General features: G+C 45.3%; 2 protein-coding genes across 2 annotated transcripts; both read left to right on the top strand.

Annotated features, from left to right (window-relative positions):
- The first annotated feature begins 401 nt into the window (after window positions 1-401).
- Window positions 402-10,679, top strand: Prrt4 (proline rich transmembrane protein 4). Its single transcript, XM_057777011.1, has 5 exons — window positions 402-731; window positions 1,943-2,665; window positions 2,772-2,876; window positions 3,204-3,329; window positions 8,348-10,679. Exons 2-5 carry the CDS (start codon window positions 2,014-2,016, stop codon window positions 10,177-10,179), a joined length of 2,715 nt encoding a protein of 904 aa, XP_057632994.1. The 5' UTR covers window positions 402-731; window positions 1,943-2,013; the 3' UTR covers window positions 10,180-10,679.
- A 4,511-nt stretch (window positions 10,680-15,190) lies between these two features.
- On the top strand, window positions 15,191-53,088 carry Rbm28 (RNA binding motif protein 28). The gene is made up of 19 exons (XM_057790992.1): window positions 15,191-15,385; window positions 20,586-20,741; window positions 20,997-21,091; window positions 21,815-21,890; window positions 22,430-22,522; window positions 23,784-23,855; window positions 25,096-25,276; window positions 25,415-25,554; window positions 27,290-27,362; window positions 33,631-33,740; window positions 38,143-38,216; window positions 39,027-39,162; window positions 40,081-40,145; window positions 41,809-41,967; window positions 44,505-44,654; window positions 44,970-45,044; window positions 48,161-48,414; window positions 49,936-50,038; window positions 52,529-53,088. The coding sequence occupies exons 1-19, from the start codon at window positions 15,268-15,270 to the stop codon at window positions 52,661-52,663; spliced, it is 2,265 nt and encodes a 754-aa protein (XP_057646975.1). The 5' UTR covers window positions 15,191-15,267; the 3' UTR covers window positions 52,664-53,088.
- The last annotated feature ends 17,503 nt before the right edge of the window (window positions 53,089-70,591 follow it).

Consider the following 70,591-nt stretch of genomic DNA (forward strand, 5'->3'; position numbering starts at 1 on the left):
TGCGTGTGCATGTGGTGTGTCTGTGTGTGTGTGTGCTCGCGCGCGCGCGCATGCTCGCCCAGAACCCTCACCGGAGGGTGTTTCCCGGGAATGGCGAGCATGTGGGTGTGTGCGCTGGGCGGCCCTCGGAGCGTCTGGTTGCCAGCGCCAGGCTGAGAACCAGGCGCCGGTTCTCCCGCCGCTGATTGGCAGCGCTGGGTGAATGAGTGCGCGTGGGGCCGGGGCAGCAAGGCGGCGGTGGCTCAGCGCTGCTGTGCGCGCCCGCCTGCCGACCGGGGTAGGGGCGGACCTCGGGCGGCGGGCGGCGGACCGCAGGCGAGCTGGGAGGAGGGAGAAGAGGGCGGGCGCGGGAGGCGGCGGGGAGGGCCGTGAGAGCCCGGCTGTCGCGGGGCCCCGGCGCGGGTGTTGGGCCGGGAAGCCGGGCTCACAGCCAGGAGGCGGCGCCGCGGGGAGGGAGCGGAGTGCGGAGCACGAGCGGAGCCCGGCAGCCCACCGCCTGCTGAGCTGAGAACCGCTGTGGTCCTAGACCAGCCGGGGACAGTCCCTGAGCTTCGGGTCGGCTGCGATCGCCCGGCAGTCAGAGGCTCTGGGCTTGAATCCCCGCACTGGACGCAGCGGAGATAGGGCGAGACTTGCAGAGCTTTGCCCAGCTGGGGCCCGCTGAGACAGAACGCCCCTTCTCCCGGGAGTTGGCCCCGAGGACCCAGGACCCGCCGGAGCGAGAGGAGCAGGTCCGTTAGTCCGGACTGGGGGGGCGGGGTGTGTGTGTGTGGTGTGTGCGCAAGCGCGTGTGCATGTGTGCCTGCAAGGGGTGGGTGTGTAAGGGGCGTGGGGAATGATGGAGATGATGGTGTGTGGTGTGTCAGTACAGTGTGTTAGGATTGTTTGTGCTTCTGACAGCAGAGGAAGAGGGAGGGAGAGGAGAGAGAGAGAGAGAGAGAGAGAGAGAGAGAGAGAGAGAGAGAGAGAGAGAACCCATGTTGGAGGGAAAGGGGCTCAGCAGGGTGGAGCGTGTGTGTGTGTGTGTGTGTGTGTGTGTGTGTGCGCGCGCGCGCGCGCAAGAGTGTGTGAAGGGTGTGTGGGTGAGTGTGTCACGGGTGCTAGGTGCGGCTGTGTGTGTGATGTAAGGGTATTGGGTGCACATGTGTCCCAGGTTCACCCTCCCTTCCTCCACCAGATGTGTTCTGGGGAGGGGGCAGTAGCCTTCCGCAGCTGCCCCTTGCCCAGCTTGCCTGCCTGACATCCTCTCCCAGGGAGCCAGAAGGGGTTAACTGGTTCCTCCCTCAAATACTCCTAGGGTCAGGCGGAGGGTAACAGCAGGCCAAGCCCCCAGAAAGAGGGAAAAGGCTCCGGAGATCAAGGCCACCTAGTCACCCTGCTTCCCTGGCATAGCCTGGGTAGCCTTCCAGCTCAGATCACTCTGGCTTGTGTTCTACCCTTCCTGAGGGCCTTGTGCACCAGTGCTTTCTCTCGCTGGGACTGGAGATGGGGGACTCAACAGGGAGGGTTTGCTTTTTTTTTGCCGCCGTATTACTGGAACAGTGGTTGGCACACAGTGGGTCTCTGTAGATGTTTGAGGGAGGAAGGAAGCAGGGTGCTGGGCGCGCGGGGGGGGGGGAGATGGGGGGAGGAAGAGAGGATCTGCATCTGGGAGGCCAAGTTGATTCTCTAGGCTCCGGTTAAGGATGAGGCTACTGCCTATAGTCAGACTTCAGTGGGAAGGCTGGGTGCATGTAGAGGCGGAGGGTGCAGAGAAGAGATTTATTTGTACTGGAGCCTGTAGGTAGTGGAAAGGGCTGGCAAAAGAGTTGCTCCTCTCCAGCAGAACCTTTTGCCTCTTGTTCCTTCTTCTCTGTGATTAGAACCTCTGCCTAGGGTGTCTGATCTGGGAAAGGAAGAGGGTGATAGAGGCTCCTGCTTACAGGACTTCTCCTCCCTCTAGGACCCTTGAGCTCACAAAGTGTTCAAGAAGTGAGCCTCCTGCCCACCAGGTCTGCTGCGCCAGGTGGAGCCATGGCAGGCCACTGCTGCCTGGAGCTGGGATTGTTCTGCTGGGTCCTGCTTGCTGTTCCTGTGGGTCCCCAGCCTGCTTCCTCTGCGCACGGTGGCCCTCTCACCACTCTGACCCCACCACCTCAGAGTGAGGCCTCCATGCTGTCTCTCAACCTGGGACTGAACTTCAAATTCCATCTTCGGGGACCTGCTGCTGTCTGGGGAAGCCCGGTCACAGAGACCCACCCTCTTTCTCCTGGGCTAGGCCAGGAGTCTGAGGGAGAGGTGGAAGGAGACTTGAGGACTGATCCCCTTTGGGAACTGCTGGTGGGCTCTCCTGGGAACTACCTCCCCGAGTGGGGTTCTGCTGATGGCAGCTCCACACCCTGGGCCTCCTCCCTGCCTCCTGAGTCCACATCCCCCCTGTCAGGGCCCACCAAGCGGCCCACTGCTCCCTCTCAGCCTAGGCTGGGCACTGTGACCTGGGCCACTGCTCTGACAGCTACAGCACCTCCAACCAGTCCTCCCAGGCCTCATCAGAGTGAGCTCGAACTGAAGTTTGGTGTGGCACTGAGAGCAGGTGCAGCCCCCACTCTCGGTCATCGGTCACTGCCCCTACTGCCCAGCCTGCGGGCCAGCCTGGCTGAGATTGCTGGGCGCCTGGGACCCTTTGGTAAGTAGCCACCCCATGTGAGGCGAATCCTTATTGGGCTTCAGTTGATAATATCCGCTGTCCAATAGTAGTCAGGAAACAGCTTCAGTCCGGACTCTTTTTGCAGGGTTCTTTGGTACTACTCTGTCTCCACTCCGGAATTTCTCAGGCCACAATTTCCCAGGCTCAACAGCACACCCAAGCTCTGCTTCTCAAGTGTCAGATTCTCCAGGTGAGAATTTTGCTAGTGTTATGAATTGTAATGTAAATATATGTGTTTTCCAATGAACTTAGGTGACCCCTGGGAAGGGGTCGAGACCCATAGGCTGAGAACCACTACTCTAGGTCAAGGGCTAATGCTCCCTGGAGAAGCAATCTTTGCTATATTGACTCTGATTAGGTGTCTGTAGTTTAATTCATGTTGTGCATGTGGCTACAGTCCCTGGGGCAGTGATTTTCTTGGGACAAGCTCTGAAGGAGAATAGAACTTTCTCCAGAGCCCCCAAAGCCACTGCCAGCTGTTAGGATAACACTTGAGCCATGTATGTTCCTGTTACAGGACTCTTTGGTACCACTCGGTCCCTACCCCCTCCTCTTCTGGAAAGAGAGTTCTCAAACTCAAGCCTGCCAGATTCAGAGGCTTCCCCAAGCTCTGCCTCCATCAAGACAACACCAGCGCAACATGGTAAGCACACAGGCCATTTGAAATAGACATGCTACATGTCACACACTCAGTGTTCCGGGACCTTTCTATGTCATTGTCCTCATAGCCATACCACAGTTCACTTCACCATCACTATGAGAAATTATACCTTAATGATCTAACAAGGATTGGTTGGGAAGGTGCCACACGGTGTTAGGTGAGGTTCTCTGAGACGATTACTCCCATAGGCAGAGCAGGACAGGAAGAGAAGCCAGGGCTGCTAATGCAAGAGTTACTTCATGATTTCCACAGCATTTCCACTCATCCCAGCCTCCACGCTGGGTGCCTGATCTTCCTTCCTACCACCATCCCACCCAGCCTTGGGGTTTTCTCCTCTGCTGTTTGATCTGCCATGACGTGCTGTCAGACCTGGGCAGAGCTGAACCCTTCACAGAGAAGACGTTAAAGAGGAGACCGTGAGCAGACAGATGCCACCTGCAGTCAGGGAGCCTTTCAGAACATGTGCCTAGACAGGGGGATGTGGAGGAGGCATTTGCCCTCTTTGAGCCCAAGTCTTCTCACTTGTCTGATAATGGTACATGTTTTGTTTTCCCCCTGATGTCTCGAGACTGTGTAAATCCTAGCTGGATACCAAGTAGAAACTTATTAAACAGTAGCTTCTTAACTTGCACTGCACCCCAAATACACACTCAGACTCAGCCTTTCAGATACCCCGGCCTTGACCCCACCTGATGGTGGAATTAACAGAGTTCCCAGGGCAGAGAGGCTCTGATAAATGAGGCCATGGGCACCACGAGGAGGGACTCCTAGCCCACCTCTGCTCTACTGAAGACTTCCGGTGTCTGTGAAGCATCTAAGCCACCCTGTACTGTGCTCCGTCATGGATGCCCTGGCTTCCTGACCATGCACTCTATTTTATGGCTTTCTTCAGCCATCGTCACAGTGGTCCCTCTGAGGTGTAGAAGGAATGGCCACTGCCCTGTGGAGCTAGTGTGCAGTGGTGGCAGGATCTGCTGTGGGTGGGGGGCAGTTCTGTGCCTCGGGGGGTAGATGCTGGCTGGCATTCTGTCAGCCCGGGTGACAGTGCTGGCCAGGCGGGTTTAATGAGTCTGGACAGTATCAGAGGCAGTCCGGCCTCACAACCCCCATCTCCCTACCTCCGCCTCCTGGTGGCTGCAGGAACCCAGGCTCTTCTTGCTGCTTCTCTTACATAAACCCAGAAGCCTGGGTCAATCCTTGCTCAGAGAGAGAGAGGGGAGAGAGAGAGAGAGAGAGAGAGAGAGAGAGAGAGAGAGAGAGAGAGAGAGAGAGAGAGGAGAGAGAGAGAGAGCTTATCTTCATTTTTTGTGTGTTTTAAGATAGGACCTCATGTATCCCAGGCTGGCCTCAAACTGGCTTTGTAGCTGAGGCTTGCTTTGAACCCCTGATCCTCCTGCCTCTACCTCATAAGTACTGGTATTTGAGGTGTGTCCTACCATACCAAGCACTCAAGGATCTTTCTAACTGAAGTGACATTTACTTTGTGCCACATAGACAGAGGGCTGCTTTGCACTGGGCCCCCTTTTCTTGGACCATAGCTTATATTCAACCCACCTACACATTGACAATTATGGGTTCTACTGTATCCAAGGATTTCAGGCCCATTGATAAGTCCTCCCTGCTCTCTCTCCCTCTGCTCCCTGACCATACAAGCAGCCTGGACTAACCCCTGGGACATCTACTTATGAGATATTTCCAGAGTCACTGCTAAGAGTATCAGTCTCCACAATGCCGGGGTTGAGGGTAGGGAGAAAGACACAGCCAAACCCTCAAATGGGCTGCAGCTTCCAGCCTCCAGAGTTGATTCCTCGGCCCTTTGATCTTGGTGCCTGGTGGATAATCAGACCTGGCTTTTCCAGGACCTAGCTTATCCTCTCCCATCCCCCACCTCGGCCAGCCCCATCTCACCGATTACTCATGTTGACATCCCATCTTTGCTTTTCTCTCACCCCTGAGGTCAAGGGGCCACAAGGACAGGGTGGAACCTCCCCTGAAGGGGTGGCCTGCTCAGGATCTATCTCCTGGGAATGCAGGGAATATAGGATCACTGAGTTTTAGGGAAAGCTCAAGGCTTTTTGTTTCATAGAGAGATACACTCGGAGAGAAAAGAGATGAGGTCAAGTGGACTCTTCACAGGCAGAAGCTAGGCGATCTCCTACCTGCCTCCATCCACACTTGGTCTAGTGGGCTCTCTGGGCAAACTCTGGTCCGCAGGAACGCTGTTCCAAACCCAGAAGTCTGTCTTTGTTACTTAAGATGTTCCTTGTACTTTGCTCATTTTCTGTGCTGCATTTTATAAACGTTAACATTTGTCCTATTGACCATCGTGTTTGAGGACACGGGTGAGACATGGGGTTTGTGTGGCCCATAAGTGAGAAGTGGATGTGGTCTGTGGGAGCACGTGTCTGTGTGGTAAGCAGGGGAGAGGCTGAGGGTGCCAGGCTGGAGCCGACTATGGGCTCCTGGGCAGGGAAGGGCCAAATGAAACCAAAGTAATCCAGTAATTTAGTAGCAGCTGGCTGGATCAGGGCATGGGAAGGGGCCAGAAAATGAGGAGAGGGGTGTATTAGTTTGATGTACCGACACAAGACTGAGGCCTCCTCTGACCAGCTAGCTACCTGTTCCCAACTGAGTGGATGTTGGGGAGAGTTTAGGTCCTCAACCCAGTGTCCTTCAAGCAACTCAAACTGAGATAGTAGACTGACATTAACTCCCTGGACTTCTGTCTTTCTAAGCACATTTAGGATGTGCTAGGGCTTTCCACATAGATCAAAACCTTAAGTTGTTAAACCAAGAACTAATCCGCGGGGTTGGAGACACAACTCAGCACTTATAAATACATACTGCTTTTGTAAAGGACCCAGGTTGGTTCCCAGCACCCACACTGGATAGCTCACAATGATCCATAACTCCAGGGCATGTAACACCCTCTTCTGACTTCTGTGGGCATGTATATTCAGCTGTAAAAATCCCCAACACACGTAATTACAAATAAAATAGATCTTGAGAAAAGAACTAATTTGAGGTCAGAACTGATCGCACGCAAACATAAACTGATGATTGGTCAGAGGTGAACACTAACTAGTTCATGACACTGGCCAGAATTTTGTATTGATAAAGTTTTCCCTTACACATCTCATTTGCCTTCACGGCTGTTCTGTGTAAAAGGCAGTCGTCCCCAGTTCCCATCTGAGGCGTGGAATGGAATGGGGACCAGAGTGCCTGCTGCCGCTTGTAGCTGGCAGGGAGGGTTTAATTTGCTGGTTGCTACCTCCATGCCTTTCCTAGCTGTCAATTCTTCTTTCCTTCTCTCTCTTGAGGTGCCTGGGACTTCACTCATTTTTCTTTGGTTTAGTTTTGCAATTCCCAGCATGAGGGATAAGAGTCTGGGGTGGGTGTTCCTGGTTTCCCTCTATCATCCAGCCTGGGCACGGCTGGGGGTAGAGTGTAACTACCAGAAGCCCCTACCCTTCAGCACACACCTGTTCCCTCCCACCCCCCCCATCCCCACCTCGCTGCCCCTGTCCTTCACTGCTACCTTTTCTTCCTCTGCTCTTGCCTGCAGCTGCCTGTTGAAACTTTGAGGTGCAGGAAGAGATCAACTTTTATCACCTCCCTTTCTGATTGGCCATGGAATGATCTCTGAGTCTGACTTTTTTTTTTTAAGCTCCTTTTGCTGCAGGAGAGCAGAACCAAGAATCTCAATCCTTTCCACTCTTCACCGACTTCTCTTACCCAAGGGAGGTGGGAGATGAAGGGGCTAGAGCCTGAGTTAGCAGACCCCAGCATGCTCAAGGGGCTCACTTATTTAGATAGCATGTGACCCCACTATGATCTCCCTAATTGTTCCTTTTGGGGAGCTCAAGGCCACCCTCTGAGACCCAGAGGAGTTCATCCAATATCATCTTGTATAAAATAGGAGTAGGGTAAAGAGACATTCATTGCAAGAGCCTTACACTAGAGGGTATGAATGTGGTTCCGTGGTAGAGCATGGGGATCATAGGAGAGAGTATTTAACATGAGCCTGGCTTAGTAGTTTATGCTATAGCCCCAGCACCCAGTAAGATGCGGCACAATGATTGTTGTGAGTTAAGAGGGCAATCTGGTCTACAAAGTGAGACCCTATCTCATAAAAATAACAAAACAAACAACAAAAAAGTCTTGTGGATAAGTCAGGGTGGGAGGGAGGTTACTGCTCTTCACTGGCTAAGCACTGGGGTGTAGTCTGTGGGAAGAACACTTAGTAAGAAATTATGTTCTCCTTAGAATACTAGGGCAGGGGAATCTTCTTCCCGTTCTTTATGTGCATACATGCATGTTCAGTGAACAGGGACAAAAGAGTATTGAATAGGGACAGGTGAAGGACTGTTCTAGTCTTAGACGTGGTTAGGAGTCAGGTGTGTGTGTGTGTGTGTTGGGGGAAGAGCAGCCTATTGGTACTGTGGAAGAGTCTATTGTGGGAAGGGATGCAGGGTGATGCTCAGATCTGGGTTCTGGAACTATGACTGTTTGGGACCTTGGGAAAGTCCTTTTGCAGAACTTCAGTTTCTTCCTTTGGTAAATAGAGGATTCTATTAGTGAATGAAAACGACTCAGTGTTTCCCACATGCCACCAATCACTTAAGCGTGGAGATTCATATGTGTGCGAAGGAAACGAAAACTCCTTTTCTTGTGTGGGGATTGTTCTGGAGGGGCAGCCACACAGTTCAAACTTCGGTAACTTCTTAAGGTTTTCTTAAGAAAACCCCGCCCCCAGCCCAGTAAAATCAAGAAGCAATGGGAGGGTGAGCAGTTGATAGATGGGAGGAGAGTGATCGCAGAAAGCTTCAGCCTGGAGGGTGGGGTTCAGGGAGGGGAAGGGGAGAGATGAAAAACAGGCTCCTTAAAGATGTACTCAGATTTCTAGCTGAGGGCTGGCAGCGTGTGTGTTGGGGCGGGAGTGGGGTAGGGAGGGGGAGGCAGGCTGCTAACGGCTTCAGCCAAATGTCTTCTGTCCACAGACCCCACTGTCTCCACTTCTGGTCCATATGAACTCTTTCCTGCTAGTTCCGGGAACCCTTCAGAACAGCCTGAATGTGAGCCAGATTCTTGTAGTGAGCCAGACTTGCCCGATGACTTGGGGCAGCCTCCTGCCTCTGCTCTTCCTCTTTTCTTCTTGACCCTGGAGGCCGACTGGGCAGAGGCCAAGGCTCGCTGGGGCCTAGCCTGGGAAGCCCATGTATATGGGGCAGGAGCGCTCTTCGGCCTGGTGGCCCTGCTAGCTCTGTTGGCTCTGGCCCTTTTGCCCTGGCGTTGCCCTCCCGGCACCCCCTGCCTGGCATTGCTGGATCTGCTGCTGCTTTCGGCCGGAACCACTCGGGCCTTCCCTCTCTTCTACGACGCTTACGGGCACCGCGACCGGCTGCCGACCCTCGCCTGGCTGCTGCTGCAGGACCTTCCACAGCCCTGCCTAGCCGCAGGCCTGGGGCTGGCTTGCCTGCTGCTGGCCCGGCCGCGCACGTCGCGGTGCCCGACCGGTTTGGCTGCGCTGCTGCTACTGGGGCTGGGGCTGGCGGCCGCTGCCACCCTGGGAAGCGCCGTGCACCGGCCACTGCGGCCGCTGCGGCTCGCCTCCCGCGGGCTGCACGCTTTCCTCGCTGCCTTCCTGTCGGCGCTTCTGTTGGCCCTCTCTTGCTGGGGCGGCCGGCGGCGGCGACCCGGAGCACCCCTGGGAGGGTCTGGCTTCAAAGGCGCTACGCCTGTCCCGCAAGTGCGCAGCCCCTTCGCCCCGCGGGAGTCCTGGAGGCGCGCGGCGCGCACAGCCCCGGTGGCCGGTACCTTTGGGCTGCTGAGTGGAGCCTTGCAGGGCTACGAGGTGCTTCACGCCCTGGGCTATGGCACCCAAGCCGGTTTGCAGGGGCCCTGGCCCTGGTGGGCCTTCCAGCTAGGGCTGCATCTGGGCGAGGTGGGTGTCGCGCTCCCCTTGGCACTGCTGGGCCTCTACCCCACGCTCTGCAACCCGCGTGTGCCAAGGCGCTGCTGGGCCAAACTCTTCCGATTGTCGCCAGGACACGCTGCTCCGCTGCTGCCAGGAGGTTGGGTCCCTGGGGCCCGGGACAAGGAGCCCCTGGGTAGCGCGATCGCGCGTGGGGACGCAGAGTTGCTGCAGCTGTGTGCCCTAGCGGGCCCGGGTCCCGGCCCCGACCTCCTACTCCAGGGTGGCGGGTGCCGGGGCTTCGAAGGTGCCGGGGCCAACGCAACGCAGTCACTAGCCTCCTCCCCTAGCAGCGATTGCACGGTGGACTTCCGCCCTCCCTCACCGATCAACCTGCGGCGCAGTATCGAGGAAGCCCTCTGCAGTGAGGCGCTGTTGGCTCCTGGCCTCTTTCAGGGCATTGCCTTTGGGGAAGCCCTACCTGGACTCGGCCTCTACCGCACCGTCTCACTGGGGAACAAGACAGGAGCCGGACCTGGTGAGAGGTCGGAGAAGGTCCCTGGATCCCCAGCGCCTCCTGAGCTCCCTTCTCCTGGGGCCTGGCCCGCAGGCAGCAGCGCCTCATCTGGCTCTCTGTGTGGACTCTCACGGGACAGCTCCTCCATGCTTCTGTGTTCCAGCCCCGACAGGCCTCCGCGCTGTCCGCTAGTCTGCGTTCTCAGTCCCCCGCGGCCGTCGGGAAGCAGCCCCAGCCTCCCAGCCTCAGGATCTTACCAGGCCCTGTCCCCACCCTCCCGTGACTCCCCTGAACTTTCTTCTGAGTTGCAGGCTGAAGAGGCATTGCTGCATGAGCAATTCCTGGATGCCTGCAGACAGATTGATGAGCTGAGCGTGGGTAGCGACACCATAGACCTGTGAAAAGGCGGCTATCTCACAGCCAACCCGTTTGCCCCCGCTTTTTCTTTCTTTCATTTTTGGCTTCTAATCTGCCCAAGACCTGCACACTGTAATCATTCCCCAATTCTGCCTGGTTCAGATACCTCTTTTTGATTCCTCCTCATCCAGGGGCCCCTGGGTGGGTGAGTCAGCAACCAGTTTCTGTGGATTGGGAATCAGTGCCAACTTCTCTGGAGCCGTGGGTGCTGATGCCCCCAGCTGCCATTTTAGGCTGGCAGGGTCTCACTTTCCTTGGCCTTCACCAGCAATAAAGCTCCAAGGTGCTCCACTCCTGACCAACCCCACTCCTACCCCGGTGCTGAGTGAGACAGCTATCCTCAGAAGACCGAGGGCCTTGTCTGGGCTCCGTACCCACTTGTGCCATCTCCTTCATGGAACCATCCCCTGTAGCTCATCCAAGAGAACTTACAGCAGCTGGGTGGGAAATGGGCATTTTCAGAGTCGATGTATCAATAAAATATTTTCAGAGGAGATTGTTTCCACCTTCTTGGAGGCGCTTAAAAGGGGCTACAACTTCAGCAGCTCCACCAGAAGCGGAAGTGGAGTGGGTCTGCCTCAGATTCCCGGGGACCTTCCCACAAAAGTGAGGATTCTTGTGGTGAGCGAGTCGTGAGAGCAACCCCTGGAAGCTGCCCACTGACTGCCTGGCTAGTGTCTTTTCCTAGAGGATACCGTCCTGAGAGGTGGGGGCAGGGTACTTGAGCCCTTGGTGAAATGCCTTTGCTCCTCAGAGCCTGGAGTCTGGTCTTGGGAGACTGCTAGTGAACCATAAAGACCTTCATGGAAAAATGGCCACACCTGTTAAAGGGCCCAAGTGCCTCAGATTAAGCCATCCAACAACCTGCCTGACAAGTTCCCCTGAGAAGAGGAAACTGCCTTTTCTCATCAACAGGGCCTCTTAAGCTGGGCTCAGGAGAACCCCGGGCCCCTTTCCCACAGAGCTCTCATCTCTGAGCCTCTGAAGAAAGTCTGTCTCCACTGCCCATCTCTTGCCACTGTCCCCAGGATAGTTCTCAAAGCAGAGCTCAGGACGTGGAGGCCCGTGAGCACATCCAGCTACCAGAAGGAAGCATCCCTCCCTGGAGCGTTTAGCCTTCAGTTACACTCCCTTTGCATTTGTCATTTGGCTAAAATGTAATGACTCATAGTGGCACAAAGGGTCTTGGATCAGGTTTGAAAGTGAAAAGCTGGCAGTGTTTGGCAGACCTCCTGCATATCACATAGAGACCTACAGGGGCATACACATTAGGCTCAAAGTGGGAAAAAACAGGAATCTTAGTGATTGCACACATGCGTGCACACACACATATCGCCCCAAACTTGGATCATCAACTAGTGGGGATTGGAGAGAAAAGACAAGGAGCCAAGAGAGAAGCAGGAAGGGAGGTGAGGAGGCCCTGAGGCTTTTATTCCCTGCAAACAAAGATCTGTTGTGTTGGAGGAGAGCATCAGGGTCCCAGACCTCTGTGGAGGTCCTCAGAGGGAGGAAGGAAGGCAGGGACGTCTGAGGGAGAGCAAGAGTCCTGGTGGAGACGAGAAATGGAGGCAGCCGTGCAGATGAGGCTGAGGCATGGACCTGGAGTGCTCCTGACCATGCCTCCTCCATCCCCCGGCTCAGCAGGGCTCAGAAATTCTTGCTGCATCTTCACTCTGGGCTATGGCCCAGAGAACTGCCAGCTTCCTAATTACAGGCATTTCTCGCTGGTGTCATAGTGGCTGCAGTGGGCTCAGAGCTTTGGCACTGCATTGTGTCGTGCAAGGAATGCTTGCTGCTCGGGGAAACTGGTCTCCTTCTCACCCCATTTCCCCTTCCAGCTGCTTGCTTCTCTGCTGCATCTGCCCAGCTCCCCATCATCTCTTCCTCATGCCCGTCCTCTCCAGCTGCTCTCTCTTGCTCATTCTCCTCACCGAACCTGACTGGCTTCATGTACTCCCCTCCCTTGAGCACAGCCGTCCAAATCTGGAGCTTCCCCATTCAGTCTGTCTCTGTTTCTCTCTCTCAGACACTTGTTTTTGGTCTGAAAGCTCTGAATGCAGCTGATGAGAAAGGAGGCCAAAGGAATATTTCTCATTACTTACCACACTTTGTTGATTTTCCTTCATAAGAATTACTTCTAGGGTTGGAGAGATGTTCTGCAATTAAGAGAAATTTCTTTTATTCCAGAGGGCCTGGGTTCCAATCTCAGTGCCCACGTTGGGCTGCTCACAATCGTAAGTAACCAGCTCTAAGTGATCTGACGCTCTCTTCGGACCTTCATGAGCAGCTCTCTATGCGCACACACCCATACACTCACATGAATAAGATTTCCTTTAGCCCTTTCACTTACAAAGAAGCCAAGGCTTTGGTAAGCCCCACCCTTTTATCTCAGGCCTCATGCCTTACCCAAAGCAGGCTTCTCAGGAGGAATATAGGTCGATCCTAATACAGACATCCTGAAGCTCCAACTCTTGGTACTGGGAGGTACTGAGAGACAAACTTTCATTCATTCATGAGTTCATCCACTCCATATCCAAAGATATTTGTCAAGCTGGGCGGTGGTGGCGCACACCTTTAATCCCAGCACTTGAGAGGCAGAGGCAGGCGAATCTCTGTGAGTTTGAGGCCAGATCTAGGACAGGCTCCAAAGCTACAGAGAAACCCTGTCTCGAGAAACAAAACAAACCAAACAAACAAAAACACCAAAAACAACCCCCCAAAACCCAACAACAACAACAAAATGCATTTGTCAAATGCTCACAGTGTGTCAGGTAATGAATGAGAACAAAAGAGCAGACTAGGGCAGAAGCCATGTGTATGTGACACTTGAGGTCTCGTGGAGGAAAGGCCAGTGCTAGTTACAGGAAGTCATTAATAACACAAGCAATTATTACAGTTGTGAGAAGTGGGAAGAACAAGCGCTAATATTTTAGAAGGTTTCGCTTATGGGGAGATGGAGGAGTGGAGCCAGAGGGATGGGGCCTGAGAAAGGCTGGCTAAGAACAGCCCAGGCTTCTCTTCCCTCCTTTGCAGGCTTCAACACATTGATGGATGAGGGATAGGCCGGCAGTTTATTTCCTTTGGAAGCTTCCACCTCTCAGGATCCCGTGACTCCTGCTCTTTAATAAAGAACGCTGCATGTGTCCTGAGCAGATGGATGGGCAAAAATTCCTGACTGAAGAACCATGTGCCCTCCCTGATATGAATGGATAGAAGGGGATGCAACAGGAAACAGACGGGGGTTCACATCTGAGCAAAGGGGAAGACAGAGTCAATTTTACTGTGTATTCGCCCAGGGACACAGACCTACAGTATGGGTGTTTGCTGCCCCCTGATGGACATAGGGCGTTTAGTCTTTGCTCTTTAAGGAAAAATTGTATTTAGGGTATTTAGAACATTTGGGGGAAGAGGTTCAAGTGGATATGAAACTCCCCTATAGCTACAGCAGCAATGACTGGTTCCCAAAATTTACAATTTAGTATTTGAGGATAGAATTTCGATTCTTACGGCGGTGGTGGGATGGGGGGAAAGAACATGGAATCTCAAACCAATTTTATTTAAAAGATTCTACTTACTTCTTTTGCCCATTTTACTGTTTATATTGGATAAGATTGGCTTAGTAGTAACCTTGACAATCTGTTTTTGTATTTCAATCTTTTCTCTTGATTTATCTATTTAAATTTAACTGTGGTATGGGTTCTTTTTCCAAGAGCACATATTATTTATTGAAGCTAGCTAAGGCTTCATAAATTTCATGCTTAGTGTCCCCCCCCATCACTACCAATAAATCATCTATTCATCTATCCAAAATATACTGAAAGTGGGTGTCTCTGGGGGAATTTTCACTGCACCTTCTATCCTTTGTGGTGTTTTCTACCTACCATGTGGCTGTAATTTAAAAGTAGAGCTTTTTAAAGTGCCTCAGGTGTTTTTTTGCAGCTAGGTATATTGCCAGTGCGGCCGTTTTCCATGTAGGACAGACAGTGAGCACAAATCCTGTGGTTAGCCCAGACTCTGTCTGAGAAACAGACATGAAGGAAGATGTTCTTTCTCTGGGCAGCAGTGTGGTTCTATTTATTTATTTATTTATTTATTTATTTATTTATTTTGGTTTTTCGAGATAGGGTTTCTCCATAGCTTTGGAGCCTGTACTGGAACTCCCTTTGTAGACCAGGCTGGCCTCGAACTCACAGAGATCCGCCTGCCTCTGCCTCCCGAGTGCTGGGATTAAAGGCGTGCGCCACCACCGCCCGGCTTGCAGCAGTGTGTTCTAGGTCTGTGCATATAGCTGGGTGTTATGTTTGCTTTGGGTGTGCTCTGATGTGATCTTGCAGACATTTTTTTTGTAAGAATTAAAAACAAAAATCTGTCTCTCGTTCCAAACTATTTTATATGAAGGCAGAGGCCCTGCCTCTTTTCAGGCAACCGGTTTTTATCCCTAAAGCCTGGCATATAGTAAGAGCTCAATAAAAATAATTATTGAAAATATAATTTCGTAACTTTGTTCTGTTCGAATTTTAGTAGACACAATTTATCTCTGAGGCCAGGAGACTTTTTGTCTCATGTTTCCTGAGGACATAACAATTGTTCAAATAATGCATGTGACATCCTTGTGTCTATGACGTTTTGGCTGAGGTTTTTGTGTGAAACTTGGGAAACTGTGGAGACCCTTCAGACAAATCTATTGAACACCCACTCTAAGTCAGATGTAGGCAAGGCTTCGAGGGAAAATGACTCCTCCTGCCTGTTTTGGTGAATCTGGTTTCGATCTCCTAAAAGAAAGACTTTTAAGAGAGGGTAAATTGTTGACGTCACATTTCACTTAGTGTCAGGGAGTGTGCTAGGATCGCACGCAGAGGGTCGCTCAAGAAGCTCCGCCCCCAAGAGCTCCTTCTTTTTCATTCCGGAACTTTTTTCTTCCCCACTATGCTTTCTCCCCGGACTCTTTTGAGAAACGAGTGCTTCCGGTGTCTCCCGGCAACTTGGCTAGGTCTTCCTGCCGGAGCTCATCTCTGCACTCGCTAGCGTCGGTGAGGTTCCCTCGTGGCCTCACACGCTTGTTTCCCGGTCTTATGGCCGGTCTGACTTTGTTTGTGGGCCGTCTCCCGCCGTCGGCTCGCAGTGAGCAGCTGGAAGAGCTGTTTAGTCAGGTGGGTCCGGTGAAGCAGTGTTTCGTGGTGACTGAGAAAGGTAAGGAGTGGGATGGCGGAGAGGGCTGGGTGCTCCTGGGAGCTAGAACACGCCGAGTTTCAGGGAGCTATGTAGTTACGGTTTGCTTGTTTTGAAGCAAGGATCTCATTCTGTAGCCCAGACTGGCCTCGAATTCGCTACCGTTATCTCTCCTGCCTCAGCCTTCTGAATCCTCTGAGTAAATGACATGAACCAACCCGGCTCTAAGCATACAGTTCTTGCCCCTTACCGAAGGTTCGGGGCCGGGAACTAATTCTTCTCTAAACTGACTCTGCTGTAGGTTGGCCAGTAAGGTCGATTTATGAAAGGCAAAACACCCACTTAACGTTTCTGTTGCGTTTCCCCGAGTATTCAAATGTTCAAATGCTAACCTGTTAGTCTGGCGTAATGACTATACTCCCCGCATTTGGGAGGCTGTGGCAGGAGGATTGCTGGGAATTCCAGGACAGCGTGGTCTATGTAGAAAGTTCAGGCCAGCGCGAGCTTGGATTACCTAGTATGCTGTTCATTCATCTGTTTATTTGGCAAATACTTATTGAATGCTAACTATTCCAGAACATTGTTGGCTGTCCTTGGGGTACAGCAAATGTGTGACGGTAAATCATTAAATCAGAAATCCTGTTCTTATATATTTATGGTTGGGACGACAAATTAAAAAACCAAATTGTATGTTGATAATAGTGATAAATGCTAAGGAGAAAAATAAAGTTAAGGGGGTTAGGGAGTCTGTGTGTGAGTGTGTGTGTGTGCGCGCGCGCGTGCTTGTGTGTGTGTATGTCTGTGTGTGTGTGTATGTGTGTGCGCCTGTGTAGGGTGGCTAGGAAAGACCTGTCTGAGAAGAGATTGAACTTAGAATTTCTAAGGGATAGAACAGTCTGGATTCAGGAAACAGCAACCTTGATACAGAAGCAGGTATGTCCTTGTAGGAGAAGAGAGCAGAGGCCAGGGTGCCAAGGGAAGTGAATAAAGGGAGAGAATTAGAAAACCAGGACCAGAGAACCTTGCGACCTTTACAGATTTTTGTTCTCCTCTGGGGAAGTCATTGGTTTTAAGCAGAGAGCAATGGCTGATCTTTTAGACTTAGGTTTTGAAAAGCTTCTGGCTGCTGTGTGGTGAACCGATGTTTAGCGGATAGAAGAGAGAGGACCAGGTGGTAGGCTCTAAGAGTAATTTGGGGAGAAATTGTGGTGTTGGACCAAGATAATAGCGAGGGAAGTGGGGAGAGTAGTTTTGTATATGGACTTTGTTAAGGTAAAGTAGGATCTGCTGAAGCATTAGGTACGGAGTATGAGCAAAGAGGAGTAAGGGGTCGGGTCTGATTCCAAGGACTTTGGCTTGAGTCACTGGAGGGGTTCACCAGCTTGCTATATGCTTCCCATTCTGTTTGCCATGCATTGATTAACCAGTATGGAGAGTTGGCATTGACTAGTGAAAGGATTTTAATGATTTTCATGTAGAAACATTTCTTTCTCAATAAGACTTGCCTGGGACACCTGGATAGATACCTTGTTACCCGGGACATACGTTTACCTCCATTTGAACTCAGCAGGCATCTGTGTAGGTAGCTATCTTTGCCTTTCAACACAGCAACTGGTGAGAACTGGCATCTGGTGGACTCTCCTTTCCCCTCCATGGTTTCTGAGTATGTGACTAGGGAACCTGATATATGCTAATAACCACCCCATGTTTAGCTTCTATTTCAGTAACAGAAGTTACAGTTAGGGTTGTAAACGTGGCTCTGACTGCTGTGTAAGCTGCAGCATCTTCCTAATTCTTTGTCACTTTATGTATAGATACAGCAGGAGTGAACGAGAGTGCTGTACATTAACTTTTTTTTTTTTTTTTAAAGAATGAGCCAGATTTCTTTGTTCATTTCTTGCATTTAAGTACTCTTCAATGACACCTTGGCCTGAGATTCTTTGCCGTAGTCCTTTAGCCACTGTAGCCAGCCACTCTACAAGTCTACCCATTTCCCTAGTTTCTCCTTGTCATTCACCTTGCTTAGGTTGAGTTGGTGCCCAGTGCAAAGGGCCTCCACTACTTTAACAAACATAGGCTCATCACAGTTGGCTGCAAGCACAGAAAAATGTTAGCTTGGGCCGTAGAGCAAGACCCGACCTGTCTTTTAAAAAATGGAAAGCAAATAAACTGAAATAAAATTAAAATTCTTACAAATACTCCTACTTTACCATATATGGATGTACTTTTATATTTTTAAATTCTAGTCAGATGCTACTGGGTAGTAATCTGCAGTTTAAGAAACATTCATCTGGGGCTGGAGAGATGGCTCAGTGGTTAAGAGCACTGGCTGTTCTTCCTGAGGATCTGGGTTCAATTCCCAGCACTACATGGCATTCATAACAGTCTGTAACTCCAATTCCAGGAAATCTGACCCCTTCACACCAATGCACTTAAAAAAATAAAGTTAAAAGAAACATTCATTAGGGTTGGAGAGACGGCTCAGCAGTTAAGAGCACTGGCTGCTCTTCAAGAGGATCTGAGTTAAATTCCCTGCACCCACATGGTAGCTCACACTGTCTGTAACTCCAGTTCTAGAGGATCTGACATCTCCACACAGACATACATGCAGTCAAAACACCAATGCACATGAAGTAAAATTAAGGAAAGAAAAAAAAAATTTATGTTGAGGCTTGGCAGGGTGGCCTAGCAGGTTAAAAGCATTTGCCACCAAGCCTCACAACCTGACTTTTATCACCAGGACCAGAAAGAACCAACCCCTGGCAAGTTGTTCCTTTCCTTTCCTTTCACATGTGCATAAGTAAATGAATAATACCTAATTTATTTATTTTTAAGAAGCACTAATGTTGAGTCACGAATAGTGGTGTGTGGATAATTCCAGCATTTGGTATGTGGAGGCAGGAGGATTAGGAAGCTGAGGCCTACTTGGGTTATATAAGACTCTTGTCTCAAGAAAAATAAAACAAGAACAAGAAAGAAACATAAATATCTTTTTTCCTGCAGCCATTGCTGAGTTTCAGGGAGATGAGTTCAGGTGCATTCCAGGTTCTGCAGCACAGCGGAGGAAGGCATTGCTGCTAGAGGTGGACTGGACATTCGTGCTGCTTTACATGCTGCGCCAACCTTAGACAAGTGCCAAGTCCTTCTCTGTGGAATATTAGTTTTGTGTACCCTTACCTTAAACCTCGTGCTCTTGGTCTAAATCCTTAACAATCTCTCTTGTCCCGTTTAAGAAAAATTACGGACTTTTCTATCCAGACAAGTGAAGTGTGCTAGAAATGAGTGTTGTACTTCAGTGGTGGAGGAAGAGAGGGCATGGAAGTGAGGTGGGGTTTCCCTAATGGTGTCAACATGCCACCTCTCATGATTGTCAAGATTCTGTGTGTCACAGTTCTTTATGGAGGTATAATTATTGTTTATGTCTTTACTGGGGCATTAAACTCCCCCGCCCCCCTTTTGTTTTTTGAGACAGGGTTTCTCTGTGTAACTGGCTGTTCTGGAACTAACTCACTGTATAGACCAGACTGGCATCAAACTCAAGAGATCTGCCTGCCTCTGCCTCCCGAGTGCTGGGATTAAAGGCGTGCGCCACCACTGCCTGACTGAACTACACATTTGAGCAGCTTTGTTTCGGTTGTACTGATTGAGAGGAGGGTCTTTTTTTGTTGTTGTTGTTGTAGTTGTTCTAATTTCCTGAAGGGTGAGTTTGGACGTTTCAGGAGGAAAAAAATCAGTCTCCATGTTGCTTTCCTGGTGCCACCTGTCAGCTGGCAGCCACCTTATATAGATTACTGTCCTGTGTTGTAAGTGCTCTAAAGGAGGTGTGAGAGTGTTTAAAGGGGAACAGAACGCAGGAGTTGTTTCTTCTGCAGGTCATGGGTAGACATCGCTATTGGTATTGTTTTCCTTTTTTGTGCAAGAAACTAATTGCAGTTTTACTACTACCCCATCCCCAGGAAAGGGCCATGATGAGTATTTATCTGTATTTTTGGTCCTGATATTCTTCAATGTGGGGTCTCATGAAAGACCATGAGGCTGGCAAAGAGGGATTAACATAGTTCTTTTAAATATGATTTCTTAATTTTATGTGCCTGGGTATTTTGCATGTATGTAATCCTGTGCACCATGTGTGTTCCTGGTGTCCTGGTGCCCTTGGAGGCCAGAAGTTGTCACATCCCTCGGGACTGAAGTTACAGATGGTTGTGGGCTACCATTTGGGTAGTGGGAATTGAACCTTAGTCCTGTGGAAGAACAGTTAGTGCTCTTAATCACTGAGCCGTCTCTCCAGCCCCTTAACTTAGTTCCTTTTTGTTTGTTTGTTTTTGTTTTTCCAGGCTGGGTTTCTCTGTGTAGCTTTGGAGCCTTTCCTAGAACTCACTCTGTAGACCAGGTTGACCTTGAACTCACAGAGATCTACCTGCCTCTGCCTCCTGAGTGCTGGGAATAAAGGCGTGCGCCACCACCATCCTGCTTTAACTTACTTCTTACTACTGTTTTGACATTTATTTATTTCTCTCTATCTCAGATTATTCTTTGGAAAGGAGTGGTAATATCCATGTTACCGATCTCGGAGTGTTCTGAAGAGAAAATAAATCCACGGATTTCTACCTTCTTTGGAAATATTTAATTCAATACTGAAATGTTAAAGTCTTGATTTCATTTTTTTTAAAAGACTTTATTTATTATGTATACAGTATTCTCAGTATTCTTTCTGCATATATGCCTGCAGGCCAGAAGAGGGCACCAGGTCTCATTACAGATGGTTGTGAGCCACCATGTGGTTGCTGGGAATTGAACTCAGGACCTTTGGAAGAGCAGGCAATGCTCTTAACCGCTGAGCCATCTCTCCAGCCCTTGATGTCATTTTTTTAGGCTCTTATTTATTGCTAATATCTTCTAAGATTGTATTATTATAAATCTGGTTTTTCAAATCTACCATATGTATTATTCCTACCCTTTTTGGTGATCTTTCATTGTTAATATTGAATTCTTTGAGGGCCTAATGTTTTCAAGGGTCCTCCATATCCCAAACATTATCAAGTCTGGGGTAAGAAGAGGCAATAACATCAAGATATTAGATTGGAAGAGAGAGGAAGCCTTATAGTTCTAAATAAAGTAGGGAAAGATCCCTGCCTTATTTCTTTTCCTTTTGAGACCTGTATCTTTGATAGACTGCTCACAAGCCTTTGCTCTCATTCCCTTACTTCTTGTCTTGTTCTAGGGAGTAAGGCATGCCGAGGCTTTGGGTATGTCACTTTCTCCATGCTGGAAGATGTTCAGAGGGCGCTCAAGGAGATCACTACCTTTGAAGGTTGCAAGATCAACGTGACTGTTGCCAAGAAAAAAGTGAAGAACAAGTCCAAGGAAAAGAATAATGGTGAGTTTCTAGTAATTCTCCAAGAGGAAGGAGAATGAGAGGTGGCCAGAGAGCTAGGAGTTTTCTTTTTGTTGTAACCCCCACCCCCCAGTATGCTTTGATAGTCATTTGTGCATCTCAGGCTGGGAAATGTGGTTTTTCCTGGATGTTACACACTTGATCCCATGACAAATACTGTCTGTATTGGTACCTTTTCCACTTAGGTCTAGCCTAGAAGTGGGTTTGTAAACTTATCCTGTGTCTCTTACCTTTTAGAAAATTCAGAGTCCCCAAAGAAGGAACCAAAGCTCAAAAAAGCCAAAGTGGCAGATAAGAAAGCCAGATTAATTATCCGGAACCTCAGCTTTAAGGTAAGATGGCGCTAAGTGCCTGTTTTAAAGGACGCTTGAACCAAGGTGTGCGCATCAGTGGAACTCTTCACCACAGTGGGAAATAAACCTTAGCATGTTGAATTGAAAAAAAAAGTTGGGGGGGTCTGTTTGTTAAGGGGCAAGCCGATGGCTCAGTGGGTAAAGGTTCTTGCTGCCAAGCCTTATGACCCGAGTTTTGTCCCATGGCGAAAGTAGAAAACTAGCTCTTGCCGGTTGTCCTCTGATTTCCACACACATGAGCTTGCATTGCGTTCCCCCAAGTGAAATAAATCCATATAATTTTAAAGAATGTATTAAATCCACTAAGTGTGAGGGTGCTTTCCTTTGGAGGAAGCTACCATCGAGAAAGAGATCTGTGTGTTCAGCTTCTCTCTTCTTCCCTTTTTGCAACAGGGTCTCTTGTAGCTCATGTACAGCTCCAACTTTCTAGCCGAGGCTAGCCTTTAGCTCCTGATTCTTCTGACTCTGTCTCTTGAGTACGGGATTGCAGGAGTGGGACACAATGTCTGGCTTTTTTCTTTTTTTTTGGCTTCTTAGATACAAAGTAAGCGGTCATCTGTTCATAGTTGTTTGCTGTTCTGGTCTTGAGAGTTAAAAAAAAGGAATAAAAATATTCAGACTCCCTCTAGGAAATGAACTTAGTAGTTGATGTTTCATATTTATTTGCTATATTAATACTTCTTGTTTTTCTTTTGGCTTTAGTGTTCAGAAGATGACTTGAAAACAGTATTTTCACCCTATGGAACTGTTCTGGAAGTGAATATCCCAAGGAAGCCAGGTACTTTTTTTTTTTTTTTTTTTTGATTTTCGAGGCAGGGTTTCTCTGTAGTTTTTGGTGCCTTGTAGACCAGGCTGGCCTCGAACTCACAGAGATCCTCCTGCCTCTGCCTCCCGAGTGCTGGGATTAAAGGCATGCGCCACCACCGCCCGGCCTGGAAGCCAGGTACTTTGCACCTTCATTTGATGTGGATTTAATGAAGACAATGTAATGTAAATGTTCCCATATTATTCAACCAAAAATAAACCTTTTGTCCTGTTTTCTGTGACCTGAGAGAGTGATATTTGTAAAGTACTCAACAAGCAGTAAAGCCCAAATGCTAGTGTTAGTCCCTTGTTTTTTTAGGTAGCTCAGACTTAGTTCCTCTGGTATTGACTGATTGCTTTGCTAAAGCCGGAGTTATAGAGGATATAAACTGTTGTTTTGGGGCGGGGACCTCTTGGTTGATGGGCAGGCTGTGGACAGCCTGACTACTGTGATCTTTCTGTTCTGTTGGCTACCTCCTGCTACCTTTAACGTTTTTGTACATTTTCTCACAGATGGAAAGATGCGTGGTTTTGCTTTTGTGCAGTTCAAAAATCTCCTTGAAGCAGGAAAAGCTCTCAAAGGCATGAATATGAAAGCGATAAAAGGTGAGTCTTCTACACCTCATACCGTGACCTAGTTATGTCTGGTGCTGGAGTGAATTAGCACAGTAACCGCCTTTTTTTTTTTTTTTGGTATGTTCAAAAAATGTTTCTACTGCTTAGACTCTCATTGCTGAAATGGTAGCTCATATAACCCAGGGTAGCCATGAGTTCCCTAACTCACTGAGGAGCAGCTGACCTTTCTGCCTCCACCTCCGTGTTCTGAGATTACAAGCATGCATCGCCACACAATTTTTGGTGAACATTTTTAGTATTTTATCTTAGGCTAAGCTTGAAAGAACTCATACTAGGAGCCTTCCCTTCATTTTTTTGAGTGTCTTTTAGAAGTTCTTAATGACTGTCCTGGGCAGAACTGCTGATAAAATGCATGTTAGTGCCTCCATTCCTGTTTCGGTTGGACCACGCTTTATCAGTATCCTTGGCTATTAAACTGACAGTCTGCTCTTGGCGCCACCAGGTTCCAGGCTGGTGGAAGGGATCAGTTTAGTTCCTTCCTGACTTCCGAGCAGGATCTCCATTTTCCCGAAAGTCTGTTTTGCTTCTTGCCAGTGTAACTGGAAACACAGTTCTTTGTTTATCTCATATTATCCAAGGTGTGATGGCTGTGTAAAAAAGCTGAATTTCTGTTGTTAAAGGGTTTAAGGAATGAAAAGAGCTCCTGTAGGCAGAGTTTGATTGGGACCACCAGTTCCCAAATGACACCACAGAGACTTATTAATTATAAATGCTTGGCTAATAGCTCTTAAGTTAACCCATTTCTATTAATTTGTGTGCTACTATGTGGTTCATGGCTTGTTACCTCATTTTCTACATGGTTTGCTCCCTCTGTGTCTGGCTGGTGACCCCACCCTCCTTATTCCTTGCTCTCTCTTTTTGTCCACAAGTCCCAGCTAACCTCTACCTGCCTAGCTATTGGCCATTTAGCCCTTTATTAGAACAATGAAAGCCACAAATATTCATGGTATACAAAAAGATTGTTTTACTGCAAGTTATTGAGAGCATTTTTAGTTTTGTTTTTGTTTTGAAACATTATCTTACAAGGTAGTTCAGGCTGGTCTGGAAGTCGATCCAGACCCAGTGTTCAGGCTGGGGAGATGGCTCAGCAGTTAAAGGCGAGGCTCACATCCAGAAAAACCAATAGTCTCAGAATTGGCTTTTCTTTTTCTCCACTAAGACTGTAGGTATCTCTTGATGGGTGGGAAGTAGGGATATTAAGTCTCCCTAATGCCACCTCTCTGTTTGACAGGACGGACTGTGGCTGTGGATTGGGCTGTGGCAAAGGACAAATACAAAGATACCCAGCCTGCTTCTGCCCCAGGTAAGTTGTGTTAGTGTTAGGTAGGAGGGTTGGGCAGGTGGAAACAATTCTTGTGTTGTTTTTTGATTTTTGATTTTGAGACAGGTTTTCTGTATGTAACCTGGGACTTGCTATGTAGACCAGTCTGCCCTCGAACTCACAGAAATATGCCTGCCTCTGCCTCCCAAGTACTGCATTAAAAGTGTGTGCTGACATGCCTGACACATATTGGAGCTTTCATGTAGAGTGGGAATATTGAGCTGGAGATACCCAAAGCATAATATTAACATCCTGGAAAATCTCCAAATTCCTCTGGTCTCAGGGCTGCTTGTCGGTTCACATTGGACTGTCTGGTGAGCTGAATCCAAAACACAAGATCTTTTGAGCATGAGTGAGGAGGAGCCTGAGTTAGTCCATTCTTCCCTCTACTTACTCCCTTCTCATCCCGTTATAATGAGTTTTTAAGAAGAAAGAGCAGGGCTGGAGGACTCATTGGTTAAGAGCACTGGTTTCTCCTCTAGGGGATCTGAGCACCCACATGGTGGCTCCCAGTCCCGGGGATCTGATCCCTTCTGACCTCTAAGGGCACTGCATGCTCTTGGTACATGTATAAATTAATACTTTTAATTAAAAATGAGAGAGAAAACTTAGAATGCTTTTAAGTCACCAGAGTGTCAGAATATTGCACATTGAAGCTAAAGTTCACAGAGGGCCTGAGAGCAGTGTGTCTGCTGTGGTGTGTAAGTGGTGGCCTGTCTGAAGAGTTTTGGTTGCTGTTTCTCTCTCTTGGGGTTTCTGATGAGGACAAGAAAAAGAAGCAGCTAATCTAAGTGGTGGCAGCTTTGCTTTTTTCTCTCATATTTGCTGATATTATATGCTCTCATCTTTTCGGGTCTCTGAGGAATTGATTCACAGACGATGCTCAGATACCCAAATCCTTGGGTGCACCTATCTCGTATAAAATTAATGCAATCCTTCTGTACATTTGGTTCCTCTCTAGGTTATTTGTAAACCTAATATAATACAAAGCTGTCTAATAGTTATTATACTGAATTGTCCAGGGAATGTTGATAAAAGTAGATAGTCAGTACAGACACAGCGTTTTTAAAAAGTCTTCTTTGATCTGTGGGTGATTGAATCTGAGGATGAAGAACTGATAGAAATGAAAAAATAGGAACCAGGGACTTGAGATTAGTTTTTCCTGTTAACATAACCTTGTTTTAGATACTAAATGAATTCCTTTCTTTATCTTCCTGCACAGATGAAAAGAAGAACAGTGAACATGAGCATAAGGAATCAGGTAAAAATGGCAGGGTGGAAGAGCAAGAAGATGATGATGAAGACGATGATGATAGTGATGAAGATGATGATGAAGACGATGATGATAGTGATGAAGAAGGTAGAGAATCGACCGTGACGACACGTGTGAAAGTTCAGAAGAGGTAGGCCCATTCTGAGACACTAGGGGAGAGGAAAACACTCGCCTCTGCCCCCACTTCACTGTAAACTTGGTGTACGTAATAAAGCTCGGTCGCTGATGTGTCAGCCCAGATGATGAGCTCTGAACTGTGCTTTTGCAGAGCAGTTAAGAGAGCAGCTCCTGAGGAAAGCACTGAAGAAGACCATTCTGATGAGGACAGTGACCTGGAGGAAGGAGGGAGCGTTGATGGCGAGGGACCGCTGGAGAGTGGGAGCAGTGCTGAGGAACAGGAGGATGAAGGTTTGCTGGGATCTTCATAAATGCCTTTCAGCTTTGTAGAAATTACGAGACATGTACACCAATTCTGCCCAGGCCTCTTTTCAAATAGTTTTTCTATCAAATTTTTGTTAACTACTAAAAAGGGAACCTTTATTTTTATTTTTTTCTAATGCCTTTTTTCTCCATCCCTATATCCCCTTTCCCCCTCCCTCTCTCCCTCTTTTGAGACAGGATCTCATGTAGCCCAGGCTGATTTGATGATGATGATCTTGGACTTGTGATCCTCTTGCCTCTCCCTCTGAGTGATGGGTATGCACCTCCACTCCTAGTTTATGAGGTGCTGGGGGTCAGACACAGGAAGGGCCTTGTGCATGCAAGGCAAACACTCTACTAACTGCTACATCCCGCTCCCCTCTGCCCCTCTTTTGAGACAGGTCTGCTACAGCCTGGGGTGGCCTCAGGCTCAGTATGTGGATAAGAATGACCTTGAACCAACCCCTGTGGTGACTTTGCTGTAATCCCAAATGCTGGGATTACAGGTGTGGCCCCCCTTTCCCCCCACACTGTGTCTGGTTTTTGCAGTGTTGGGGTTTGGACCCAGGACTTCATTCATGCTAGGCCAACATTTACCAAGTGATCTACATTCTGAGTCTTTTTGTTTCCTTATTGTTCACTCTGTTTTAAAGATGAGTTTGGAATATTTGGGAATTTAGAGTCTTTATTAGGGAATTAAAAACCTAGCTTTAATATTGAAGAGCTGCTACTTCCGCTTGTCTAAGTTGAATGAATAACTGGATAAACAGGATATATTACAGTGAGAAATGCCCAGTAACTGCTTTGTCAGGGTGGGTGTTTTTACTTAGCTGTTTGCTTACATTTCTATAAGTTTGGTGTTTTGGTTTGGCCACATAAGAGATAATTTTTTTTTTTAATTCATGAGGATGGAGTCAAGACTTTTATATTGAGAGTACAATGAGACCTACAATTTGGGTTCATCTGCCTTCTGTCGCTTTCTTTTTTGAATCTGAAAACCTAGTGGGACTCAAATAAGAAGTTAAAGAATATAGTACAAAGGAGCTTAACGTAGAAATCAAAGGTTATTCACCAATCCAACATTTCTCCAAAGTAATCATTTTTTCAGAAATTTGTTTGTGTACACGTAGCATATAAGGGTTCCAAGCATGTGCTACCACATCTACCTTAATGTTGTTCTTCAAGCTATGAGTTTGCTTTCCACCCAGATCATTAACTCTTAAGTCATTGTTCTGTTTCTTGTGCACTTAGAGAACATTTTAACACATTTATAAGCAGAGACACATGCATATCCATGCAGTATAATGTAGTAGTGAGTCTGTGTGTTCATGCTGTCTCCTCAGGGGCTCTCATTTATATGGGGATTTTTCCTCCCATACCTTGACCACATTGGATTCTATTGGTCTTTCTTGTTTTGCCAATTTAGGTAAAAATTAGTATCTTTTTTTCCTTGAACTATGCCCTCTTCCCCCCTTTCTCTCTCTCTCTCTTGCTGTTGGAGATTGAACCTCTATGTCCTTGTTTTTGTTAAACGCACATTCTGCCCCTAAGCTATACCCTTAATGCCTCTGCTTTGCTTTTCCTTGAGTTTGAGTATCTTAATATATTTAGTTGTTATACCCTTTGTCCACATAGTTTTAAAAACCCATATCAAATACTAGCCCTTTGTCTTATGAGTTTGTTGTTTTTGTTTTTTGTTTTGTTGTGTTGTTCTTTACATTAGATGTCCCAGTCTCAAAGAAAAAGAAGAGGAAATTACCCTCCGATGTGAACGAAGGGAAAACTGTTTTCATCAGGTATGCCTGCCTGTGCGGAACTGGGCATCCTTCACGGGTCTCATTGTTTACCTTCCCTTTCCCTCGGCCCTGGTTCTCCTGTCCTCCCCTTCATCTCGGCTTCCTCTTTTCCTTTCCTTAGCACTGAGTTAGACGCTGTGATACTGTCTAATCTGATCTGAGGGACTAACCAGTGAGAAATTTAAGAGCAAGAACTTAAAACAGGAGGTAACTGGTAGGTAGGGTCCTTGTCCTTTTTAGAGTTCATGTTTTATAATTTGGTGGCAGCTTTTGAAACCTTTCAGCTCTTAACTGGTCCTGACCTTTATTTTAGGAGACATCTGAGGTGATGCCATTTGCTGTGGGTAATTCTCTCTTCATGCCTAACTTCTCTTTTTCTTTCCTCCTTTTTGTTTTTTATATTTTTGAGACAGGGTCTCATGTATCCCAGGCTGGCTCCAAACTTGTTAAGTAACTAAAGATAACCTTGCACTTGTGAGTCTCCTGCCTCTGCCTCTCGAGTACTGGGACTGCAGATGTACACCACCATGCCTAGTTTATGTGGTGCCGGGGATCAAACCAGATGTGCAGAATGGTTTTTGTCAACTTGACACAAGCTAGAATCATCTGGGAAGAGAACATCAGTTGAGAGATCGCCTCCATCAAATTGGCCCACAGGCAAATCTTTGGAGGCATTTTCTTGATTAGTAACTGATGTGGGAGTGCCCAGCCTCTGGGCTGGTGGTCCTAGGTTGTATTAAGAAAGCAAACTGGCAAGGCTAGAGGGACGACTCAGTGCCTCTAACACTAGCAGCTCTTCCAGAGGGTCCAGGTTTGATTCCCAGCACCCACATGGTAGCTCCCAACAGTTTATAGCTCCAATTTCAGGGCATCTAATTTGGATCTCTATAGGCACTTATATACATGGTGCACAGACATACTTTCAAGCAAAACATCTAAAAATAAAAATAAATAAATTTAGAAGAAAGCAAGCAAACTGAGCAAGCTATGGGGAATAAAGCAGTAAACAGCATCCTCCATGATCCTTGCTTCAGTTTCTGGCTCCAGGCTCCTGCCACGAGCTTCTGCCATGGCTTCCCTCAGTGGGGGACTGCCAGCGGTCCTTTCTCCCTAAGTTACTTTTGCTTATGGTCTTTATCACAGTGATAGAAAGGAAGTTAGGATGCTAGGAAGCACTCTGCTGGCTGAGCTACATGCCTAGGCCCTAACTTCTCTCTCTTTTTTTATTGTTTTTGTTGAGCTACACTTTTTTCTCTACTCCCTTTCTTTCCTATCCCCTTCTGCCCTCTCCCGTGACCCCTACGCCTCCTAATTTACTCAGGAGATCTTGCATTTTTCACCTTCCTATGTAGGTCCATGTATGTCTCTCTTAGGGTCCTCTTTGTTGTCCTGTTTCTCTGGGGTTGTGGCCTGTAGGCTGCTTTTTCTTTGCTTTATGTCTAAAAGCCACTTATGAGTGAATACATATTGTATTTGTCTTTCTGGGTCTGGGTTACCACACTCAATATGATGTTTTCTAGATCTATCCATTTCAAGATGTCATTATTTTTTACCGCTATGTAGTACTCCATTGTGTAAATGTACCACATTTTCTTTATCCATTCTTTGGTTGAGGGACATCTAGGTTGTTTCCAGGTTCTGACTATTACAAATAATGCTGCTGTGAACATAGTTGAGCACATGTCCTTGTGGTATGAGTGAGTGTCTTTTGGGTATATACCCAACAGTGAGATTGCTGGGTCTTGAGGTAGATTGTTTCCTAATTTTCTGAGAAATTGCCATACTGATTTCCAAAGTAGCTGTACCAGTTTGCACTCTTACCAGCAATGGAGGAACGTTTTCCTTACCCCATATACTTTCCAGCGTAGACTGTCATCAATGTTTTTGATCTTGGCCATTCTGACAGGTAAGATGTAATCTCAGAGTTGTTTTGATTTGCATTTTTCTGACTAAGGATGTTGAACATTTCCTTAAGTGTCTTTCAGCCCTTTGAGATTCGTCTATTGAGAGTTCTTAGTTTAGGTCTGTACCCCATTTTTTTTATTGGATTATGTGCATGGCAATAGATATGGATCTATTTTCATTCTTCTACATGTTGATATCCAGTTATGCCAGCACCATTTGTTGAATATGCTTTCTTTTTTCATTTTATATTTTTAGCTTCTTTGTTAAAAAAAAAGAACAACTTTGTTCGTAGTTGTGTGGATCAATATCCGATCTTTAATTTGATTCCATTGGTTCTCCTGTCTGTTTTTATGCTAATACCAGGCTGTTTTCAGTACTGTAGCTCTATAGTAGTGTTTGAAATCCGGGATTGTGATGCCTCCAGAAGTTCTTTTGTTGTACAGGATTTTTTTTTTTGGCTATCCTAGGTTTTTTGCTTTTCCATATGAAGTTGAGTATTGTTCTTTGAGGTCTGTGAAGAATTTTGCTGGGATTTTGATGGGCATAGCATTCAATCTGTAGATTGCTTTTGGTAATATTGCCACTTTACTATGTTAATTCTACCTACCCAAGAGCATCGGAGAGCGTTCCATTTTCTGGTGTCTTCTTCAATTTTTTTTTCTTCAAAGACTTAAAGTTCTTGTCATACAGGTCTTCCACTTGTTTGGTTAGAGTTACTCCGAGATATGTTATTTGTGGCTATTGTGAAGGGTGATGTTTCTCTGATTTCTTTCTCAGCCCATTTATCATCTGTGTAAAGGAGGGCTTCTAATTTTTTTTGAGTTAATCTTGTATCCTGCTACATTACTGAAGGTATTCATGAGTCGTAGGAGTTCCCTGATAGAATTTTTGGGGTTACTTAAGTATATTATCATATTGTCTACAATAGTGAGAGTTCAATTTCTTTTTTTCTGATTTGTATCCCCTTGATCTCCTTTTGTCGTCTTATTGTTCTAGCTAGAACTTCAAGTACTATGTTGTATAGATATGGAGGGAGTGGACAAACTTGTCTTGTTCCTGATTTCAGTGGGATCACTTTGAGTTTCTCTATTCCATAACAGAACCAGATTTAAACAATACCTAGCCACAAATCCAGCCCTATACAAAGTACTAGAAGGAAAACTCCAACCCAAGAAAGTCAGCTATACCCACAAAACCACAGGCAGTAGATGATCTCACAGCAGCAAACCCCAAAGAAGGGAAAAGCACACACAATAACATCAGTTACAACAAAATCTAAAATGAAAGGAACTGGAAATCACTGGTCATTAATATTCCTTAATATAAATGGACTCAACTCATCTATAAAAAGATACAGGTTAACAGACTGAATATGAAAACAGAATCCATCCTTCTGCTGCATACAAGAAACATACCTCAACCTCAGAGACAGACATCACCTCAGAGTAAAGGGTTGGGAAAAAATTTTTCCAATCAAATAGACCTAAGAAACAAGCTAATATCTAACAAAATAGACTTTAAACTAAGATCAATCAAAAGACACAGAAAAGGGCATCTCATATTTGCCACAAGAAAAACCCACCAAGAGGAAATCTCAGTACTGAACATAAATGTCCCAAATACAAGGGCACCTACATATGTAAAAGAAACATTACTGAAGCTTAAATCACACATTAAGCTCCACACACTAATAGTGGGAGACTTCAACGCCCCATGCTCACCTCTGGACAGGTCTGCCAGATAGAAACTTAACAGAGAAATAAGGGAACTAACAGATGTTATGACTCAAATGGACTTAATGGACATCTATAGAACATTCCATCCAGACATAAAAGAATATACCTTCTTCTCAGCTCCTCATGAAACCTTCTTGAAAATTGATCACATACTTGGTAACAAAAAAACCTCAAGGAAATTGGAATAACCCCCTGTATCTTATCGGATCTCCATGGCTTAAAGTTAGAATTTAACACTCAACACTAATTTCAGAAAGCCCACAAACACATGGAAATTGAACAGTGCTCATCTGAATCACCAGTGGGTCAAAGAAGAAATAAATTAAAGACTTCCTAAGATTCAATGAAAATGACCACACAACATACTCAAACTTATGGGACACAATGAAAGCGGTGTTAAAAGGAAAGTTCATAGCACTAAACACCTACATAAAGATGCTGGAAGCATCCCACACTAGCAAGTTAACATAATACCTGAAAGTTCTGGAATAAAAACAAGCAAACTCACTCAGGAAAACTAGATAACAGGAAATAATCAAAGTGAGAGCTGAAATCAACAAAATAGAAACTTGCGAAAACAATACAAAGAATCAATGAGAAATCAGAAAAATAGACAAATCAGGAAAATAGACAAACCTTTATCCAAACTAACCAAAAGACAGAGAGGGAATATCCAAATTAACATAATTAGATATGAAAAGGGGGACATAAGAACAGACACAGAGGAAATCCAGAGAATCATCAGGTCATACTTCAAAAACCGATACTCTACAAAATTGGACAACTTAAAGGAAATGGATAATTTTCTGGATAAATATCACTTAACAAAATTAAATCAAGACCAGATAAATTAACCTATAACCACTAAGGGAATAGAAACAGTCATCAACAGTCTCCCAACTAAAAAGAAAAAAAAGTCCAGGACCAGATGGTTTCAGTGCAAAATTCTACAAGATTTTCAGAGAACTAATACAAATATTCCTCAAATTGTTTCACACAATAAAAACACAAGGAACATTGCTAAACTCTTTTTATGAGGCTATGGTTACCCTGATACCTAAACCACATAAGAAACACTATTAAGAAAGAGAATTACAGACCATGAACATTGATGCAAAAATACTAAATAAAATACTGGCAAACAGAATCCAAGAACACATCAGAAAAATCATCTACTACGACCAAATAGGCTTCATCCCAGAGACGCAGGAATGGCTCAACATATGAAAACCCATCAGTGTAATTCACCATATAAACAACCTGAAAGACAAAAGCCACATGATCATCTCATTAGATACTGAAAAAGCCTTTGACAAAATTCAACACCCCTTCATGATAAAAGTCTTGGAGAGAGCAGGGATACAAGGAACGTATCTAAACATAATAAAGGCAATATACAGCAAACCTAACTTCTTTTTTAAAGTAATGTCCAAATACAGAAAGTCATGCCTTCTGTTTCCAGGGGAATATACGTGTGTGTGTGTGTGTGTGTGTGTGTGTGTGTGTGTGTGTAGCCACTTGTTGCTATTTCAGCCCTACTGACTATTAGATGGGCATTTTCATAGGTTGGGTTAGTCTTAACACATTGCAAGCAGGCTGGTGAGTGAGATGGCTCGGTGGGAAAAGGGGCTTGCCATCAAGACTGACAGCCTGAGTTTAATATTCAGGACCTGCACGTTAGAACTGAAGAACTAGGTTCTTACAAGTTGTCCTCTAATTGTCACACGTGTCTCATGGTACACGTGCTAATACACAAGAAAATTTTAGAAATATATTTAAAAAAGCTTTAGATTCTCAGATTAAGGCTATTTAATGTATAGTTCATTCTTTTTCCCTCCCTCTTTTTCTCTCCTCTTTCTCCCATTTATTTGCCTAATCTTCTTTACCATGTTTTTATTTTATATTGTTTTGGAAGGATTTTCTTGGAGAATTTTAACTGAAACCCAGGTTTTATAATTAACATGGAGAGGAATATGTCTAATTCAATAAAAGACATGTTTCTTACTATCCTGCTGTGAAAATTTCTGGTTGTAGTAAGAAACTAATTTTAGCCACATTACAGGAAGAGAGCACGGTTTTACGAATACTGGTTTGCTCTCAGACTCTGTTGTCAAAGTGCAAATCTCGAGTAGGCGATGGAAATCTGGGCAGTTGTGAGACTTTTGCTGCTGGAGGTTGTGGGTCTTTTCTCTATGATATCATCTTAAAAAGTAAAGGCACAAGGTATTTCTGTAAAGTATGTTACGCTAAGGGTACAGCTAAGCAGAGTTTTCATGTGTATATTCACATAACTACCAGGTCACAATACAGCATGTCCGAATCATTCCTGGGTCAGCCTTGATGCTTCTAGTCCGAAGGCAATCTGTATCTGCAACTTTTAGTCTTTTTATTTTCCCCGTGAGAGAATCTAGGAATTTAAATTAGTGCGTTGGAAGAAAGGGACAGAATCATATAGCAGAGGCTCAGCCACTAGGGGTCACTCTTGTGTACTGGTGCTATTTTTGAACAAGGGAGAATGGTTGTGAACAGGGAGCCATCAGAGTTGATGTCTAATTCACGTACCTCATATTGAAATTCAAGATCTTACTTTCTCATTGAAATATTTGTGGCCTGGTTTTGTTCCATAGAAACCTTTCATTTGACTCAGAAGAAGAAGATCTTGGGGAGGTCCTCCAGCAATTTGGTGATCTGAAGTATGTCCGGATTGTCTTGCATCCAGACACGGAGCATTCTAAAGGTATTTACCCTCAGCTGACCAAGCCCAACATTAGGAAAGAGCATAAATTAGGCCATTCTGGGTGTTACATAGTCTGTCTAGTCTCTTTCTTGGCTTCCATAAAAACCCAAGGACACTCTGAAATTGTCTTCCATGATGTGAAAATCAGCAATTTAATGGCTTTGCCAGCCTTAATTTTGTCTCAGCCTTTAAAGCTCTTGCTTATTTACTTTAAGATAATGGATTCCATTTGTTGTTCTCCTTTGCATTTCAAATGTGATAGCATCCCATGGGTATTAATATTCTACACTGCTCAAAATTAATGGAATTTTTTTCTTTGATGCTTTTGTTAGAGATAAAATCGACAGAAACTTTGTTGCATGGCAACAGTCAGAAGGAAAAGTATGTAGCAGGAGTGGTGCATGAGATAGTTTCCCCTAATGCTATTTATTTTCTGCTCTGAAGGGTTAAATATTCATTCTAGCACACTGCTGTGTATTAGAATGTGAATGTAGACACATCCATAGCATCAACCCACTTATAGTCTCTGACTTCATAGACTGCATTCACTCTGCTCAAGCTGCGTATTCCTTAACTTTCCGTTATTGTGTCCAGAATACCTGGCATAAAGAAAGCAGGTTTAATTTTGCTTTGCTTCAGAGAATTCAGTCTGTTATGGTGTGGAATAGCTCAGCTCTTCCATTGTGGGCCAGGAAGCAGAGAAAGGGTGAGGTTGAATTTACCCTGCTCCTAGACCTTTAAGTGCCACCGACTTTCAGGGAGGATCTTTCCTCTCAGTCTTTTTAAAAACATCCTTAAAAACACTCAAAGGGTATGGCTTCAGCTTCCTAGGTGATTTTGTATCCAGTCAGGCTGACATGAAAGATGAATAAGCGTTGAGTTAATTGTTTGGGTTCTTGATTCCTTTGTGCTCCAGCAAATGCCATAACCCCTCACTTCAGAAGAATGCTATTTCTGAGGGTTTGCGGGCTCTCAAGAGTTTATCCATGGTTACGAACTTCCATTCTAAACCTTACTTTTCAACTGATAAGAATCAGTCAGATAAGACTAGATCAGTTTTTACTTTCACTCAGTTAAAGTAGTTTAAGGCTTCCTGGAGACTAGGAAAGAAACTCTCCTCAGGCACATGGCAGGTTCTTTCATCACCATGAGCTAAGTTTTCACCTGAAAAACGACATGAGTAATAAATGTCTTCAGCTGTAACAGTCGCCCCTGGACCTTTCTCATTTCTAGAGTTTCTTAGCATGTTCATAGTACAGGCATGGTACTGTTTTACTTCTATCTCGTTTTGAGTGTAGCAGGCTAGTTAATATCTTTTTTTGGTCTTTTTTTTTTTGGTTTTTCAAGACAGGGTTTCTTTGTAGCTTTGGAGCCTGTCCTGGAACTCACTTTGTAGAACCAGGCTGGCCTTGAACTCAAAGAGATCCACCTGTCTCTGCCTCCTGAGTGCTGGGATTAAGGGTGTGTGCCATCACCACCTGGCAGGTCTATTAATCTATTAATCTTATGCTGATTTATTTATTTTTTATTTTATTCTTTTTAAAATTAAAATTTCCACCTCCTCCCATAATCTTATGCTGATTTTAAAAGCATAATTTAGCACACACACCTGTAACAGGGTTTCTCTGAGTAGCCCTGGCTGTCCTCTGGCCTTGTACTTAGAGATCCACTTGCCTACCAAAGTGCTGGGATTGAATTGGCACGGGCTACCACCACCCAGCAGTAATTTTAATATTTTACTGTATTGTCATTTACTGGCTCTGATTTGCTAGTTTTGACACCTTTTCTATGCTCCTCTTGACAGTTTGTTTCTCTTGGCAAGGCATTTTACTACCCAGGAGAGCCACATGTGGTGACTTTAGGACCATCAAAGACTGAACCCCAGTACTGATCAAGTAATTAAATTCTTACCCTTTAAGGGAGAGACAATACTTATACTTTTGACTTTCTTTCATTTTTTATGAGACATGATCTCACTATGTAGACCAGGCTGGCCTGGAACTCACAGAGATCTGCTTCCCTTTACTTCCTGAGTGCTGGGATTAAAAGTGTTCGCCACCACACCTAACCTGATTTTCTTGATATAGGATGTCTAGGCTAATTTGCAAATTAGAAATCTTTATATCCTCTATCTTATATTACTTTCTTTCTTTCTATTTTTTTATTTTTATTTGTTGTTTATTTTATTCCACCTTGTATTACTTTCATCACACTTGTCCTGCATTACCCATTCTAGGACCATGGCAAATACCAACATTTGCGAGTTTTCAAGTTCTTGATATAAAATGGCAAGTGTTTGCACATAGCCTATGTACTTCTTTCCTTATACTTTTTGTTTGTTTTTTGTTTTTCAAGACAATTTCTCTGTAACAGGCATGACTGTCCTGGAACTTGATTTATAGACCAGCCTGGACTTGAACTCACAGAGCTTGCCTGTCTCTGCTTCCCAAATGTTGGGATTAAAGTCATGTGCCATCACAGCCTGGCTCTTCCCATATGCTTTACTCTCTAGGTCGCATACATGCATTAAGGAATGAAGATAAAACAACTTCCTTTTGGATTAGTTTGGCCAAGAATAAGCCCAGTATGAATTCTCCACTTCTCCTGTGTCTGCTGGCTATTCCTAATAAAGGATTTTGCCTTGTACTTTTTGAACAGCACAGAAAACATGGCCTGGGGAAGTAGTGGGGGATTCTTACTGAAATTCTTTTTTTTTTTTTTTAAATATTTATTTATTAAGTATACAATATTCTGTCTGCATATATGCCTGCAGGCCAGAAGAGGGCACTAGATCTCATTACAGATGGTTGTGAGCCACCATGTGGTTGCTGGGAACTGAACTCAGGACCTTTGGAAGAGCAGGCAGTGCTCTTAACCGCTGAGCCATCTCTCCAGCCCATCTTACTGAAATTCTTGACAGTTCCTTCAAGCTGACCCAGTGTAGTCACAGCTGCAGCAGATGTTACCGGCCTACATCTACACGGTACTCTCGCTTTGTGACCAGTAGTTGTTGCCGGTTGCTTCCGGCCTGTTGGCTGTTTCCAGCAAGGGTTAGTACAGTGCATACAGACACTGCTCTGGGCGGGGCTGTGGAAGAAAACGTAACTTAGGATTAAAGCTGTGCATCTAGCTTAGGTTGTAAAAGCTGTATGTGTAGGAAATCCAAGGCATAGGAAGGTTTGTTTCCTGTTTTCTTCAGGGTGGTTAAGCTCACAGAGGCTGAGTGCACAGTAAGAGAGGGGGGTAGGTGCAGAGTCTTGGACGACCTCAGGCGTGCTGACTCCATCGATGGCAAGGCCTGGAAAACACTTGTTCTCCTTGGCGTCAAGAGATGCTGTTAGACAATGTGTCAATATACACATACCCCTAAGAAAATAAGTTTTTGTTAGGTTGTTTGTAGAGAATGCTAAGTCCGTACGTGTTCCGTATAGACAGTTTCCTCCCAAGTGTTCTTGTTCTGTGCACGGCTGACTTCACTAATGCATAGCCCATGGGTTCTGAGCTTGAACTGTGTTTGTTTCTTTTGACTGTATTGTTAGTGCACTGTGCTGTAGAGAGTAGTCCAGATTCCTGAAGTTCTTATTTTGGGGAAGATGCTACCTCATCAGTGCCTAAAGGATGTGAATAGAGGGTGGGAGGTGTTGGGAACCCAGAAGTAGAACACTTATCTCTCTAGATGGTGGCCCTTGTATGTGTGTTTTAGATTAATCTGCCTAGAATCATTCCGGTACAGGGCAGAAGATAATGCCCTAGCTCTGGGAGACATGTAGTGTTGTCATATGAGAGAATTCTTTTTTGAAGTATACTAGCAATGTATTATGAAACATTTGTTTTGAAATTTACTGTGAGGTGAACTTGTGCAGAGTTTCTTTTAATCCACAGTAGAATTTCATTTAGATAACTGGCCCTGCATCTAACCAGTGAAAGGCATGCTTTATAAAGATTCTAGAGCAGAAGCCAACGATTGAGCACATGGCTGTTTTCCTGTGATATTCATATAATAGAAGCCTTTTTTTTTTTTTTAACCCCAACAGGCATATCTGGTGTTATTTGATGCCTCCTAGGCGACTCTAAGACCATGAGATGTAGTTTCAAGGTTAAATAGTTCTGCCTCATCTCTCACACTACTACGAGGGACTCTGTGATGTTGAATCAAGTGGTCAGCTAGGGTCCTCTGTCATTTCATGTGGGTATCATTAAGGAGGTAGTTGATGAGACCAAACGCTAAGATTAAGATGTGTATGCTATGGTGTGTGGCTGTGATCCTGTACCACTTGACATAGTTCCTGCCCCATGGACGCTGCTTAGCCCTTCCATTTGTGTCAGGCTGTGGATGCTTTCAGTGTTGTCCTTGCTCGCTGTGGAAGCGAGAAATGTCTGACTGAATCTTGTCTTGGTGCAGGCTGTGCATTTGCACAATTCATATCTCAGGAAGCAGCTCAGAAATGCCTTGCAGCTGCCTCTCCAGAGGCCGAGGTAAGGAGAGTATGTTCTTCCCTATGCCTAGAAGATCTCACCCTTGCACCAAGTTTTATTATTATTAATAAAATGAAGACTTGAGCACTTAGTGTGTATTTAGCACTGAGCTTTGTATGTGCTGCCTTAATTCTTTATCCATTGAAATGAGTGAAATTACCCATATTTCTTAAGTGAGGAAGCAGGTTTGGTATCTGTAGTATTCACTGCTGTTTGTGTATCAACCTCTAGTCTAGGCTATTGACATGACAGACGAAAGAAGGTTATTAATGCCATCTGGGACACTAATGCACATTTGATAGACAAAGTGTAGGTACTGAGAATTTTTCTATGCTTTTTAAATGAAGTATGTAGTTTTTGAGATTTTTTTCCTGTATTATTATTGTCTCTTAAATACTCTTGTTTTACTAGCTTTAGAATACTAAACATCTGTTTATAGAACATTTTCCTCAGTTTAGGCCTGCTTTAGAACTACTCTAAAGTACATTCCTTACAGCTGATTGTCTTAAGTACACATACATGTTACATTTTATACACTTGTAAAAACTAGTGGGAGGCTTAAGGTCCACATGCTTCTATGAACATAATTGAACATATATCTTTGTAGTATGATCTTTTTGTTATAATTCCAATAGTGGCATTTTTGGATCTTGGGGTGCTTTGATTGCCAGTTTTAGCCACCAGGCAGCTGCGTCCTGTGGCCTGGCTTTCACGGCACGATTACAGTGTGCTGATTCTCTTTCCTTGATACTCCTGTTTTGTGCTTTCTGCTTGCTAAGTATTTGAAGAGAAGGTTACAATATGTTTCAGGGTGGTGGGCTTAAACTGGATGGCCGGCTGCTCAAGATTGACTTGGCTGTGACCCGTGATGAGGCAGCAAAGCTCCAGACAAAGAAGGTGAAGAAGCCAACTGGAACCCGGAACCTCTATCTGGCCCGAGAAGGCTGTGAGTAGTGGAAGAGATAGGAACCAGGCATCTAAGTAGCTGTCCTTGGCACATGAGTGAGCCAGCAATTCAATTTTGAGATGTTTCCAATAAAAAGTGAAATTTCCTCCTTTCCAGTGTTCTGTTGCTATTCCACTTCAGGAGGTGTGGCTTCGTTAGGACCCTTTATCGTTTTGCAGACTGATCAGTCCCATTCTCTTTTCTGTCTGGTTGCCTTATATATTTCCATTATAGCATTAGAAGCACAAAGGGAAAAACTGAAATTACCTCCTTTTCGTCTTCATTTCTTATGAGTTTTTTTCTTTAAAAGGTGTTGAGAAATAAAACTCAAATTACTTTTTTGGATTATTGATAGATTTTAAATGTTTACTTCCTACCTTTCTGTTAATGAAAATAATTAAAATTCGCTCTAAGTTACAAACAGTTGTAGTGTTCCCGGTGTTTATTAGCCTACCCCGTGTAGATGCATAGTAGCAACTGTTGATGTTAGGCCTTCGGCCTCTGGTGTGAAGGCCTTGAGTCCGTAGCTCTTCTCTATGGTGGCCCTCTGATGGTTGAGGGATTGGCCTGAAGTGCATGAGGAGCAGCTGTTTCTGGGCAGGTTGTTAGAACATCTGCGTTCCAGACACCTGGATTATAGCCACTCTCAGAACTTCTTCCATACCATTCAGTTTGTGGCATGAATATGATGCTGTTTTTCAGGCAGAAAGAAACAAAATCACAAAATGTTCAGAGGTTGTCTTTAAAGCAAGTCTAAGTCTAGAACTTAGCCCTGCAGCTATTTTTGGACCTAGCTAACTGGCCAACACGGTCCTCAGGGCCCTGATCAGAGAGTTTGCATCATTCAAGTCACATTCTTCCTGTTACTCAGTGAACATTCCCTTGGTGACATCTTGGCCTTTTTCCTTCTTTCTGCAGTGATCCGTGCTGGGACGAAGGCTGCCGAGGGTGTGAGTGCTGCGGATATGGCCAAACGAGAGCGGGTGGGTAGATTAGGTGCCAGCCTTAAGCTTCTCTCCATGGTTCTGTAAATGAATCAGAAACAACGATTGCTGCTACTTTTGCTCGTGAAGAGCTGTGTATAAAGACCATATTTCACCTTGTTAGAAGCACACAGGTGAAGAAGTAACTGGGCATTACTCCTCATTTTGTATGAGCATTCGCTCCATTGCAAAAACTTAGTCTTTTTCTTCATTTCTCTAGTATTCACGTATGGTGAGTGACATGCTGCTCGACAATGCAGGAGGTGGAGAAGGAGGGGCTGTATGTAATTGTTAGCATAGATGTAGAAAGGAAGCTCTGTGGGCTGGGCTTACTAGGAAAGGGAGGACATGTGGGTTTTGGAAAGAGTAGCCACAATGTCATTTGGGAGGGCTTAGTATCCCCAAATTATACAGTTACTGTAGAACAACTTGATAGTATAGGTTTTCTGCTGTTGACTCCTTGGCTGCTTAGTAATGCCCTCAGCAGTCGTTCCTTTTGTACATATAGGAGCTTGCTTTTGTTGTGAGATGGTCTCCCATAGCTTGGACTGACCTTATTGGGTACCAAGTACTTCTGAATTCCTGATCCTCCTGCCTCTTCACCTCCTGAGTACTGGGCTTTTAGGTAGGCTCCATCTTGCCCAGTTTATGTGTGCTGAGGATTGAACTTCAGAAGCTGTGTGTGCAGTGCAGACACTTAACCAGCTACGCTATAGCTCACCTTTTAAGACAGCCTAGAGCCATTGGGGTGGCTCAGTGTACTGGTAAAGTGCCACTGAACAAGCCTGGTGACCGAGTTGATCCCTCTGAAGTTGTCCTTTGAGCCCACCTCATGCACAAGTGTGTATACAATCACACACAGATGCACACCTAATAGTAAAATTACAAATTAAAGGATCAGAAGCCAGCTTAGAATGGTAAAGATACAGAGCAGCTGTGGAACCGTAAGGTTCAGGAGATGGTGAGCAGCAAATACACGTTACTGATAGGTAGAAATAATGTCTTTCCAACATGGTTTTATAGTAGTGTTCTCAATGTTACGGTGTTTGGGGAAGTAGTGCAATAAGATGTACTGAATTTTAGGATTAACTTTGCTAGCCAAAGCTTGCTAAGTTATTTATGTGCATTATAAAAAGTAAGTTTATTTTCTTTAGGAAGGAAGTTCTTAGACTTAGTGGTTGGGTGGCTAAGGACTGAGCATAGATGGTAACTTCAGTATTACTGACAAGAATCCTTGTGCTAAGCTGGGCGGTGGTGGTGCACACATTTAATCCCAGCAGATCTCTGAGCTCAAGGCCAGCTTGGTCTACAGAGTGAGTTTCAGGACAGCCTGTACAGAGAAACCTTATTTTATAAAACCAATAAAAATAAAATAAACTTTTTAAAATAAAGAATACTTGTGCTGGACCACATTTTGAGCTATGCAGTTTTTAAATTTTATTTGGTTTCACGTCACTGTTGAGAGTTAAATAATTTGATTTCTCTAGTTGGATGACATTTGGTTCATCTCTGACTTGCCTCGCTGACCCTGCCTTTCTGGGCATTAAGGCAGCCGGTGCACCTGTGGCTGTGGGTGGGGTTATGATTCTTTTCTTTTAGAGAATTAGAGCTTGCCTCATGGGTGTATTGTATGTTAAGAGTGTGTCTTTTTCTCCTCTCCTAGTTTGAGCTACTGAAACATCAGAAACTCAAGAACCAGAATATCTTTGTCTCCCAGACCAGACTTTGCCTGCACAATCTGCCAAAGGCCGTGGATGACAACCAGCTGAGGAAGCTGCTGCTGAGTGCCACTAGAGGCGAGAAGGGCGTGTGCATCAAGGAGGTGAGAGACGCCTTGCCGTGCGCAGCTGTAGTCATGAGCTGTCATTTCAGGCCATGGTGCCAGCCTGCCAACAGATTTTCTTTTGGATACATCAGCATGCAAAATTGAGTTAGGCTGTTTTCTTATTTTTATTTTTTCTTTTGGGAACTGCCTGACGGAATTGCAGCAAAATGTAAGGAAATCTCTGTCATGAATTGATTTAGCAATCACTTATTCAATACCTGCTGTGTTCTCAGCATTATATAGGTGTTGTAATGTGAATTTTGTTGGAAAGAATACAATTTATGTGGTTTGTCTCCTAAAAGAATGTTGTGCATGTATGCGTGCATGCACGTATGTGAGAGAGAAGGGGAAGGAGAGGAGAAGAGGGGAGGGGAGAAAAGAGGGGGAAGAGAACACGAGAGCCAGGGCCAGGGCCAGGGCCAGGGCATGCCTGTCCATGTAGCTGTTAGAGGACAGCCTCGTCTCTATCGGACCTCACCCTCCACCTTGTCTGAGGTGGGCTCTCCTCTTTACTGCACACCCATGCTTGCTGTTCCCACAGCACCCTACTGTCTTTCTATCCCACCGTAGGAACGCTGAGGTTACAGACACACCGTCATGTCTGGCTTTTACATGCATGGGTTCTAGATGTCTGTACTCGGTTCTCATGCTTACACGGCAAGCATTTACCCATTCTGCCATCTCTCTGGCCCCTAAAACAGCATTTAACTGTGTGAGACTCTTAATACTCCGCAGTAAGCACAGAGAACCATCCATGTCTTCAGTTTATTAGAAAACTCAGGGTTCACACTAGTACTTGGTTCAGCTCTGTCTCTTTTGAAGCTCCTTCCCTTTATACTGACCTGAAACTTGGTTGTTTCTCCAGACAGACTGAACTCTTTGAGGGTAAATACCTCATTATCCCCAATCCTGGATATAGCACATGGCATAGTCTGTTAATCTTTATATTTAAAAATGCCATCGCCAGTATTTTAGGTGTGCTTTGCTGATTCATAACTAAACTGTGTGCCTAATACCCGAAGCCTCTTTAAAATATATTCCTTGGTATTGAGGAAATAACATGAGAGAATGTTCAGAACATGTCTGACAGCACTGTTAGTAATGAGTACCTACAATATTTCATGTGCGCCTATTGTGAGCCCATTGCAGTTTAATACACGTCTGTACTTTGTACCATATGTGCATTGGTTGTGTGACCATTTCCTCCGAGATAAAACCTCGATTTCAGAGAGAAGGTTGGTTGGTAAGCTTAGGAAGTAAACAGTTCAAAGGCTCAAGAAGTCCCTGAAATTGACCAGATACATGCTCCTCAAACATATATAAGAAGTAAGAGCAGCTGAGAGATGCTTTCAAGCAGGCTGATGTGCCTAGAAGAGGCTCAGACCAGCCAGGCTACTTGGTAGAGGCAGAGACCTGATGAGCTGCCTGGAAGAGGCTACCTGGGAAAGATACTCTAACCTGTTGAGCTGCGTGCAGGAGTACAGTGTACTACAGGCGTCCAGCTTGTGAGCTTTTGCCCGGGAAAGGGGGGCTTTTGGTGCTGCAGCTTTCTGTGAGTCATTCCTGTTTCTCTTTGGTTCCCTATCTTGGGTGAGTAGATATTTGTTCATGTCTCCCAGGAACCATGCCTCAAAACAGCATTATATTGAATTTTGTTCTTAATTCTTTTATTTGTATAAGCACTGTATCTCTTTTTATAAAATGTCTTGAATGACATTTTAAGTGAATGAGCATCTTGAAGTAAGGAATTCACTCTTCTCTTCCTCCTCTGCGGTGGAAAGAGTAGTGTCTACACACAGAGTAGGGCGCAGTATGAATGTGTTTTTCACACTCCTCCACTACAAAAGAATGACAGCTCTGGGGAGAAATACTGTGTAAATGATGAAATTTTCTCAATGCTCTTCTATGTTCCTCATGACCCTAGGATGCTTACTGTATCCTGTCTAGCGCTTTAGAGAAAAATGTGTATGACAGAGTTCTGACCCCTACCCAAGAGAGCCAACACTTGCTGTGTTCTGAGGCTTATTGAGGGTAAAGGGACGGCCTTTCCCGTGTTGGATATGTCTTTCTCATCTAAAACCATCTGGTCTTCTTTCCTCCCTGATCTATTAATTTCTTTTATGGAGACCTTCTTCAGTGCTAGAATCTTTGGACGGTTCTCCATTCTCAGCAATAACTTGCTGACATTCTAGAGAATCATGTATCTCTCAGTTATATGTGTTCTGAACAGTTAGCTGTTACAAATTTTCCTCAGGCTGTTGGAGAGATGGCTTAGTGGTTATGACACATATTGTTCTTGCAGAGGACTTGATTTTGCTTCCCAACAGTCATATGTGGCAGCTCACAACTGCTTCCAAGTCCAGTTCCAGGGAATCCATCGCATTCTTCTGGACTCCATGGGTACTGCATTTAGGTGCACATGGGTATACATGGCCACACACATATGCAAGTTTTAAAAACAATTTTTTCTCTGGAAATTTTTATTTCTTATTTTTAACTACTGTTTTTTTTTTTTTTTCTTTTTCTACTCACAGTGTAGAGTGATGCGGGATCTTAAACCAGTTCATGGAAAAATGAAGGGTCAGTCCCTGGGCTATGCCTTTGCAGAGTTCCAAAAGCATGAGCATGCCCTCAGAGCCCTCCGCCACATCAACAACAACCCAGAAATATTTGGGTCTCAGAAGGTGAGCCTCATCCTTCAGGGAGACCCCATTTTCTGAGAGCTTAACTATCTAGTGTCCCTGATATTTAAGGGAAAGAGTACCAAAAGGACTGGGTAAAAAGGTACCAAAAGGTGGGGAAGACAGATGGTAACCCTAGGCGAGAAAATGCTTATAAAGTGTGTGGACTGGATGGGCTGCCTGCAGAACCAACTGCTGTTAAAGAAGACACAAGAAACAGCCTCTGTTCACGAAGAAGAGTGGATGGAAGGAACAGCTAGGCTTATTGGACTCGACAGATTACAAAGTCTTATGAATAACATTCTGTCTCCCTCACAGAGACCAATAGTGGAGTTCTCGTTAGAAGATCGAAGGAAACTTAAAGTAAAGGAGCTGAGGATCCAACGCAGCCTGGTACTGAACCTAATACTGAACCTAAATGCTTGACTGGGTTTGGTTTTGTCCTGTGTGTGTGTGTGTGTGCCTATGTGTATGTGTCAGTGCACACATGCATGTGCCTGTGTGTCTGTGCCATTACTTCTGGAGGTCAGAACACAACTTGGGGAAGTTGGTTCTCTCTTTCTACCATGTGTGTCCTGGGGATTGAACTTGGTGGCAAGTGCCTTTACTTGCTGAGACATCTTGCTGGCCCTTGTTTGTTTGGCTTTGGTTGATTATGACAAATTCTCACTGTGTAGTTCTGACTAACCCAGAACTCACAGAGATGCCTCTGCTTTGGCTACTGGGATTAAAGGTGTATGCTATCATGTCCAGCAATTTTTTCTTTTCTTTTTTTAAAGGAACTTAATTAAATTTCCCTTTTTTAATTTGTGCTTCTGCCAAGTAGGATTTTACTCTGTTTCCTAAGAGCTGCATAGGAGAAGGGAAAGGGAAGAAACAGAAACCAATGTTTTGATCCACCATGAATTCCTGTGTGGTGTGTAGGGGTCGTGTCAAACCTAGTGGCTCAGGTTATGTTTCAGAATCGTCATCATCTGAGATAGGGTCCTTCTTTGTCCTCCAAGTTGCCTTGAACTCAGTCTTCTAGTCTCAGCATGACACTGGTGGTTTTAGACCATTTTAATTTGTGTGGAGAGAGGAAGAACAGGTGCTGTGTCTCTGCTTCTTTCTTAGCTACACGTTGCCTGGCCAGTTACTTCTTCTCTGACTTCAGTTTGTACAGTGGGTTTAATCACAAGATCTTCATTCCTCCTCTAAGGATGAAAGCAGCAGATAAACCATTGCCCAGCTTGTAGTCAATGCTCTCTCCCCCAGCTTCCCTCAGTTCTTACAGTGCTCATCAGCACTACACTACAATTTGCATGTGCAGAGAGCGTTCATAGTGTTTGATGTATACTAAGAGCATGACAAACAGATAAATGACACCGGTGGCTAAAACTGTGGCTTTGAGAACCTGGGATCTTATTCTTTTGCAATGTAACTTTTTAACCCCAGGTTAACTGCCTTTAGCCATTGCTTCAGGGGTGCTCCTGAAGCTGCCCGCATTTTCTTTGAATTCTTTGTTGCCTCTGTCTATGTTCATGCTGCACTTCCATGATAAAAGTGGTCCTTCTTGACTCAGGGATATTTCTTACTTTGCCTGTTCATAGCAACTGAACCTTCCCCATTACATAGGCTTTCATCAACTTCCTTGGTTGTCTTGATTATTTGTTTTTTATGTTGTTCTGTTTAGGTATGTGTCTTGTTTCAGTATTCTGTTGCTGTAATAAGACACTGCGAACAAAAGCAGCTTAGGAAAGGAAGTTTATTTGGGCTCAGGCTTCCAAAAGGTAAGAGCCCATTGTGGCAGAGAGGCATTGCAGCACAGGCATGGCCACAGAGGAGCATGCTGAGAGCTCAGAGCAGAGAGAGCAAAGTGGAACCAGGCAGAGCTGTGGACTCTCAAACTGATGCACTTCCTTCAAGCGCTACCTCTTGACCCTCCCCAAACTGTAGCATGCTTTTCCTTTTAGGCCACCAACCAGCTCCCAAATCACAAACACAGACTTAGTAGTTTTGAATGCTCAGCCTAGCTTAGGCGTGTTTGTGGCTAGCTCTTTTAGATTAACCTGTCTCTTCTTATCTACCTTTTGCCTTGGGGCTTATTAGCTTCCTCCTCCTCTCTTTCCTTCCTCCTATGTATCCTCTCCGCCAGCCCTGCCTGTCCTTTCTCCTGTGTAGCTATTGGCCTTCAGCTCTTTATTTGACCAATCAGGTGCCTTAGACAGGCCAGGTGAAACAAATACAACACATCTTTAAATAATTAAACAAATACATCATAATCAAATGTAACACATCTTTGCCTAGTTAATATTCTACAACATCAAACTGCACCACCAACTGGGGACCAAGCATTCAAACACATGAGTCTGTGGGCTCACCTGTCTTTTCTTTCCACTAGCCTAGGAGTCCTAAAAGTAAACATTTTATTGTTTGTAACTGTATCTAACCACTTAGGAACAGACTAGTGCATAGTCGGCATTTAGTGAATGTTGTATTAGCATTCTATTTAGATTAAATTAGGGCAAAATAACAAATATGTATTTTCACATGAATTTTACTTGAGTCTTTTTCTCCGTGTCAGCTCTAGTAAACCTTCAGCATCCTTCTGCTTGCATCTGAAGCTCTGGTCTCCCCTTGCCTGCCTTCCCTCACTGACCCCTTCCCTGACGCTTTTCCCTTCATGCTGACCCATGTTTTCAATCTGCCGTTTCCCTTCTCTGGAGGAATTTAACATTTCTTGTGAAGCAGATTTCTTGGTAACTGTGTGTGTGTGTGTGTGTGTGTTTTAAAGTCTGAGACAGTTTCTTTTGTGGAAGATAATTTCATTGGTTAGAGAATTCTGGGCTGATAATGTTGTCTTTTGAAACTTCAGCCACCTCATGGTTTACTGCACTGTACTGGAAATCTAGTTGTGGAGCTTGGGCTGATTATTTTGTCAGGTTTTGCTCTGCTCTAAGATCTCTGACTCATGTCTGTCACTGTCTTGAATTTCCTAGCTGTATTATGTTATTTCTTAATTGCTTTGTTTCTGCTGCTGGCATTCCCCTTTTTTGTCTGTGACACTTGGGGGGAAGGGGAGCAGGAGTTTTTTGAAAAAGGGTCTTAAATAATCCTGATCCTTTCTTCCTTCCCACTGACTAGGATTCTAGGTGTATGTTGTCATGCCTGGCCCAAGTTTCACCTTTAATAGTTGGTCCTTCCTACTGGTTTTTGAATTTTGGGCTACTGATTGCTGTTTCTGGGTGTTTTTGTTTTTTGGTGTGTGTATGTGTGTGTGTGTTTGTGCTCGCGTGTGTGCGTGCGTGCATGCCTGCACGTATGCCTGCATACATGTGTCTCCAGCCTAGTAGCCATCTCTTACTAGGCAGTGCCTGTAAACTGCTTGTATTTACTTTGCTGGAGTCTCCAGCTGTGTGAGGGAAGCGCTCCTCTTTCAGCAAACTTACAAGGAGGCTCAATCTCCACTGAGATTTTTCAGCAGGTAAACCTTATCCAGAAACCAGGTGACAATTTCTTGTTTTCTGCAGCAAAAAATGAAATCTAAGCCTGTAACCAGTGAGCCCCAAAAGGGGCAAAAAGAACTTGGAAAAGACAAGCAACAAAAAGCAGTGAGCCCTACACAGGATCAAAGTCAGGCTTCTGGAGAGCAGAAAGGGAAGGCCCGCCCCACATCGTGGACAGGGTTCCAGACCAAGGCTGAAGTGGAGCAGGTGGAGCTGCCTGATGGGAAGAAGAGAAGAAAGGTCCTGGCGCTCCCTTCACACCGAGGCCCCAAAATTAGGTGAGATGAGGGGGGTCATAGAGGAGAGGGTGCGTCTGAGTGCATTTGTCACTCTTTCTTTGTAGCATTTGATAGAGGGGGTGTTGGTGCTGCATTAGTCCCCCATGGGAAGTTAACAGGAAGGTCTCAACACCAGCAGAAATGTTACCGTGGATCAGATGGCGGAGGGAACCTCGGAGGAACCGTCAGGGCAGACTGCATGCCATTCTTGTCTTTCAAAGTCTTTTCATGTCAGTTGAGGTTCACCTGTTGTCGCTGTTTGCGACAGTGGATTAGTGCTGTACAGTGGATTAGTGCTGTGTACATTTAGTGCTGCATAGTGGATTAGGGCTGTGTACATTAGGGCTGTGTACATTAGTGCTGTGTACATTAGTGCTGGACAGTGGATTAGTGCTAGACAGTGGATTAGTGCTGTGTACATTAGTGCTGTGTACATTTAGTGCTGGACAGTGGATTAGTGCTGTGTACATTAGTGCTGTGTACATTTAGTGCTGCATAGTAGATTAGTGCTGTGTACATTAGTGCTGTGTACCTTTAGTGCTGCATAGTAGATTAGTGCTGTGTACATTAGTACTGTGTACATTTAGTGCTGCATAGTGGATTAGTGCTGTGTACATTTAGTGCTGCATAGTGGATTAGTGCTGTGTACATTTAGTGCTGCATAGTGGATTAGTGCTGTGTACATTTAGTGCTGCATAGTGGATTAGTGCTGTGTACATTAGTGCTGTGTACATTTAGTGCTGCATAGTGGATTAGTACTGTGTACATTAGTGCTGTGTACATTTAGTGCTGCATAGTGGATTAGTGCTGTGTACATTTAGTGCTGTACGGTGGATTAGTGCTGTGTATCTTTAAAAGAAAATCTTGGTAATTGAAGGTTTTTGTGATTTCTGTTGAAGTCTTAGCAAAAATAAATAAATGCAGAGGCAAACGAATATATAACTGTTGTGACTTAGGATATGCTATCTATTGTGGCCTCCATTTAAGAGTGACTACTTCTAGGCTTAGAAACAGCTATGTAAACTGGGCGGTGGTGGCGCACGCCTTTAATCCCAGCACTCGGGAAGCAGAGGCGGGTGAATCTCTTGAGTTCGAGGCCATCCTGGTCTATAGAGCTAGTTCCAGGACAGCCAGGGCTACACAGAGAAATCTATCTTGAAAAAAGCAAACAACAACAACAACAAAATAAACAGCTTTATAGAGAAGGAATTGGCTTTCAAGCTCTTTAAGAGAGCCCAAGGATGGGCCTGGAGAGTTGGCCCAGTGGTTAAGAGCACTGACTGCTGTTCCAGAAGACCCTGGGTTCAGTTCCCGTCTTCCACGTGACAGCTCACAACTGTCTGAAGCTCTAGTTCTGGGGGACCTGACACCCATGGCAAAACATCAATGCACATAAAATAAACTAAATTAAGTCAATAAATATGAGAGAGAGAGAGAGAGAGAGAGAGAGAGAGAGAGAGAGAGAGAGAGAGAGACTAATATTAACCAGAGAAAGAATTTAACCTGGCTGTCTTATTTCAGGTTGCGGGACAAAGGCAAAGTGAAATCCCTTCCTCCTAAGAAGCCAAAGCCCCAGACAGGCCACCGGAAGCAGAAGAAGCAGCAGTTACTTTCTTCCCTGCAAGTGAGTTTGGTGGGGCATGTGGTTTGGGGTGCTTTGGCTCTGTGGGGCTGAGCAGATGGTGAACTTTCTGGACAGTTGGTGGATGGTGAGGCTTCTCCATGCAGGGCTGCAGCTCTTCAGAGGGCAAGGTGCAGTAATAAAAGTGGAGAGGGAAGTAAGCCCTGTGACTTGTTTCAGCTGCTTGAGCAGCTATCTTGTGTTTCCTGTACCTGTTTCCCCCACTATAGTGTAGGAAGCAAATCCTACTTTGCATGTAAATAGGTCTCAAGAGACAGTTTGCTCAGAACTTCAGACTATATCTAATGGCCCAGTCTTCACACAAACACACACACAATGTCATTATAATATCTACTGAGATTAATCAGAAGCTCTTTATACTCTCTAATATATAGCCCAAATTAATATTTTCCTCATTGCCTCAAAAATGGTTATTTTGGTTAGTACCAGTTAGAATGCTAGTTAATAGTTCACACATTACATTTGCATCCCTCCTTCCTCCTTCCTTCCCTCTTCATCTGTGCTGTCTGTTCTGTCTTAGCACATTCCTTTTCCACGTTGGTCGTCTGTCCTCGAGGAGGTATTTTACAGTGTGTTCAGCTGCTTCCTTATGGTATCATGTAACTTGTTCCCATGGCACCGCGTGTTGGCTGTCAGCTGGTGTAACAGTCTAGAGGTGTAGCCAGATGTAGTTTCCTTGGAAAGCACTTCCTAGGTGGTGCATGTTCAGTGCTGCATTTTGGTTGTTCACTGTTAGTAATGCCAGGATCAGTCAGTAGATGTCGGAATTCTCCACTGTATTCTATGTAGAAAATCTCCTACTAGCTTTTCCAACTGTTTTTTAGTTTTTAGATTTGTAGTGCTAGGGATCTAACCCAAGTCCTTTTCATGCTTAGGAAGTGCTCTGCTATTGAGCGATATCCCTAGCTGCTTACCTTTGGTTTTCAAAAGCGATGGATTGTCTGATATTTCTTTACGGGTTACAGAATGCTGACTTTCCGGTTCAGACAACCCTTTTGTTCTTAAAAATAGAGTTCTAAGAATTCTAGAAAGGAGAATCTTACATCTATGAAAGACAGGTTAGATGATTGATTTTTTCCTTTTCTTGCTGTATCAGTTTCAGAATAGTAAACTATTATCAACTTGCTCTGTGGCCTGGGAGACTGACATATATATTAGTTATATATTAGTTTATGAAATCCCAAATTTTCATATAACTCCCTGTGTTTCAGTCAAATGTAGTCATTATTCTTTTTTTTTTTTTTTGGTTTTTCGAGACAGGGTTTCTCTGTAGCTTTTGGTTCCTGTCCCGGAACTAGCTCTTGTAGACCAGGCTGGCCTTGAACTCACAGAGATCCGCCTGCCTCTGCCTCCCGAGTGCTGGGATTAAAGGCGTGCGCCACCACCACCTGGCTTGTAGTCATTATTCTTGTCCTGTCTAAGACAGCAGAAGCATCTTTGGATCAGCTCCGCATCCTTCTGAAATGACTTTGTCTTTGATAGTGTTACTTTGTTGTACATGATGTTTCTTTCCCAGTTTCTGGCAATAGCCATTTTCCCAAGGAGCTCTAGTTCTTTTATATTTTATTTTTTTAGTCTGTGCATATGTGTGTAAGTGTGTACAGGTGCTTGTGTAGGCCAACAGTGTTAGGTTCTCTCCGGGCTGAGTTACAGGCAGTTCCTAGCTGCCTCATGTGGCTGCTGGGAATTGAACTCAGATCCTCTAGAAAAGCAGTATGTGCTCTTAACCACTGAGCCATCTCTCTAGCCCACTCTAGTTCTTTTTAATAGAAGATAATGGTCCTGTACTCTTTTATACGTATGGGTCTCCTGCCCACATGCATGTGTCTGTACTACAGACATAGGTGGTGCCCATAAAGAGCAGGAGAGGGCATTGAACCCCTAGGTCTGGAGTTGAGGTGGTTTCATGATACAGTGTGGGCACTGGAAATAGAGCCTGGGTCCATACTGGAGGAGCAGCCAGTGCCTTTAACCCCCAAGTCGTCTCTCCAGCTCTGGTCCTGGGTTCTTGCACATTCAAGGTCAAACTCTTATCTCCCTTCCCTTTAAGAGTAGAGTCACTAGCATTCTGCCCTACTCAAGTCTGTCTCTGGGACATCTCTGACTATATCTTATTATACTGTAAAGATCTAGACTTTGAAATTTCATAAATGGAATTCTTGTCAGGACAGGAGCAAACAAAGATGTCCAAACTAAGGTTTTCTCTGGAAATCATCTTCCTGGTATACCTACTTAATTTCTGTTTCGGGTGTCTTGGCAGGAAGGTGATACTTAGTGTTTGATGTTGACTAGGCATGGTGGTGGCACGGAAGGAGGAGAGATAAGGTCAGGAGTTCAGGGTTGTCCTCAAGTGCATTGAAAGTTTCAGGTGTGCAGGAAAAAAATGCATGCAGGCAAGAAAGCAAGAGGGAGGGAGGGAAGGAAAGGAAAAGGAAAAAGAAATGATTGTTTTATGTCTTCTTTCTTTCACAGGTGCCGAAGAAAAAGGCTAAGGAAAGTAAGGCAGAATCCCACTTCAACCAACTGGTTGAACAGTATAAGCAGAAATTGTTGGGGCCTTCTAAAGGGGCACCCCTGATGAAGAGAAGCAAATGGTTTGATACTTGATGCTGCCTGCAGAAAGCCATGTCTTGACTGAGGGAAAGAGCATCCCAGAGGATGCCCCGTGCTTGGGGACTCTGTAGCTCTGTACATTCTTGGTCCCTTCTCCAGTGTGGAAGGGAAATACCTGGAGAACACCATGAGTTCTTACACTCTCCCCAGATCATTGCTGGAGCTTTACTTGTCATTGTGATTCCTTCTATTTCCTTCTTCGATGGAAACTATTGTAAAAAAGTGTTTTGGAGTACTGAATTTTTAAGGTGCATATTTTGTTATGGAGTCTGTAAATGAGGAATTGTGACTTTTGGATGTGTCTCATTTTTAATATACACAAATACATTATTTATGAGATTTTTTTCATAAATGAACATTTTAAATTCAGTTGCATAGTCTGCAAGAGCTAAGAACGGAGAAAACTGTTTATTACCATAGTCTCAGAATGTGGGGGACACTTGACTCTCAAACAACTGAAGGTCCTGGTAAGGGTCTGACCCTGGAAGGGCAGTGGCTGTCTAGAAATCTGATTGTAGTGGCTAGACACTACGTGACCAAGGAGCACCTTGTCCTAGGGACCGAGAGCTCAGGACGATGTGGGCAAAAGCAGTGAGTGTGAGGCTGAGGTTCTACCCTGAGTGCCGAGGAGGTGGGAAGTCTTAGTTTAGGCATCCTAAATAAGGAGTCGAACTAAATGTTCTGCTTGTTCCCTGCCCTACATACTTTTTAAGCATTCTTTCTTTTTTCTTTTTTAACCATGCTTTCTTTCTCTTTTGTAAAGAAAGCTGGGGTTGAGGGTGTGAATGTTAGAGTCAAGGTCTCGTGGTCCTGGTGTCTGAAGAGCGGACTGTCGTAAAGAGCAAGATCGGTGGAGGCACACAAGTCCCTGTGTGCACAGCTTCTGACACAAGGTGTGGAGCAGATCATTGCTGTCACCTCAGAGCCTCATGTCTGTCCCCTTGGCCTGGAGGGCATTTCCTTAGGACCTGTTGTCTCTCAGATTCCCACCAAGCCATCAGCTTTGAGTAATAGTGCTCTGTCTCTGTCTAGAAGAAGATGGCTGAGGACGTAGCCCAGCCTCCTGATCGCCTGGTCTACTGCAGTGCTTTAAAAGATGCTTTCCCAGAGCATCGCCGAGCCAGGCATAAAGCTGTTTTGTGACAGGATCTCGGGAAAACAGTCAGTGTCCAGAGTGCCCTTGCTGGTGGAGGTAGGGAAGGGGGATTCATGAAAGTGGTTAGACCCTTTGGAGGTATACAAGGACAGGTACATCTCTAGGGTCAGTTTGAGATGGAGTGACAGGAGTTATACAATACATCTGTCCAAGAGAGGGGATAGAAAGCCTATGGAGAGGGTCCGGATGGCCACAACCTGCCAGTCAGTTGATCTGTTTTTCCTTGGCCGACTCTGTTGACTTGCTAGACACTTTTCCTCCAGTACACTTATATCCTTAATATTTGAAAGTGTATCTTAACATTTAAGATTACAAAAATTGCTCTTCTTTCAGAGTGTTGGCAGATTCTCCTAGATCCAGATATTTCTCTAACGTCTTTAGCAACCCTGTGTGTTAAAACATTAGTCAGTTGCTTGGCAAGTTATTGCACAGTTCTTTAAGTGAGTGCCGTGAGGACGGATTATCCTGTTTCCCAACGATCCGACTCCATATGTGGTGGCTTCCTCTGAGACACCTTCCCATGAGCTCCTCAGTCAGCTCCTTGCCCCCTTGCCACATGAGTGCCCATGCAGGGGGAATTGTGCTTCTGCTTCACTTCCTAGCCGGGTGTTTGAGGAAATGGGTTTCTCATTAATAGGAGGGTTGAGGTCCACATTGCTTAGTCAGTAAGGGTGAGCATCTTTGTTAACATCTGAGACCAGAGGTCATCGTGAGAATAACCAAGCTTCATGGAACTCTTGTTGGACTTATGCACTAGACTGCCTCAGACAGAGAAAGACCTGTAAGTGGGGTGCAGCTTTTCTGTGCCTTTTTTTTTTTTTTTTTTTTTAGCTGGAGGTTTTGATGTTGCTTCTCTGGAGTCAGCCTGTGGCAGAGAATATGCTTCAGCTATTGTAGAAACGAGCCCTCTGTTAGAATCCTAGAGCATGTGACTCCTTCAAAGACAGAAACATGTCTGAACAAAGTGGCCCAGGGACGTGCTTCGTCAGTCTATGTCGTCACTCGAATGTCGTCACAGAGCATGCTTAGACAAACCTAGACAGCCATGACGATGCAAGGCAATACAATCCTTGGGACTGATGCCATGGGTGTCCTTCCTTGACTGAAATGTTAAGTGCTACACAACATCCTCGGATGTTTTTGTTTTTGGAGACAAGGTTTCTCTATGTAGCTTTGCTGTCCTGGAACTCGCTCTGTAGACCAGGCTGGACTCGAACTTGAGATCTGCCAGCCTCTGCCTCCCAAGTACTGGGATTAGAGGTTTGTGCCACCACCACCCGTCTGTTTTTGTATTGAAGATAAGTTTTCTAACTCTAATTCAGAGCCCAGAACCTCGAGGCTCCAAAGAGCTTCTTCTTATCCATTTGGCTTTCTCTTGTCGAGGAGGCTGACGGCCAAATGTGCCACAGAGAATGCTGACACTGTCACCTTAGGAAATGCAAGTCTGCGGTCTCAGCTCCCCAGCTGCCCTAGTTAACCACTCAGTGTGACAGACAGACACCCGTCAGTTCTGTCACACAGGGAGCTGGTCTGCCCATACGACTTGGGTCCTTTGTGTCTGAAGCCACATTGTCATGGGACTACAGGAGCTGAGACAAGGTTGTGTTTCCGTTTGTCTCAGCTCCTGCTTTTCCCTCACCTCTAACCGGTGTGTTAAGAGCCAGGGTGGAATTTCCCTCCAGCCAAACAGATTTTCAGATTTCTCCTTGACTGGTTAGAGGTCGTGTACACAGATTATGTTTTGTTTTCGGTTTATCCTGGTTCCACTTGTTCCCACTATCCTTCTCTGAGATGGGTACATTATTGGATGGGGTGTTACTTGGCAGCACTTTGGGTGGTATTAAGGTATGGTCTACAATTACTTTGATTTCTGATTCTGAGCTGGTGATTGGCTGTAGACAGATGATGCTTCCAAGCTGATGAAGGAATATGCTGGGAAGACTGTTAGACACTCCCTGGAAACCATTTCTGAAGAGACTGCTGATTTGCCAAAAAAGGCCTTTTGGTCCATCCCAAATGTAGAGTCTTGATAAACATCAGATCTGGTGATCCTTAAAAGACATGTCTGTGCTACCCAGAACTCACTCCCTTTTATCAGTAGTGATTCTTCACTGCTGCAGAGCAGGCCTGAAAAAAAATGACAGGGACATCATTTTTGTCCTTGAAGGCAAGGGTTATATATATATATATATATATATATATATATATATATATATTGTTTGGTTTTTCGAGACAGGGTTTCTCTGTAGCTTTGGAGCCTGGCCTGGAACTAGCTCTTGTAGACCAGGCTGGCCTCGAACTCCTAGAGATCTGCCTGCCTCTGCCTCCCGAGTGCTGGGATTAAAGGCATGCGCCACCACCGCCTGGCTTTTTTTAAAAAATATTTATTTATTTATTATGTATACAGCATTCCTTCCATGTATGTCTGCAGGCCAGAAGAGGGCACCAGACCCCATTACAGATGGTTGTGAGCCACCATATGGTTGCTAGGAATTGAACTCAGGACCTTTGGAAGAACAGTCAGTGCTCTTAACCTCTGAGCCATCTCTTCAGCACCTATATTTTTCATATTTATTTATTTAATATTTATTTATTACGTATACAATATTCTGTGTGTATGCCTAACATCATTTTTGTCCTCGAAGGCAAGGGTTATATTTTTAATATTTATTTATTTATTTATTTATTTATTTATTTATTTATTTATTTATTTATTATGTATACAATATTCTGTCTGTGTGTATGCCTGCAGGCCAGAAGAGGGCATCAGACCCCATTACAGATGGTTGTGAGCCACCATGTGGTTGCCAGGAATTGAACTCAGGACCTTTGGAAGAGCAGGCAGTGCTCCCAAACTCTGAGCCATCTCTCCAGCCCACAAGGGTTATATTTTATACTTCCCTACAAACCATGACACCCAGCGCAGTAAGCGCTCCTGTGATCCTATGAGATCTCGAGAGGCCAATCGCTCCACTGCGTAGCTGGACCTGTGAAGGATGGCGGGATCGTTTCCTAATGTGAGACAAGTAGAAGGGCCCGGGTAAAGTGAGCGGCCGTGGTGCGCTGCTCACAGCTCGAATAGGCCGCCTGCTTCCTTCCTGCTATGGTTTTGTAGCAAGTGTCTTCGCAAATCCCACTCATCGTTCTAGTTCAGGCTCACGTTCCTCTCCAGGGACCTCAGCTATCCCAGGGTGTAACGATCAGTCACTCTAAGTCATTGGCATGCGTCCTGGTTGGCCTGTCCTCAACAGCAATTGCTACTGTGGCTTGCTTGTCTTGTTTTTAGGTTTGTCCCATGGAAACTCACCTGGCACATAGCTGTTCTTAGTGATAGATTACTACGGATGGCTACTGAGGTGCTGCAGTAATCTTTTACACACATACATGTAGTCTTTCTCTCTACACACACACACACACACACACACACACTGTATGCTGTGTGTATTTTCTCTCTTCTTACTCAGCCTCTTTCCCCTCATATTAGCTACTTTTAAAACATTTCCTTTTTTCCTCTCCTGCACCGTTGTCTGGGCCCCAGTCTACCAGCAACTCCTTCAGATGTTGCTTAATTTGTCCGAAATGTTCATCCTGTTTCTAACTTCCTGCCACCGAAAGGAATGCCTGCCCTTAAATACAGGACTAGATGGTGAGGGCTGAATGCAGGCAGCTCAGTGCCAAGTGTCAAGTGTCCCTTCTCTTAGTCTCCCCAGTTCCTTTGTCCTTTTCTTCCCTGGGCCTGTCAACACACACCGTATACTTCAGCCATGAGAGACTTGGAAGCCACGATTTGGATGCTACCACAGAAAACACGCCATCTTTGTGTTCTGGTCTGTGTGGCCAAGATGCTGTCATAGCACGTGGCACCTCAGATGAACAGATCTGGAGCGGTGCACGCCCTGTGAGTTTTACAAAGGATGGCGTTAAGGTGTCCCTCCCAATAAGAAGCATGTAAAAGCACTGGCCAGAGGTCGCCCAGTCAAGTGTGCATCTTAGCATCAGGGGTCTGGGGGACATGGAGGCTTAGGTTATTTCAAAGGGGCCTTTGCTACCAAGAAAATGAACAGCTCACCAAATCAGCTGGCAAGTGCCCCTGGAGACACATGTCTTGCCTTTCACGGGACGGCGGTTAAGAGGTGACATCTCCATGCCAGCTGCACCCCCTGGGTGGGACTTCTGATTCTGAACTTACCAATGGGAAGGAAACTCCTGGGGTTTTCTTCCAGAAGGCAAATTAGCTCTGAACCATTTCCCATGTCCTCTTCTGACCGACAGATAGCCCATATCCATTCTGGGACTTGAGTAACAGCTAAACGCAGTCATCACCAAACATTAATTGTTTGTTTGTATCAAGTCATGGATGAATTGCATCCACAGGCTCCCTGCAGTCACAAGAATGGCAAATCACAAAGGCTTCCTGTAAAAATTGACAAATTATACAAAATTTAAATGAAAAACAGTGTATACTATTTGTAAATTATATGCAACATAGTCTTTTAAAAATTAAAATTTTATGGAAATATGTTTAAAATTACAATGAATTTATGTGCATGCATTTTAACCCCAGAGAGTCTCTTTTTAAACATCGAAATACCACCTATTTTATTTATGGTCTTATGTAGGGCCCGTGGCTTAAAACATGATTCTCCTGCCTCAGCCTCCTGCGTGTGGGAATTACAGGCATGTGCCACCACAGCTGGCCTGTAGACATTTTTGTCTTCTGCTCGCACTGGATCTGGCCAGCCCACTTCTTTGGGATGTCAGCATTTCCATTTTTAGTTACACAAGTGGAGCTCTGCCTAGCCCTCCAGATGGTTTTTACCCTTCATTCAAGACTGTTGTATTAGGTTGGGGTGTGATTCAGTGGTATTGGGCATCCCTACTTTGTTTATGGAGCCCCTGGTTTCAATCTGCAGCTCCTCAAGGGGAAAGAGTGTTTTGTTCTGCTGAAGTATTTCCTAGCTATGGGCTTCAGATTGGGCCCTGGCTTTCTGAGGTTAACTCCTGGTATGCGCTTGGGTGTTTAGAGGAGAGAGTTGACCCTGCCAGGTAAAACCTGTGGAGGCTCAGCCCTTTTCCTTACAGGTTCTTCTTAACGCACTGAGCGTTAGAGGAAGTTCAAGTCAGATGCCTTGATGTCAAAAGAAACCTCCGCCAGGAAGGGCTTGGGTGGGGCTTGCTGTAGTCTCGCCTTGGCATGAGGGCAAGGTCCCTGTGATGTGTGCTGAGCTGAGTGAAACCTGGCTGAATAGGGCTGCGGAGCTTAAAGCCCGCCATCGCTCATCTTGGGAGCACTTGGCCTCAAGCCTAGCAAAGGACATTGACGGCGTAAGCCTTCCCTCCCATGATACAGCAAGGAGAGAAGAGGTTGGTGCCCTAGTCCTCAAGCTGTGCTACCTGGGCTAGAGTAGCCCCGCTGTCTTTAGGGTGTTGTCTCTATTTAAAGAAGCTGGAGAGATGGCTCAGAGGTTAAGAGCACTGGTTGCTCTTCCAGAGGTCCTGAGTTCAATTCCCAGCAACCACATGGTGGCTCACAACCATCTGTACTGAGATCTGGCTCCCTCCTCTGGTGTGCGGGCATACATCAATGCAGAATGTTGTATACATAATAAATAAATAAAGAAAGAACATCTTATTAAGTACCAAATGCTCTTAGGTTTAAGTGCATTTTCTTTCAAGTTAGGTACTAAGGGAGACACTTGTCTTTTGAGACAAGGTCTCAAAGGTTGGCATTGTGCTAGCCTGACCTTGGACTTCGGATCCTCCCAAGTGGTGGGATCATGTGCATGCTCCAACATATCTGAGAATGGAGCCCAGGACCTCATGCGTGCTAAGCGAACACTGCCAACTGCACTACACCCTCCGCCCCAGGAAAGCCATTTTCAATGTCATGTTCTTCGGCTGGTAAAGCCTTTGAAAACTTCCCATATGTAACTAAAGTTTTTACTATAATTCTCAACTTAAAAATTAAGCTCTCTGCTTGGTCAGCTTCTTTTCCTCCTCCTCCCTCCCTTAAGTCAAAGGTACCACTTACAGGTATTTTTACGTTTTTTGTCCTTCTTTTATGCTTTCAGAAGCAAACTCTGTGTGTGTGTGTGTGTGTGTGTGTGTGTGTGTGTGTGTGTGTGTGTACAGGCATACGCATGAGTGTTTAGGATGTCTTTGAGCCCAGAATACGTTTGTTTAGAGATTTTCTTCACCATGGCCGGGCTCTGCACCTTGGCTCTCTACAGAGTTGCTCATGCACAGCTGGTGTGGATCGGTTCCACTTGCTTTTATAACGCTTCCCAGAATCCAGAATCCGAAGACATCTCCATTCCCTGGAGGTCAGATAATGGCCGGTGTCCACAGGGCGAGCCTTGGCCATTTGACAAGGGCTATTAAAGGGACATCAGGCTTCAAGTACCAGCACAGGGAATCACATACCTCTGAACGCTACTGCAAGATCTGTAGGACAGCTGCCAACACTGGCCAGTTGGGAGTCTGGCTCTCCAGCCCTCGGCTGTGTGTGGGTGCTACTGGCACCCAGCCACGGGAGCAAGTGCTGCGGAAGGAGACAGGCTCTTGGAAGGACCGTTTGTGTCTACTTCCTCACTCTTCACACGAGACTAGCCCTGCAAACCCAACAGTCACTAGCAGCAGCCGCAATTACCCTACCTGCTGTGGCTTGGGCTAGGAATATCTCATTGAGCAAATTGCCTGCCCACCTCCATCCTCATGTCTAGAGGCCAAAAGAAGAGAACAGAAAGCCATGTCTGGAAAAGCAGGCAGTCCCCACCCCCCAACCCCTTCCCTCTGTGGCAGGAACTCACTACAGCCCTGCCCAGGCACCTCATACGTTTTCCCACACTCGGGGGACTCAACTAATTAGCACAGGTTAAAGACCCTCTGCAGAGCCATTTGTCGTCCCCGATTCTCCCCGCAAAAGATCTTACTGTTCTTGTTCAATTTAGTATACTGGAAACAGCAGGCCCTTAACAGCAGTGCAGTGTTATAGGTCTCCACAGGAGGCCCCAGCACAGGGGTTCTGGGCACCCAGACATTTCAGGAGCATACATAGGCTGGAGTGTTGTATCTCAGATCAGGACAGGGCCCAAATGTGTTCCCAGGAACCTGCTACAGAAGCTCTTAGATTTTGAGCCTTTTAGTGATACTGAGTTTATTTATTTATGTATTGTTGTTGTTATTATTATTATTGGTTTTTTTGAGACAGGGTTTCTCTGTTGCTTTGGAGTCAGTCCTGGAACTAACTCTTGTACTTGGCCTTGAACTCACAGAGATCTGCCTGCCTCTGCCTCCCAAGTGCTGGGATTAAAGATACTGGGTCTTAACTGTGTCCTTTCCTGGACAGGCAGGGTAGGGCAGGGCAGGGTAGGGCTGCCAGTCCTGGGACCGACACAACCTCTGCCCACCTTTGTAGCCCACCTCCCGCAAGAAGCTATGGTGGAGACCACAGGCTCTCCAAGGGTCGGGGTGTTAGACAACCCCTCCCCATCTTTTTGTGTATGAGCTAGGGAGCGAGAAAGCCCAGATGGCAGATGTTAGCAAGTTCTTAGAAAAATGTCTGGGGTAAAGATCTTGGAGATACTGGGGACAAGAGGATGTGAGAAACTTGGGAGAAGGGTCTCTATTGCTCCTTGCCCCCAGTATTCTGAGCGAATTCATCAGAAATGAGAGAGGATAACCAGATAGGGCGATGCTCATCTTCATGGCTATGGACCGATGTCCGCCTTCTTCCGCTCCAGTAGGGAGAGCTTACCCTCAGGGATAAACAAACGGAGTCATGGGAAGGCTGCTTGTCCCGAGGTATTGCTAGCCCCACCTCTAGCCTGGGCATGCAGTCCAGGACACCTGGGAGAGGCACTGCTCCCCACATCACTGCAGAGAGAGTGGGTTGTGCTCTCTTCACGTGTGACCTGCGTAAGGCAATGTCTGTATTGAGGAGTATCAGTACCCATCCCCATGCTCACTATACCTCTTCCAGCGAGGAGCCCACAGCTCTTTATTATGTGACCATTTTCAGGTCCAACAGGTTTGTTTAAGATGATCATCTTAGACCGAGACAAGGACCCAGCTTCCTTGCCAACAGTTCACTATACCAGACACTTGCAGTTGGCCTATGCCAATCTTGCCAAAAAAATATAGCCTTCTTTGCCAAAACAGAAGATGCCATTTACCACTGCCTTTTACTAGGCTTATGCTGAGTTTGTGGGTATAGTTTCAGGGGCATTGGCATCTTTTATCTTCACCAGAAGGTCCAGAAATGGATGTTGCTAGCAAGTACATTGGTCAGAAAAGTTGGGCTCAAGGCAAATGTGCCTACCTCCGCTTGAAGAGTGTGAGGTGATGGCTCCCTGGCAATGCTCCTCCAGGGCACTCTGGGTATGCTGGCTCCTGCGATCTCTCCTAGTGCAGGAGACTCAATTGCATGGTCTGTGGTAGTGGGGATAGCATTTGAGCTTTCCTTTTAAAAAACTAATTTTCTCAAGTTCTGATACAACATCTACATTTTAAAATAGTTGCCTATTTATTTGTTTATTTTAAAAAGTGTGTGTGTGTGTGTGTGTGAGTGTGTGCGAATGTGTATGTGTGTGTTTATCATATGGAGCTCCTCCAAGGACAACAAGTTAGAGTTGATTCTGTTCTGTTCTACAGTATGGGTCCCTGGCATTGGACTCATGCCATCAAGATTGGCAGCAGACTTACCTGCTGAGCCATTTGTTTGTTTGTTTGTTTGTTTTTAACATTGCTTTTCAGCTTAGATCTAGTTTATAAAACTCTCATTGTTTTGTAAAATGCCCATTTAAGATCTTTAAATTCTATTCCCTCGTGTGGTGGCACGCGCCTTTGATCCACTTGGAAGGCAGAAACAAAAGGCTCTCTGTGAATTTGAGGCCAATCTGGTCTCCGCAGTGAGTTCCAGGACAGCCAAGACTGTATAGTGAAACTCTATTTCAAAAACCAGACCAACAAATAACAAACAAAAACAAGAAAAACAAAAGCAAAAAATAAAAATAAATTCTACTACCAACGTTTTTTGTTTGTTTGCTTGCTTTTTTTTGTTTTGGTTTGGTTTTTGATTTCCCAAAGCAGGGTTTCTCTGTATAACACAGCCCTGGCTGTCCTGGAACTCACTTTGTAGAACAGGCTGACCTTGAACTCACAAATATCTGCCTGCCTCTGCCTCCCCAGTGCTGGGATTAACGGCGTGCACCACCACGCACAGCCTAAGATTTTAATGTAGCATGCCAAAACCCAATTTAGGGATGTCATATGTTTCCTACTGAGGCAAGTGTAAAACAAGGTTTATCTTTAGTTACATTTCCCCATTTTCCAAATACTTCAACTTTGAAATAACACAAATTATCAAACATAAAACCAGTTAAAATAAATGGTGGTTCTTCTCCAAACATTCTTTCCCCGAATCTCTGTATTTCATTCTCCTGAAGATCAGATGGTTGGCTATGCTGCCATGGGGTCTGGTTTATACACTACCACTAGGAGTGACATCCTTGGCTTTCATCCTGAGGTCAGGTCCTCCCACTGTCTTGGACTTGTCCTACATATTTACTGAAACATGAGGGGGCTCAAGACACTGGATGACCAACCCTGTGTGTCTTTTTCCAACTGGGCCAGTAAGTTCTTTCCAGCCCAGAAAAGATAAATATTGTTGGGCTTCTCTACAAGGCAAACCATGGGTTGTTCTGACGCTTCCGCATTCTTGGGCTAGAGGGAACAAATGCCCCTCTAGTGTCTTTATGATCTGGTGATCATAGAATTACTATGCAATCCTGTGCAGCAAGGTTATAATAAGCATGAAAAGCTATAGGAAAATGCAAACTTATGGGGATGGAGAGATGGCTCATGGTTAAAAGTGCTGGCTGTTCTCCCAGAATGCCTGAGTTCAGTTTCCAGCAGCCCTATTGGGCAGCTCACAACTGCCTGAACTTCAGTTCTAGGGGATCTGACTTCCTCTCCTGGTCTCTGTGGCATCTTTACTCACGTGCAATATACCCATACATAGAAACATGCACATATACACAACTTTTAAAATCTTTAAAAAAATGCAAAATTGTATGTTGGAGGAGTGGCAGAAGAAAGACTGAATGCTAGCAAACAAATGAACTTTATGAAAACAAAAGTAAACCAAATGCTCTGAAAGCAAGACAATAATACATTAAAATAAAATTAGACCCAAATAACCATCCAGAATAAACCAGCGGGCCACGGGTTAAACCAAGGATGGTCTGACCACCATAAAGAGCTCATCAATATCCACTCGAGGAGGCAATACTGAACAATGGGCACAGTGGCTCATGTGGGTACCTGATAATAATTTAGGTGATTCCTCTGATGAACTGGATCTGCTTGAGGTCCCCTATTGGGAACGAAATACTGTCAGTGCAAAAATATAGCTCTCATCTTGGGGAAAATAAGACATAGTTTATTCTGAAGCAAAATATGAGTAACAGTGCCTTGGGCACATAGATATTGGTTGCTCCAAATGCTGTGTTCCAATGTGGTAACAGTTTTTCAGAATGAGAAAACAAAGCTATAAATAAGGGTACTTAAAAATACATTGTTTTCCGTGGCTACGCAACACTAGATGGGTTTGCTGTGCCATCATCTACTCAAGCAGCTCCATCTATGCTAGACATTTCCTTGTTGCTGGCTCAGCTTTCATTTCCTGCTGCTGTGGTAAAATATTTCCACAAAGTCAGGTGTGGTGCTTGGGAGGCAGAGGCAGGTGGATCTCTGGGAGTTCGAGGGCGGCCTGGTCTACAAAGCGAGTTCCAGGACGGCCAGGGCTGGTACACGGAGCAATGCATGCATGGTGGGCTCAGCTCACTGTCTCCTTTTCGTTCTGTCATGAACCCAGCCCATGAAGCAGTTCTGCCAGGTAGGATGCTTCTTCCTGTCTCGAGGAACCTAGTTAAGAAAAATCCCTCCTCACAGGAGATCACAGAGAACCATAGTCAAGAAAATTGCTTACAGGCTCAGCTAGCTCTAGATTTTGTCCAATTGACAACACACCAACCCTCACACTTTTTGGCCTTTGGTATTAGAAATTCTGTGAAGAATGACCTTGAACATGTATCTTTATATTAACCACCTGTTTTTGTTTACTGTGCTTTGATATCTGGTATCTTCCTGATCCTGGGGAGATAATCCCCACCTGACCAGCTAACACTGAGAGCAGTGCTTTTCTACCTTCCTAATGCTGTGAGCCTTTAATACAGTTCCTCGTGTTGTGGTGATCCCCCAACCAGAAAATTATTTTTGTTGCTACTTCATAACTGTAACTTTGCTACTATTGTGAATCATAATGTAAATATCTGTTTTCTGATGACCTTAGGTGACCCCTGTGATCATCCCCAAAAGGGTTGTGACTCACAGGTTGAGAGCCTGCTGACTTTGAGAGACTAAACAACTTACCTGTGAGTTTGCCTTTCATATACAGAAATCAATTCTGAGGTCAGGTCCTCAGTCACTTCCTTTAACACTCACGCATTAAGCCAGTATTCTCCCAGCCCCAAATCTCGCTGCCCAAGGCTAGGTACTGGACTTCTAGGAGCTATCCTGCTCGTCAGAGCCAGTTGAAATTGTTCCAGCTAGTCATTCCGAGGTATGTGTGTGTGTGCCTCTGGCTTATGCCTTCTCTTATTCTATCTGCTTCCCGTGCTCATGTGTGTCCCTGTGTGTCCCCATCTGGCCCTGAGCTGACTCTTTTCTTGGAAATGTAAATAACAGCCTTCATTTAGAAGACACAGTTGTGGGCCTGGAGAGATGGTCCTGCAGCTGAGAGTGTATACAGCTTTTTCAGAGGACCAGGTTGGTTTTAGCACCCACATCGGTGACAAACAGCCACTCTGACTCCAGATCCCGAGGACAGAATAGGGGAGCAGTGGGAGATGGGTGAGCGGCTGTGCTGACTCATGCCTGTCATTCCAGCACCTGGGGTGCTCAGGCAGGAGCTCTAGCCTGGGCTACACCGTGAATCTCTAAGGGAGAAAGAAAGAAAGAAAGAAAGAAAGAAAGAAAGAAAGAAAGAAAGAAAGAAAGAAAGAAAGAAAAGAAAGAAGGGAGAAAGGGAGGGAGGAAAGGAAGGAGGAAGGAAGAGAGGGAGAAAGGAAGGAGGGAGGAAGGGAAGAAGAAAGCGAGGACAAAGCAGGAGGAACTAGGAAGATGGCTCAGTAGGTAGCAGTGCTTGAGTCACAAGCATGAGGACCTGAGTTCAAATCCACAGCATCCACCATCCACATAAAAAGCAGGATGTGGTGTGCGCATGCCTATAATTCTAGTGCTTCGGGCTTACTGATTACCAGCCTGGTTCCAGGGTCAGTGAGAGACCCTGTTTCAAACACAAGAGCAGGGCATCTAGTGTCCCCTCCAGTCTGCAAAAACCACAGAAAAAAAAGGGAGGCATTTGAAAAAAAAAAAAAAGATCTTTTTTTTTTTCCTGATTATAAAACATCATATATGTTCAAGCTCCAATTAAATGCTTTCTTTTATAAGAGTTGCTGCAGTCATGGTGTCTCTTCACAGCAACAGAACGCTGGCTAAGACACACTAAGCAAGCACTCTACCAACTCATCTACTCCTAGCCTGATATACCTCAAGATGCCTCTTCTTCTGTCATTTCTAACCTGGGATGATCTCATCTTAGATTTACTTGCTACATCTGTGACAACCGTGTTGCAAATAAGGTCACATCCACAGTGCTGGGCTAGCACTTCGACATGTTCCTTGAGGGAATGACACAATCCCCTCAGAAGTGATTTATTTGGGCTTATAGTATGTGTGGTGGTTTGAATTAAATCCCCCCCCCCCATAGACTCATGGGGAGTGGCACTATTAGGAGGTGTGGCCTTGTGGGAGGAAGTGTGTCACTGGGGGTGGGTTTTGAGGTTTCAGAAGCTCAAGCCAGGTCCACTGTAATTCTCTTTTCCTGCTGCCTTCAGATACACTCACAGAATTCAGCTACTTCTCCACCACCGCATCTGCCTGGATGCTGGCAGGCTTCCTGCCATGATGATAGTGGACTAAACCTCTGAACCGTAAGCCAGCCCAAATTAAATGTTTTCATTTATGAGAGTTGCCATGGAGCCAGGCAGTGGTGGCACATACCTTTAATCCTAGCACTCGGGAGGCAGGGTTTAAATTTCTGAGTTTGAGGCCAGCCTGGGCTGAGCTACACAGAGAAACCCTGTCTCGGAAGAAAAAAAAACAAAGAGTTGTGTGGTCATAGTGTCTCTTCACAGCAACAGAAACCCTCACTGAGACAGTGAGAGAGGATATGTTCCCTCCCAATCACAAGCCGATTGTCATTAACCATGGAACAAATAACGGACTACAGGTTGTGATTCCATCCGCACTGGACAGGATCCTTCGTACTCTGGCAGCCGCTGGTAGGTATCACCCCAGTGTGTCTGCCAATTCTTGCATCATGCGATTTCATATTTTCCACTTCATTGCATATCTAATTTGATAAGGCGAGGGTCCTTCATGTTCACCTTCGTTAGTTTTCTCAATTATTTCCATCCACTTTTTTTTTTTTTTTTTTTTTTTTTGAGACAGGGTTTCTCCGTAGCTTTTGGTTCCTGTCCTGGAACTAGCTCTTGTAGACCAGGCTGGCCTGGAACTAGCTCTTGTAGACCAGGCTGGCCTCGAACTCCATCCACGTTGCTTTTAAGACAGGGTCTCACTACGCAGCATTGGCTAGCCTGGGCTTGTACTCAGACCAGACTGCCTCTAACTCATAGAGATTCACCTGCCTCTGCTGCCCAAATGCTGGGATTGAAGGCTTGCTTCACCATCGTGCCAGACTCCCTATTAACTTCCTATACAGCTCTCCTGTTCTTTGATTGGAGCGTGTTAGCTCCTTGGGATCTTCATTCAATCATCCCATGTTTGAACATGACAAGCTTTCCCATCTAATTACGCCATGAGATTTCACAGTTAAAAACTTTGGAGATGTGGATTTCCTGGCTCCCGCCTCGTTGGGCCAGTGAGTCCCAGGTGTTTTTGTTATTGTTGTTATCTCTGTCCCTCTGCCGGCTCACTCCCATTGTGTTTTCTAATTGGTTGTTGCTAGTTGATGAGGAAGCTATTGAATTTTGCATCCAGCTACTTTATTAAATTCTCCTGTTAGTTCTAATAGCTTTTCAATTTATTCTTGTGGGCTCTCTGGAGCCTTTTGCACAAACCAATTCAAATGAATAATTAACTCTGCGGCTGAATCAATGACCTCACCTAAATCAGGTCTCTCGTAAATGGAAGGAATTTGGCTGATGGAGAACACCATATAGAGGCGGTGTAAACCGTGGGCGGGTGGGGGAGGGCTCGGAGCATTCCCATAGCCTTAAGTACGGTCACATTCTTCAATTCATCGTTTTGCTGCTCGAAATCCATCCCGAAATAAGCAACCAGAGCTGTGAGTAGAAGAATTAAAGTCTCAAGACATGCGTCGCAATGCTTTGTGTTTGTAGTGACGCCAGCTGCAGACAATGTCCCGATTATTCGCGTTTGCTGGTTGGGTAAGAAAGTGCCTGGATCGGGCCTCAGCTGCCTCTCGCTCTGCCCATTCCATCAAGGCCCGCTCGTCTCCACTGAGCCTTATCATTACACATTCTGTTGCCTGCTGAAGCCCCGGTCCTATTTTGTACGCTGTCTTACCCACTCCGTGTTCTCCCATGATGCAGGCCTATGGCTTAGGTTCGGCACCCGTAAACGCTTAGGGGCAGAGATCCAAACGTGGGAAGCGGCTGTGGAAGATTCTCGGGAGCACATTCTAGGGTAAGCTGAGGAAGCAGAAGTTTCCTATCGACTGTGACCGATCTCGGGGACTCCAGAACTGGCACGACACCTTAGTGGTCATAAATTGACTTAAGGGAGCTGGGCTCTACTCTTGCAGGAAATGTCTTCCCTTAAGAGGGAAACCAATTCTGGGCAAAGGTCCAGCTGTAAGCAGCCAATACTCCCTCAGAGAAGCAAATGCTTCCATCCAGCAGAGGATACAGGTAGTCACGTCTTCACTGCACCTGCGCCTTGGGTTAAAGATGACTGCAGGTTCTTTGCTACCCCTTCTTTCTAGAAAAAAAAAAAAGGAGCCTCCCTCTCCTTTTCTTTTTTATTCTTTCTTTTCTTTTTTCTATTTCTTTTTTCTTTTTTGGCAGCTTTAGTGGTCTTGAAACTCTCTGTATAGACCAGGCTGACCTCGAACTCACAGAGATCCACTTGCCTCTGCCTCTTGCGTCCTAGAATTAAAGGTGTGCACTGCCATGCCCAGCCTTCCTTTTGTTAAATATATGATAGTTCTGTGCCTTCTTTTAGCCAACAGAATGTGGTAGACGTGCTTTTGGATAATTTCTGAGGATGCTCTTGACAGGTGTTATCTGCCTTTGACTCTTTGACTAACATTCTGAGTCCAGTCCAATAAAGAGGCTTAGCTATCCTAAGACCATGCTGTGGGAGCCTGAGGGAGCTACATGAAAGGACATGGGAAAGAACCAAGGCAGTAGGCATGGGAAGGAAGCCTTTTAGCCTGACCAATGGCTGGGTACAGCTAAGCAAATGAGCCTTTGGCAAGGTTGTATGAATGAAAACCCCATTTCTTGATCCATAAAATCATGAGAAATAAATAACCAAAAACTGTAGCACAATTAATAAAAACCAGAGACAGAAATTGGGGTTCAAGATGAAGGTCAGAAAAGCAAAGCAGTCAGCCACGGGCTCTTACCTCTACCTCAGTCTGAAATGGGGATCCTGCCTCCAGCAATCTCAGAATGAGACTGTGTCTGAGAGCTGTCTCCTCCCATCTTCCATTCCTCTCTAGTGTTGGGATTAAAGGCATGCACCACTACCGCCTGATTTCTATGGCAATCTAGTGTGGTTACTGGGATTAAAGATGTGTGCCACCACTGCCTGGTCGGTAAGGCTGACAAGCGGGGCTGTTTTACTCTCTGATCCTCAGGCAAGCTTTATATCTATTAAAATACAAATGAAATATCACTACAGAAAGTCATATTTTATCGAGTGTTTCTCCGCACTTTTTGAATGATAGGCAAGCACTCTACAACTAAGCTATATCCCCAGTCTTGGCTTTTTGACACAGTCTCATTATGTAGTCTATGCTGTCCTTGAACCTGAGATCCTCCTGTCTCAGTTCCCTAAGCCTGGGATGTGCCCCTATCCTTACTCAGAAAGTCTTTTCTCTGCGCAGCCTCACCCTTAGGGCTGGGGCTTATGAAGTGGCTGCCAGTTCAGAGCTCTTATACTGGAGGGAAGCCTTAATCTCCCCATAAGGCCGCCTTCTCAAGAAAGAGAATTAGTGCTTTTTCTTCCTACTTTCCTCCAGTTCCAAGTACGCCCCAGGCTCCTGACTTTGTGTTTTGAATTCAGACAATGCGCCCAAGAGGAGACTTCAGGGGCCTAAGACTGTTACTCTCTTCACAAATAGTCTTGATTTTCCATAGACCTGGCATATTACAATACTAAAGGGTCAGTCCTAGTCCACTGTGGGGTTCCGTTGCTACAATGTTAGTGGCTGTGTGATTTAGGGTCTGTAGTACTTAGAGCACACAGTCTTCCAGACCTGGAGATTTGGTCTCAGTGGCACATAGACTTTACAGTACTTGTTACCAGAAGTTCCTAATTCCAGTGTTCTTTATTGCCTGTAATATTTCACATCGGAGGTCTTGAATTTCCAGGGCCTCGTACATTTGCTATCTTCGTATTTAGGAGACATAATATTTAGTTTCAGTATTGAG

The sequence above is a fragment of the Chionomys nivalis genome, chromosome 1, assembly GCF_950005125.1.
Source record: "Chionomys nivalis chromosome 1, mChiNiv1.1, whole genome shotgun sequence".
Taxonomy (NCBI): domain Eukaryota; kingdom Metazoa; phylum Chordata; class Mammalia; order Rodentia; family Cricetidae; genus Chionomys; species Chionomys nivalis.

Excerpts from the sequence above, each read along its gene's own strand:
- Rbm28 (XM_057790992.1), top strand. The coding sequence starts at position 15,268 with ATGGCCGGTCTGACTTTGTTTGTGGGCCGTCTCCCGCCGTCGGCTCGC. Across the intron at positions 25,277-25,414 it reads CGTGTGAAAGTTCAGAAGAG|AGCAGTTAAGAGAGCAGCTC; the intron begins GTAGGCCCATTC and ends GTGCTTTTGCAG. Across the intron at positions 40,146-41,808 it reads ATATGGCCAAACGAGAGCGG|TTTGAGCTACTGAAACATCA; the intron begins GTGGGTAGATTA and ends CTCCTCTCCTAG.
- Prrt4 (XM_057777011.1), top strand. The coding sequence starts at position 2,014 with ATGGCAGGCCACTGCTGCCTGGAGCTGGGATTGTTCTGCTGGGTCCTG. Across the intron at positions 2,666-2,771 it reads TGGGCGCCTGGGACCCTTTG|GGTTCTTTGGTACTACTCTG; the intron begins GTAAGTAGCCAC and ends CTCTTTTTGCAG. Across the intron at positions 2,877-3,203 it reads TCAAGTGTCAGATTCTCCAG|GACTCTTTGGTACCACTCGG; the intron begins GTGAGAATTTTG and ends TTCCTGTTACAG.